The 72,089-nt window shown below is 38.6% G+C and overlaps 1 protein-coding gene across 2 annotated transcripts; it reads left to right on the top strand.

Annotated features, from left to right (window-relative positions):
* Window positions 1-45,576: 45,576 nt before the first annotated feature.
* SLC5A7 (solute carrier family 5 member 7) lies at window positions 45,577-71,801 on the top strand. Of its 2 annotated transcripts, none has more exons than XM_032680948.1 (9): window positions 45,577-45,671; window positions 46,609-46,829; window positions 52,914-53,027; window positions 55,849-56,004; window positions 59,362-59,510; window positions 63,045-63,188; window positions 64,987-65,140; window positions 66,362-66,579; window positions 67,307-71,801. In XM_032680948.1, exons 2-9 carry the CDS (start codon window positions 46,652-46,654, stop codon window positions 67,928-67,930), a joined length of 1,737 nt encoding a protein of 578 aa, XP_032536839.1. In that variant the 5' UTR covers window positions 45,577-45,671; window positions 46,609-46,651; the 3' UTR covers window positions 67,931-71,801. The 2 variants fall into 2 exon arrangements, with proteins under 2 accessions (XP_032536839.1, XP_032536840.1); XM_032680949.1 differs by lacking the exon at window positions 45,577-45,671 and adding an exon at window positions 45,992-46,009 and having other exon boundaries at window positions 46,607-46,829.
* The last annotated feature ends 288 nt before the right edge of the window (window positions 71,802-72,089 follow it).

The raw sequence follows: 72,089 nt of genomic DNA, 5'->3' as shown, positions 1-72,089 counted from the left end.
CTGTGCTACTCTGCTCTACTAATGCATGAGAAAAAAATTAATTGCATAGCCTGAGAAATGGATTGCTTGGATCTAAAGTACTAGCTGAATGAAGTTAAAATTAGGGCTTTCACTCTTCATTGCCCTGAGTATTGCGTGTTCAGTTACTCTTAAACCAAGTGGGTGTAAAATGTCACTGCTGCTATTGTGTATTCTGATTAGGTACACTTATTATAAATTATTTTGAGGTAGTTGCAAACATCAAAGGGTGCTTTATGTTCAGGTCCTATTAACATATATATGTATATTTATTTGATGCATATTCCATAAAATATTACCATGCCCTCTTGCGTAAAGTATGTGCAGGAAATAGGCTGAGCTGAGGAGCTAACAAGAACTCAGGTATAGGTATTTTCAAAATCGAAAGACAAAACTGTTGTAAACATTATAATGTCCTGTAATGTCCTCCTTTGAAAAGAGATACTTTCCAGCCTCTTTGCCTGAAAAGCAAAGCTAAGAGAGAAATTAGCAGAAGTAAAGTAATCTTTCTCTTGCTGGGCCTAAAATCGCAGGTGACAACCTCACCCCTCAGACAGTGTCCATAGTAACGTAAATTCAAAACCTACCCCCAAAAAGAGAGCTGAAGCATGAAATTCAAACCCTACCCCCAAAAAGAGAGATGAAGCATGAATATGTGAATGCGCCTACTTATCTCTCATGTACAGCCACCATGGTCTTTTATTTCATGCTCAGCTAATACAAATCTGCATATCAAAGAAACCAATAAAACTTCATAAACCACAGAATTTTCTTTCTTTAAAATTAACACAGTTGCCTTTTTATAGTTTCCACTAAATCTATTAAAATCACATAGAATGACCTCTTACAAAGAGAGCAATTACTTGAAAAAGTAACTTACCATGACAATACGTGGCTGTACACACTTTTGAGAAGTGACACTTTTTCAGGCAGAAAGCATTTGTCATACCAAAACAGCTATTATCAGACAATCTGCTATGGACCCCTTAACATGGAAAGGGAGGGAGAAAACTTCCCACTTGCTTTTTGACAGCATCTGGTTTGCAGGGGATAAAGTGTAGCTTCCCAGCCATATTTTTTTTCTTTTGTAAAAGCCTGTCTAGGCCAACCACAGCCCTTGGCAATCTTGTCAACAAAAATGACATTTAGAAGAAAAAAGTGCTATATTTGCATGATGTGGATCCTTTTTTTTTCAAAATATAAACCTTTAAATTCTTCATATAATATCTCAGGAGGTAGACTGATAAAGAGAGAAATAAATGAGCAATTCCACTTGACACTGAAGTCCGAGCCTCACCCTCTTTGATTCCTAACTGTTTTTCATAGACCTCAGTGTAGTTATCTGCATACCTCCTAAATGGGAGTGAAATACTGCTAAATTAAACTTCCCCATTAATTTCCCCTACTTGCTGTTTCTATATCTACTTTACAAATGTAGAATGCACTGCACAAGAGATACTTCATACAGATACATCAGTGGTGATTTCTGAGCTGTCTGCGGCTTTCCTATGAGTTTCTGTATTTGCCTGCTGGACCTTGTCATGTTGCCTCCTCCAGAAAAGGAGGCTTTCAGTGAAGGTGGTTGACTGTCCCTGATCACTTCACATTGCTTCAGAGGTTTGGCAGTTTCCTCACTGAAGAAAATGCATAACTCTTTCAAAGGACATGGGAGATGGACTTGGTGGCTTCTCTGAGGACTACTTTGGAGAACTAAGTGTAAGCTACACGAGCATTACATGGTACTCAGTTAACTCTCAAGTGTACTGTGCTCTGTGGATGGTAGTTATGGGGGGACATCAGTGCTCCTCCCTGAATGAGGAAGAAGTACTGCTGCTCAGAGAGGTTCTAAGCACTTATCTGGAAGCTGGTGGTGGCCAGCTCCTTACTGAGATGCCATCTTCCAGGACAACAGTACATGGGGGAATATCAGTTACACGTTCAGAGCCATCTTAAGGACTTGGTCTTGGGCCATCCATACTGCAAAGTAGCACTCAGAAGATACCATTTCAGCTTCAACAGGATTGCTGTGTGGGGTCACAGCTGATAGGGGTCTGCCACAGAGGACTCAACAGTACGTATGCAGCAATGTCAGACACTGTCTCTGCTTGTGCATGTGCCAAGGGCATCCTTGCAACATCCCTGCTACTGCTTGAAGGGGATCTGCATATGCTGACAGACCATTTGGTATGTCAAATGTAGATATAAAAGCATTTTCTGCTAAAGAAAAATGAGACAGAATAGGAAACACACTCTTGAATTCCTACTTCAGTCCATGCAAATGTGTTTAGCAATAAATAGACACAATCAGAGATGCTCAGCCTGTAACATCCCATCCATTTTTGTAGGGTCCTTTAGAGCTAACAGCTGGAGTCCTGAATGTGTGTGGTTGGATTTTTGGTAAAGGTTGAACTTTGATGGGTTTTCAATTGGCCATGCAAATGTTCTTAAGTTTAACTTCAGTTTGCTACACTGTGGTAGAGGAGGTGTTAAATCTTCCAGATGACCAGTGACAGAATCCACATTATTGAGTTTGCTGTGATCTCTGCGAAGACTTAAATACCAAAGCCATAGCCTTGTACTGTCAATATACTGACTAGAAGAAAATCTATTTGCATTTATTGGTTGAAAAACTGAGACCAAAAATCAGCAAGTAACAGACAAGTTGTGATGCAGTTAGGATCAGGTTAGTTTACAATCTGTCTACCATTTGCTGCTTTGGTTTCACCTAATTAATGCTAAGCCATCCAAAGGAGGCTTAGCACATGTCCACTGATTGTTTTTTCCAATATCCCAGTTCATCCAGGACAGCAAGTTTATCTAAGATGTCACAGAAGAGCTGAGGTGATTGCTATACCATGAAATTGTTTTTGTCCAGTTTAACTATCATGACATAACTTCTATCTCATATCCTCCCCTCTCTGAGGTGCAGGGAAAGCTCACAGACTGTCCCACAGTGGCTGCCTTCTCTGCTTCACGCCAAACACCCTCTGTGGTGTTGTCCATCAAGAAACTACTTCAGCTCCCCTTTGCCTGAAAACCTACCTCTTTGCAGCACTTCAGTAAAGATTACTACAGTAACATTATGAAGTGCAGTAGATTTCTTTCAAAACTGTCGCAAGGTTGAAAATTCAAGATTTCTGGTACAGAAACATCACAACTTCAGCTTCTTTAGCAACCAGATCAATTTTCCATTTAATGTGGATCATTTATGTCACTTGATGATCTCCAGGGACCTTTTCATATAAACCACTTGACAAGTGATGGCAAGTAAGGTTTTTGCAAGATTTATAATTGATCACTGGTGCTATTGTAGACATGATGGAAATACCATATATAACATAAATCTTTTTAGCTAAGAAAATTATTGATTCTAATCAGGTGTAGGTGTTAGTCTCTGATTTGGCATCTCTTTGGCATAATGAGCCTATGGTTCTGCATCTACAGAATATAAAAATAATGATGTTTTTATAAGGGTGCCAGACATCTTGCCTGTATATGAAATGTAAATACTGTATTCAAGCTGTAGGCCTTGAAATTGGGTGTGAAGGAGGGATTCTGTTTGGGCCTAAACACAGGCAAAGCTTTATTTGCGGGCTATATTCCTATGGAAGTGCAGCTGTTCAAATGCTCTTAATACCCAACAAAGACAGCATTGTTCTGTAAATGCATTTGCTGGAGTTGTTGGGGCTCTGGCCAGCTGTAGGTGGGACGACTGCAACAGCAAGAGCCTGTCACTCAGCAGCCCAGTAAACGATGCCTGGTGGCTTCTCATAGCGATGACGGACTGTGTCTGGCTGGGTCTGTGAACAACAGGGCAAGAAATACCTTGCTCAGACACAGTGTGCGGTGTGGGCCTGCACTTGCACTCATGCAGTCAGCAGAGGAAAGCTTGCTGTGATTCTAGCTAGAATATGTGACTAGTGTGGCCTTTGAGGACAAAAGGACAATTACAAGGTATAGTCCATCTTGCTCTGTTTGTATTCATACATCAATTCCACAAAACAAACCAAGGAAAGGAAAACTTGTTGTAGGAGTCTCAACCTAGCTGTCAAACCCTGGTCCCTGAGAAGCTGTACTGTCTGGAGAATTGCCTATAAGCACAAATACAGACAACAGGACAGACAGAAAACATCATCTGTTGCATGTCATTTCACCATAAAATTTGCAATCATGCAGCATTTTCTGAATTATTCAATTGTCACTAAAATACTAAGAAGCTGTGCAACAATATTATGTGATGGCACAGCTATAATTGTTGGAAATTTCACTAGAGAACTATAAATCCTCCTGTTTGAAGGTATAGGGCTAATACTAATAAAGGCGAATGAATAGATTATTGCAAAATCCTAACAAGGATTTCTTGACCATTTATCATAAATATTCAGCATTTTCTGAGAAATAATATCAGGCTAGATGGATCATTAATAGAATCTGTGGTGATAACAATCATATACTGGCAAAAAAAAAAGCTCTCCTTGAGGACAACATTTGATTGCCAAGGAAGTCTTCCTTTGTGTTCACTTGTACAGTTATCATGTCGGCACCAGGAGAACATCAAGTCTAACAGCGTTTTCCATAGCTCGGCTAAGGCTATATTACAACAGTAGTCTGTAAGAATGCTAGTTGGGAGGTTTTGTTTCTCTGATTGATTATTTGTTTGTTTTCCAGAGACACTTGGAGTAATGCACTCTAACACAGTTCCTCTGTCTTTCTTCCAGGAATGGTTAGACTTCAACTGGAGTTTTGAATCTCCTACTATCTTTGAAGTAATTAATTTATTCTTTGAGTTCAGTCGGCTCATACTGTCACTTTGAGATCCTGAGTAAAACCCCTGTTTGCAGCCCAGACAAACCTGCTACCAGATTGGCAACATGAGAAAAAATTTGTAGTAGGAGAGAAGTAGAGGAGGCAGAAGCAAATCAATTTGATTCCACTCTTTAAAATGATAACACTTACAGAGAAGTATCTTATGCAAAAGATTGCTTGAACATGATGCCCTCTTCAGCACTTCATGTGCAAGTTCCCCTGGGGATTGACTTGCTACAGCCAAGGGTAGAGAGGGTATCTCCCCCTCTGGCTGCAGCTATCCCAGCATCATATCCAGAGGCTAAGCCACATGACTCAGCTCCCTCCCTCTCATTTTTATTCCTCTCTTTCTGATCATATTTTCATTATAGAAAATGACAAGAGAACACTGCAATGTCAGTCCTCTCTGCTGACGTTTGTTGCAACACCTATAGGATGGAATACAGAATAAAGTCTAGTTTTTCAATTTTCCATATCTCCTATTAATTTCAGTCAAGATTAACCATAACATCTTTAATAATATCAAGACACAAAGTTGAACTTACATGATGGTGTTTCAAACTATATTTAAGGCTTATTTTACTAGTTTGGGACTGCCTGTGGTTTTGAAAATTTCCTTAGTTCTTTTGATTGACAAATCTGTAGATAAAACAATTGGTCTTAAACTGTCCTCTGCTAGGATGTCTCATCTTTTTTTTTAGAAACAATGTGATCAACCCTGTAAAACTCACAACCTATATCTAATATTTTTTTTGAGCTAAAATTAGATTTAGTGGCTTCGAATTTGTGAGTTTGGAACAATACGACCTAGCTATTATTAAAAAAATGAAATATATGAGAAACAAGATTATTCACTATGCAAACATAAATTAATACAACTAAATTTCAATGGGCTTATGACTAAAGTGATTCCCCAATTTCTTGAAGTTTTGTCCCAGCAGTTACTTTCTTTAGCACTAAGACCACCTCTGTTCACCTCCTGCATACCCTGAAATTTTTTTCATATTGGGTTAACTCAATCTCTCTATAGCATTTTTATCCTCTTCCAAAAGTGACATCCTGCCCCTGTTGCAATCAATGTCCTTTCTAGGAGTCTTGATTTTCATCCCCTAAGTATACCAAAACTGTACTGGTGAGTTGGCATCAGCAGGGAAACAATTCACTGGAGAAAGGTATCTCTGTGGACTTCAGTAGTGGTCCTGGCTGAAAGCAGTGTCACTGAGCTGGGGCACGCTTAGCCACGACGGAGAAACAAGTCATTTCTGAATGCCTGCATCGTGTCTGTGTCTGCTGAGACCAACCAGAGCACCTGCTATATCCATGAGCTCCTTCAGCCATACCAGCCAGCTGAGCGACCAAAGGGTTGCCCTTTCCTCCCTCCCAACTCACTGCCCTCACTCTCTCTCACCCTTCAGCAAGAACAAAGGCAGGGCACCAGAATAAGAATCTGCTCTGGGTTCCGTGAATTTCAATACAGAGCTGGCTACCTGCTCTGATGTGCCTTGCAGCCAACACAACCACACTACCTGGGGACAGGACAAAGAAGTGGGCTTGGGAGACTGGAGTAAGAGGAGTGGGTGTGGAAGGGAGGATTTTCTCCTTTCCACAGACATCCCTCACGGCCACCTGAAAACACGCAAAGACAGAGGGAAGAACAAGCTACCACTTCACAGCACATCTAAAATATTACACCCAAGCAAGGCAAACTTATTCCCATCTTTATTATTTACATCAGAGAGTTTTACTTATGAAAGGAATGTATAATTTAAAACTAAAAAAAAACCTGTTACCACATCTTTATGCAAGCCAACAATTAGCTTGCTTTGACTTTGAGATTCTTTTCCTCAGACTACCTAGATAAATCAAGTATCAGATGAAGATTTAGGTCTGTGTTATGCAGGATTGTTCCATGAGGAACTTGGGACCACAGTGCAGCTGCATTGCCATGACCCTAGTTTTCATCAGACACCACTGTGCTTCTGTGTAAGAGCTTACCCAAGTGGAACTGATTGCAGATTTATAACTTAAATTTACCCCATTAGAGTTTGAGCAGTGGCCAAACCATATTTCTCTGAATTTTTCTGATTAAATAAGAACTTTTTGGAATTTAGGTCGATTATAAAATTTATTGCAAAAATATTTTCCTCTCATGAAAAGTCAAGGTTCTACTGATGATGTAACTTGTATACTAAATTTTTGGGGGTTTTGTTGGGGGGGGGTTGTGGTTTTTTGTCCCTTCCAGTTAGTTCTTTAGGCTTTCAAGGGCTTTTATTTTCACGACTAAAAGCCCTACGCTCTAAAGAAAGATTAGTTTGGTCACTTTCAGGTAAGCAGAGAAACGTGTGTTAAGCCTCATGGAGAGGCTGATGTTCTCTCACCAGATCTCATATGGGTGTCTTGTACGTGGTGGTATTTTGGTCTAACTGCTATTAGGTTTTAAGGTGTTAAATTAAAAATTATCTCTGAGAAAGACAGGACACACCCAAGACCTGCAGCAAATGTGCCTGTGATCAAAAGTCGCTGCAACTGTGTGGCTAAAGGGTAAAGCAGATAGCACAAAGTGAGACGGGCAGGAGGGAGGCAGCTCGTCTTCTGCTTGTCAAAAAACTCTCTGTAGATAATTCCTTTGGAAATAAGAAGTTGCAAAGAGATAGTTTTTTGCAAGAAAAGAGTCATTTTTTCCAAGCAGACAGAAGCTGAGTGGTTTCCTGATGGACAACACCACAGAGGGTGTTTTGCTGAAGCAGCAGAGAGCAGCATCGTGGGACGGTCTGTGAGTTCTTTCTGCACCTCAGAGAGAGGAGAATATGCGATAGCAGAGGTAAGCAAGCAGCCCAGCCTGCAGAGACTCTGGGAAGTGCAGTGTCTGGGCCAACATGGGCTCCATCCCCTCATTCAGGAGACGGTAACCATGACCACAATGACTGGTGGTATAGTCTCCTCTCTGGTGGATAAGGATGAAGTTTCAGACTACCCTGTTACATCCTATACGTGTTGGATATAATAAGGGGAATTTTATTTGATACATGGACAACATTGTTGATTATCATTGGCTTTCCATTCTTCACCTTCAATAATGTGTTCTTTGTTTTATAGACTTGGTGCTTTTACAGACTAAACTTGGTTTTTTGCTAGGAGGAAGCATTACATGACAAAAGTATTTAGTTTCCCAGGGACCTGGTTGAAAAATCAATCTAATACTCTTTGTTATTAATACAAGAAAGAATCCCTAGAAAATTAAATAGGCCTTTTTTTTCTTGCCACTAGTATCTGGGAAAAAAAGAGTTACAAAAAGGTTGTTCTCATTCATTCCCAGTGGAAATATACTTCATTATTGCTTTTGTTACCATAATTATCATCATACAACCTGAATAATTACAACAATAAACTTCAGCAAACTACAAAAATACTGAAAGGACTTAAGTGTAAAAAAAATCTAGAGAGTATATTTTCCTTCGCATAATGTGAAAGAAAGTTATATGAATGACATCTATTTACTTTTCCATCCAGCTTCTATAGTATACAAAAAATGCTGGAGAAGTTGCTTCACAGATATTTTTCCAGCCAAGCACCCCAACTGTCATAAAATGATCCAATCATAAAATGACAAGTCTGCATAGGTTTCATTATCCGATCCACTGATTTTCACAGAATCAGCTTATTTATAGCTGGTGCAGCTTATCAGCTGCATACAGTAGTATTAAACTCTTTTACAGAAAAAACCCCACCATTTGAATTCACTTAGTGAGATTCCATTTGAGTGTGTTCATGACAAAATGCTCCCCTGCAGTTGTCTCAGCATTTAGTTTCCAGACAAGACCCACTTATTGCTTCATTATTGATATGCAACACAAGTTATAGAATAAGTATCATATCAGTGAATCTAAAGCAGTAATTCACACTGTTCTTAGAGACATGATGTCTGGAGAGTCTAAAACTAAACTAACTCCAGGAGATGTTTATGAGTATTGTGAATGAAGAATAAAAAAACAACACCCAACAGTGATAACTTGATGATGGGATTTTAATTTAATTGAAGTAATGCAACCAAACTGCATGAGGAAGGAATGGAGGGAACAATCAAGTCTCTTAACCAACACTATTTTATCCTGCCATTAAATTGCTATAATTATCCAGTATTGACCAGATGGTAAGTCATTTCTAAAGTCAGACCAGGTGTTCAAGATGCAGAGATAATCACAAAGCTGATGACTGTGGTGAAACTAATTAAAAAGTGTGTTGCAGCGGCACAGTGGTGCTGTGGAGAGAGAGTGACCAAAAATAACACAGTAGAAAATTCTGAAATACTATAACAAAGTGAGTTGGAAACAATAAGCAAAAACAAACGAATTTAATTCATTTAAATTATCAAGTTCAGAGGAGCACTTTAATAAACTATTAGATAATATAACCCATTGGGACTTTCTGGGATTTGTTGCTGTTTTGTAACACAAATAGGAAGACAGAAGTCAAAGACAGAACTAATAAAGATGAAAACTGTCAACATGATCAGAAGGGCAAAATACGGGCACAGATGCACATCAAAATGAAATATGGGCACAGAAAGTCCTTTTCATGCGGGATGAACGCTGATTACATGGCCACAGCTGGAAATTATAGAAAGCTTTATTCATTAAAGACTGACTATCTTCAATTAGGCTTTGCTTTCATGACAAAACAACGAGTAGCAAAGAAATGAATTGCCATGCTGTGCCTGCAGCTCCCACGAACACGCTGCCCTGCAGCCAGCACGCTTCTGCTTAATAGACCGCCTTCACCTTTCTGGGACCAAAAATCAATTCAGACATGAGGGAAAATGCAATTTAATGGAGGGGGATGTTGGGAGGTGAGGGGGAAAGCAAACTTTCAAAAAAACCCCAATACCTAAACACCCCACAATGAGAGAAATCAAAATGTCTTATTGCCAACTTGGTGCATGCTGGTTTACCCTGCCAGCTCTGCACTCTGTGATCATCTCTGGCAGTCTGCTCTAAAAATGTAAGTGTGAATGCTCAGCTGTGCCAATGGCCCTGAGGAGATCACTAATAATCTTCGTGCTATGTCCACACACGAAGCCTGATGTTAATGGTTCCTGGGCACAAGTAAAGCTGAGACCTATTAAAGACATCTCTCCATGTGGTTTTCCAGCAGCTGGACATCTCTGGTAGAAGGATTGCTCCTCTCTGTGCCTTGCAACCTGCACCAAAGCCTGGGACAACCCAGAGGGACAAGAGTTGAAACATCCACAGGCTGATCAGAGCTTATAAGTCTTCATCTTCAGTGAGCAATTTTCTATTAAAGAATGATGAAAATTATGTGCACACCTTCACCCTGTGCTGCCACATTGTGCTGATGATGTTATTTTGGCACAGTTGCTTTTGCTAGCAATAGCAATTAGGGATTCAGAGTCACTCTGTTCCTTGCCTTTTATCTCTGGGGGAGTTTCAGCTGTATGAGCCTGACCACACTTTGTGCAAGGATGTTAGTAACGTTTGCAGTCTCACCCAGCCCTCCATCATTAGGGAGAGTTTCTCCTTGTTGCAGTTGTCTTTGTCTGCAGAAAGCTGGAGATTTCTTGGTGCAGAGGCATTACAATTTGAAATAGGAATAGGTAGCAGATGAAGTTGATAAGTCCTGTTGGTAATCTGATTAATTCTGCCAGTAAGAATTTTGACTCACATTAGTTCTAGCAGTAACATATTGTTGGCCTCTCCTCTTGATTAAGGCCACAGATTGCAAGAACCTTGCAGCTGCAATCTAATGTTTCTTCATACTTTCTCCAGGAACCAAAATGGGTCACAAGGTATATTAATGGCTGTGAACAACTGATATCTGTTGTACCTTACTAGCCATTGATGTCCAGACTGTTAAAAACATTATCTCCCTATTGTTTTTATCATTCTCTAGCTGGCTCAAACCCAGAAGATTTATTTTTTATCTGTTCCTCTTTTTTTTTTTTTCTTTTTGACCTCATATTTTGGAACTTTCAGTCAACTTTGGTTGTGACATGGACATTGGGAATACACTTCCCTCACTGGAATGAGAAAAATAAGGACCCATAATTGGAAACAGGATGGGGACTCCAGAAATGGTGTAAGTCTACGGAAAAGGAGTTTACCCAGTTGAAAATACAGCTGCATTCATTCCAGCAGTGCTTCCTCACCACAGAACATACACTGCAGGTATGAGGCTTTCCAAGTATTTTTAACCTCTTAGGCAACTGGGATTGTAGTATAAATGTGTCAAGGTATTTCATATCAGCGCTTGCAGTTTCTAATGGATATTTTCTAGGGATGAATGTGAGCAACAGGCCCATGGACGGCAGCTTCTGTGGAAGCTGGTTCAGGCACAGTGTCTTTTACTATTACAGTTATTTTTAACCAGTGCATGATCTCCTGCACCAAGCGTTGTTTCTGGCTGTCTTCTTGCTGCCATACTTGCCCTATGTTTTAAACAAGCAGGGAGTTTCCTGTTTTTTGGAATCAGTCAAATAAGATAGGTTAAGGAACTTGGAAATAAAAGCTCGTATATAATTCAATAAGAACAGCACAGGATTGATGTAAACACACTGCTAAGAGAGGGAAGAAGAAGAAAGTTTCCTGATAAACTACAGATTTTTTTAATGAGAGCCTGCATACTTGGTCGTGTGTCTGAGTTTACAGTGACCTGCAGAGGTCTTTAAGGACCATGTGATCAAATTTTTGGCGTTCAGTAGGCCTTGCCACCTGCTCACCTTTGCACGAAGAATTGAGGGAAAGGCCCTTTTTCCCCTGGCCCTGCCATACAACGATCTCTGCTGGTTAATGGCAGGTGACATTCTACAAAAGGAAGGAAGAGTGTAGGAACCCTTCTGTTACCTTTCACAGTCAGATTCAGCCTCAGATGGGCTTTGGCTTTCCAAACCCCATCCCTGCATAAGGACCCTAGAAGCATTCCCCATCCTGGGTGTTTGGCTGGAGGGGCTCATGGCCAGCTCAGAGCTGGTATAACCAAGGAAAATCTCCATCCTATTGTGACAGTGTATGTTATCTCTCCTGGGGTTTTTTGTCCCTGCTTCCCATTCTGTACACTTTGTTTTTGTGTCCATGTTTCCATCAGGATCTCTTTGTTCATCTGCCAGGCCTACTGCCACCATTACTTGATTTTCTTCTATATCAGAATGGACCATGCTTGGAAACTGAGGACTGAAATCAACAAGCTCTCCTGGATCTCTCTTCTGTCCCGGGCCATATCCCATGGGACTCTTCCAAAAAAACTTTTGAACAAGCCAAAGACTATCCCAAACAGGGAATATAGAGGTTCTAAGAAATCTCTACGGTCTTCAGGGTTACTGCATGACAGACATAAGGTCCCTCAGACATTCATTCAACCTAAAGTAGCCTTGAGAGTCATCTGTCCCTGAGCTCACAGGCATGGTTTAAGATAACACTTACTTCAGTGATGACTTTACATCATTTGCCTCAGTATCTGCTTTGTATTTGCCCTTTCAAAATAAACAACTAAACAAATTCATCTTTTGAACAATACAATAAACATTTTTCCCATCAGGAAGACGAGAGGCTCTTTGTGCTGCTCCCATGCAGGTTTCACAAAACATTCGCCCACTAGCTTTGTGAATGGCTTCAGTTCTGCAGACGTGTTTAGATGTGACAATCTGTGCCATTTAAAATTTAATGCATGATCAAGGGACCTCAAAAATCAGGCTCCACATGAGATTAAGCTCAGTCCAAGTAGATATAACCTACTGTAATATTTACCTATGTTAATTCTGTCATAGAATGACTACAACCATTCAGTAATAAGTACAGTCATGCTAATAAAACCAAGGTGTCTAGAGAGGATAATTACTCTATGACCTTACTGCATTACAGTGAATGACCTTGTAAGGCTGGGGAGTAGAGGTGGCTGAAATGTTCTGATAGAATGTTTTTCCTTTGGAGAATGACTCCAGAACTGGGACATTGCACAAGAACATATATATTGGTCCTGAAGATTTTGACACAAAATCATCGACGTTGTTTGAATAATTCTGCAGTTCATAGCTTGATGTGAGCACAATCTCTGTTTGAACTAGTGTATCAGATTTGAGAATGCATAAGGTACAATATAAAGTTCAAAGCAAGAAACTAAGTATGAAGTCTTTCAATAAATTCATGACAATGTTTTTCACCCTTATAATTTGCTCCATGAAGTTTTTTTACTTTTCATTCACAACATGAAGAAGGAATGAAGGTACAACATTTCTGATTTTTTAACTTAAGGTATAAAAGGAGTGTATTACCAAGGCAAAAGGCAGTCCACTGTCTCCTATACAGGGGGGAAAAAAAAGGCATTGAGTTAATATTTGGACTTCTTTTCAATTTGTATAGTTACGGCGCTCAGATTATAGCAGTGTTCTCATGGTTTGGGAAGAAATACCTGCATTCTGAAGAGAAAACAGATGTTTTTTCAAACTCTGAAGATAATCAGCATATTTACATACACACTTTTATGTTTAACTGCCAATTTCTGTTTCCCATTAAGTGGTTTATTGACTGTTATGTTTAGCTAATTAGTACTTATTTTAGGAAGTGAATACAGAGTAGGTTCATGGGAAAGTAAACTCCTTTGCTTCAAGTAGAGGGAATAGCTTGATGGCCTGAAAGGGAATTGCCCCAGATAATGAATTCCTCTGTGTTTTGTAATGTACCCTAATGCCTCATGCAGCTACTTAAACTCCCAGATGGCCCAGCAGAGACACATACTCATCAGGTGACATATTAGCCACTTCAAAAGATAATTAGTAAGCACGCCTCTTCTGTACTCTTTAAGCATCAGAAGATTCACATTCCACTCTTTCATGTACTGGACTCCTAATTCAAAACATATGGAGCAATTCCTCTTTTTTTTCCTAGAGGTGCTGCTCTCCTGCTGCTCCCACTGACTTTCAGCACATACTTATTTGCTAAAGATGCTGTTGTGCATTTTTCTCATGCATCTTTGATTTTCCAACCTCTTCACTGTCAGGGTATCTGCTATTGCAGATGCCTCTTCCAGGTTTCAGAGTAGGGGCAACTTATTTTTATCTTTCCTATATCAACAGCCCCTGATGCTTTACTTCACCAAGAAGTATATGATTCAGTTACCAGAGGATGTCAGTGCTGTGTAGTGTTGGCAATAGGACAGACAAAAATTTGTAAAATTATTCACCAAAAACAGAAGGCAGATGAGGGATGTGCAGGAAATTGGGTCTGGAGTCTGGTGTGGTTCTGAACTATAGTATGGACCTGGCTCCTCTTGGTTTCCATCTCTTTAGACAAGTATCTTAAAACTATCAGCCCCAAACCAACTGAGTGTGTAAATGTGTATATAGCTGAGTCTAGCTCTCCCTTAGGATTTAGGTTGGACAGGTTCTGAGCCAAAGGGCACAGCTGTTCTATTCTGGTATTCAGTAGATCACTAGATTCCTCTCCCTATAACATTCCAGCCTGATTTTCTTTTCAGCAGCAAACGGTGCATCAGAAGCAAACAGTGAAAAGTGTGAAGTCTTGGGCCAAGTCTATGGGAGGCATGTGCGGGACCTGACCCTTCACAGTCTGGATTTCAGACAATTTGGCCTGGATCTGTTTTGCATGCCTCAGGTGCCCACCCTGCAGTTAATTTCTCCACAGAATATCCTCATCCATTCTATCAGGTGTTTATAACTTGAAGGGATTTTAAGTATACTAGGTATACTTGAACATATAAGTCAGCATACATAGAATAGTGCATATACTGGACTCAGTTGTCTGTAAATAATCTGTTTAAATCTTTTGATCACAGTTGTCTTTTCTCCATTTTTTTATCCAATTGCTTTTTAGTCATAAATTTCAGGGTTTTTTGTGTTGCTCATACCTCAGACTCAATTTTCTACCATTAAAACTTGACCATGACAATTATGTAGGTATTATAAACAGGGAATTCCATTGAATAAATTGTCATGCAACTACCAATAGTTTCATATAAGTGCTTAAGCAGCAGTGGCAAGTAGCAAAATCCTGAGCCTACTTTTAGATCTGTAACTGTTTTATGTTATTCCTTTATATATTATTGGGCAAACCCTCAGACCTCTCTGCCCATGTGCTCTGTAGCATGTGGTTCCTGCCAAGTTCAGTGATGTATAGAAAGAGCAGATAGTGATCCCACTTTTCTCCCCACATTCAGGACCTGGGGCTCTTGTTGCACTTCTGATCGTTTGGTCTCCACCCCAGGCAAGGATGACACTGGAGGGGGTTATTTTTCCAGGTTGCAGCAGGGATGGCATCCAGCTGATCATCCTGGGTGTTTCAATGTCTTAAATTTTGGAAAGCAAAGGTTTAACTGTGTTGGAGACCACATAGTAATATTGGACTTACATGGTTGTTTCTTAGGTATCTGTAACATTCAGTGTGAGAGTCTCATAGAAGTTTCTGCTGTCTTTAATATCTTCAGGTATCTGCCAGCGAAATTTACTTCAAAGAGCAAAATTATCTCTCCCTGAAATCAACAGAGACACCCATACTGACTTCAACAGGAGCTGCATCAGGCACTGGTGACCAGCTCTAAAGTTCAAAAACATTTCAACAATTTTCAGCTAGGGAAAAGGTGTTCATCAGGACACAGCTCAGGCCTGTAAATGCATTTACATCTGATTGATGAATAATGAATAATGACTAATTCTATAATATATAATTTGCGCTTACAATATTTATGAATTTGTGTGGAAGGAACTTATAAAGCATGTAGTAATGAAGTTCCCAGAAGTAATTTCAGTACATTTCAAAAAGTAAGTTGAGAGATGTTTAGGGAGGTTTAGGGGTAATACTCTGAATATCTGTACAAAGTACTCTTTTAAGATGGCAACTATTAGCATAACTTCTAGGGAATCATAGAATCATAGAATGGTTTGGGTTGGAAAGGACCTTGAAGATCACCTAGTTCCAACTCCCTGTCATGGACAGGGATACCTTCAACTAGACCAGGTGCTCAGAGCTCCATCCAACGTGGCCTTTAACATCTCCAGGGATGGGGCATCCATAGCTGCTCTGAGCAACTTGTTCCAGTGCCTCACCACCCTCACACTAAAGAATTTCTCCCTAATATCTAATCTAAATCTCTCTTCTTTCAGTTTAAAGCCATTCCCCCTCATCCTATCATTACATACCCTTGTAAAAAGTCCCTCTCCAGCTCTCATTTGCTCCCTTTAGGGACTGGAAGGTGCCATAAGGCTGAACAGCCACAACTCTCTCAGCTGTCTTCATAGGAGAGGTGCTCCAACCCTCTGGATCATCTTCATGGCCCTCCTCTAGACTCCCTCCAACAAGTCCATCTTACGCCAGAGTCCACAGAGCTGGATGCAGTAGTCCAGGTGGGGTCTTACCAGAGTGGAGTACAGGGGAAGAATCACCTCCCTAGACCTGCTGGCCACTCTGCTTTTGATGCAGCCCCAGGACACAGTTGACTTTCAAGGCTGCAAGCCCACATTGCTGGGTCATATTGAGCTTCTTGTCAACACTGCAAGTGTCTCTCCTCAGGGCTGCTCTTGATCCATTCTCTGACCAGCCTGCCTTTGTGCTTTGCATTGCCCTGACCCAGGTACAGGATCTTACACTTAGCCTTGCTGAACTTCATGAGGTTCTCATGGGGCCCACCTGCCAAAATTCCTCTGGATACCACCCCTTCCATCCAGTATGTGACAACATCACTCAGCTAATGTCATCGGCAAACTGAGGGTGCACTCAATCCCATTGTCCATGTTGCCAATGTTACACAGGACTGGTTCCAGTTATGACCTCTGAGGAATGCCACTTGGCACCAGTCTGCACTCAGACATCACGTTGTTAAACACAACTCTTTGAGTGTGACCGTCCAGCCTATTCCTTATCTACTGAGTGGTCTATCCATCAAATCCATGTCTCTCCAGCTTAGAGACAGGGATGTTGTGCAGTGTTGAAGCCATGTTGGCTGTTTCAAATCATCTCCTTATTTTTCATGTGCATATAATTATATTCATTAAGTTAATGGATGAAATATATTGCAGGAGTCTCCTCCTACTCATCATGCCTACGAATTTAAATCACATTCAGTATAGTGTGACTCCATAGAGAAGACAGTATCCTTAATCTTCAGGTGAACTTCAAGCCTATGACTTCATTAGTCAGAGATGAGTTCTTTTAAACATGTTTTAAATCTTTGAAAAAGAAAAGAAAACCTACATATTTTAATTAGAGTAAATGTGAGATTTATTCCCTAGAACTCCTACAATGAAGAAACAGAAACATTTTGCACAGTCCTATATAACAAAACTATTTAGAAAGAAAAAGGAATGTAAATTTGCATCCTGGCTCTAATTTAAGATTCAGACATTAGAGATGTTTTTGACTCAAGACAGTCCAAGAGCTTTAATAGTTTTGATTTTGAGCAAAAGTAAGGGAAAATCATTTTAATTCCAAATCTTAGATAAAGGCAAGTTTGGGCTTGATTCTGTTGTTTAGTGACAAAACATACCATTTCTTCATGTTCTTCTGTTGTTCCTTCATGGTTGCAACTAATGATGTAAGATTAGCTGAGTTTCTATATAAGACTGTGTCAAACTGAGACTAGATTTTAAAAGGTGATACTTAGGCAAAATTTTCTGCATTGTGCAAGGCAACAAGGCCCTTCATGTTCCAGAACTGAGTTGTAATTATAACCATAGGCTCATATTTAAATCAAATGATTCAGTATGAAGTATTTAAATTTTGAAGAGACTGTACATTGAGGTTCCATTACTCAGTCCTGCTCCCCTCTCCCCATTCCCCTACACAGAAGTGCTTTACAACCATTTTATTATTATTTTCCATTATGAGTGGTGCTTTTCTGGTCTCCTTTCCCTTTTCCTCTCATAACCCCTGAATGTATTGCTTTGTTCAGACATAAAAAACTGCAAGTATTATAATAAAATTGCTTAAAAGCATTGGAAAGAAGCACTGGAGCACAAAACTTTGCATTTCAGATCATTAACCCAATACAAATAATTTAGTTCAAATTGCGAGGACTGTAACTCACTGTTCACCAGAGGGACCTGCTGCTGATCCATATTTTACAGAATGTACATTTTTAATGAATAAGGAAAAGCTTTCCATTTTGAAATGGAATGAAATACTGATTGTTCTGTAATTTAAAAAGAAAAAAAAAGGAAATATCTCACTGCTCCTGGGTGCAATGGCAGACTTGATTGTTCGTCTTCCTCATAGGTCAGGTCTATTGCCTCATTTTTCCCCCTCCCCCAAAAAACATGATGCAACCCCTCATTTTTCCCTTCTCTTCCCTCTTAATCCCCCCTCTCCCCACCCCTTTTCCACTGGTACCAGGAGATTATTGCTCCTTTCCCCTGAACTGCCCACAGTTGCTCACAGTGCTCCCCAATGGGGTGTTGCCACCACATCCACAGTGGTGGAATGGATTTTCCATCTCAACACCCAAAAGGGCCAACCACATCCTGGGATGCATCAGGCACAACGTCATCAGCCAGCTGAGTGAGGGGGTTGTCCCGCTCATCTCTGCACTGGTGCAGCCTCACCTCGAGCACTGTGTACTGTTTTGGGCACCACAACATAAGACAGATATTAAGCCATTAGAGAGTGTCTAAAGGCGGGCAATAAAGACGGTGAAGGGCCTTGAGGGCAAGCTGAATGAAGAGTGGCTGAGGGCACTTGGTCTGTTCAGCTTGGAGAAGAGGAGACTGAGGGGAGACCTCATTGCAGTTACAGCTTCCTCACAAGGGGAAGACAAGGGGCAGGCACTGATCTCTTCTCTCTGGTGACTCGTGACAGGACCCAAGGGAATGGCATGAAACTGAGTGGTTTTCATGGAAAAGGAAAAGGTTTTTCACCCAGAGGATGGCTGGGTACTGGGACAGGTTCCCCAAGGAATCGGTCACAGCACCAAGCCTTCCAGAGTTCAAGAAGTGTTTGAATGATACTCTTAGGCACATGTGTGACTCTGTGCTGTCTGTGCAGGGCCAGAAGTTGGTCTCAATGATCCTTGTGGGTCACTTTCAACTCAGGATATTCTATGATTCTATGATTTGGCCATCTGTGCTGGACACCTCTACAATTTCACTCCCTGAATAGGGGCATTATTCAGAACCAGGATGCCCTTCCATAAATCCACGTGCTCTTCTTTGCCCAGACCCCTTTAGACAGGGCAGTCTAAAGGGATGATTTTTACCCTGGGGCTGCAACAAGTGTGGTTTGTGCTGCGAGCTTTATCTGTCGTTGTGGGTTTATTTTGGGTTAAGGTAGCTACTCCACTGTTCTCAGACTGCCTTTCACTCTTATAAAGGGGAGTGTAGATTGATGGCATTGGCAAAACAACACAAAGAAAGGCAAACTGCAGATGCCAGCTCCCTGCCTGGCCTGAAGAGAAACTTTCTCCTTTCACAAGCACTGTACAAATGCCCAGTCATCCATTCCGTAGCAAGAATAAGGGAGAAATTATCCTAGCATTTGGCACACTGCCAGCATGCTACAAAGATCCATATACTATACATAGTGGCTCTGCACTTTGTATATTTTGATTCTAAAACGTTTCTGCGAGAGCCTCAGCTGGGTCTCTTTTATCAGTCATGGGCCCTTGCAAAAGGGCAGGGGAGGATTTAGAAGGCCGGTTAACAAGGAGGCTTCTCGCAGAAGAAAACCTTTCCAGGGGCTAAAACTAGATGAAACAAAACTCTAAGCTGCTACTCTGCCTCCCTCTAGTGAAGCGGCAGCACCCGGGAAGGGCGGCCACTGCCTCCTCCTGCCCCACTTCTCTGCATCTTCAAGCATTCATCCACTGACCACAGCTGGTTTTCTTTTCTTTTTTAGTCTCATTGCACACATTGCCATACTCTTCCTCAAAAACCAATGAACAAACAAACAAACCAAAGACCTGCACAGCACACAAAACTTTTGTATTTGGGTTTTGCTCTGTTGTTCTTCCTACACTTTTCTTTCAGCTCACAGAAGGAGGGATGACTAAGCCTTTCCTGGTGATTGCAAAACTCCAGGTGTTTGAAAAAGAAAAATCACTCCAGTTACTTCTCCTAACAAAATGTAAGCAAGATGAATGAATTAAGAAATTCTGATGACAACATCTAGGTAGCTGTTATCATTCCTGTATTAAGTCTGACTAATAAATGGAATATGGTTATTCCACTTTAAAGACTATCTTGGGGGATGTTTAGATCAGATCTCTCTGTCAGCTGCATCTCAATTATTTTTGTGTTTCAGAAAGTAGCAGTATGGAGTCCAACAGCCAATGTAATTATTTACATCCTCCTGACATGATCTTCTAGTGAAACAGCACGTCAAAAATAGTTATTCGCATTACATGTTATAAGCCTTCTCTTTGAAATGCAGACAGTGTATGTATATGGTCATGCAGCACCCTAAAACAGACTATTGTAGTCCTAGTGGTTTAAAGCCAGTTACTTTAAAATTAATTTAAAGCTTCATATCTGACTAGCAAGTCCAGCATATGACGTTTTCCATCCTGCATCAATAACGCACTTATTATAAACTCCAGGTCCATATTCTTTTCTGACTGCAAAGTCAAAAGCAGAATCTAACTCCTCGCATTTGGTGAATGTTCTTGCTGAAGCAGGAAAGTAAGAAGCCAACTTGCAAACTCCACAGCTGCTGCAAGGCCCAGACACCTATTTTGGACTGATCCTTCCTTCATGCAGTGAGTTGCCAATTGTTCACTCTAAGGGTCAGTCACATTTCAACCTGGGGAAATTTGGTTCTATCTTTACATCCTACAAAAGAGCAGTATTTTTCTAAGACAATAATTTGAAATCAAGAGGGAGCACTTAGCCATTTCCACAAGGTGGTATCTCTCTCTCCCATCCAATGTGTGATTAACATACAGCAGGTGAGTAAGTGAGTCCCAAGAGGGTGATTGAGAAGACTAATGCTATCTTTACATTATGGTAACCTGTAGCAAGAATCCATTCAATCCCGGGAATGCATTGAGCCTTTTCAATTGTACATTTATTCAGCTACAGATTGATTTAAAAATATGTTATCTGGATCTTTTGAGGACAAGTGGTGCTTCTAATCAGTTCCCCCCAAAATTAGATACTGTTTACACACTACAACCACAAACATCCTAGACTTCTGGAGATTTGTATTCTGCATATCTCTGTTGTGTTTTTTCTTCTGGTACTGTTACGGCATTGTAGAAGCAGAAGATTCAACTGCCCCCATTAGTGATCTTTTTCTTTTTTTTACTGTTTATTTCTGCTTTGTGTATGTCTGATAAGGACAAGATTTGTTAGAAATATGCTCACTTATTGGTGTTATCACTTTTCTCTGCTGCAGAGTGTTCTGCAAGAATGTATATTTTAGAGAGAAAAAGGAAACCAATTACTTCCTTGCAGTCTGTGCAGCTCTCAGATATCTTCTACCTGACATCCTATTCAATATCCCACAGGAGACAAGAAACTGGGTAAAGAATCTGTGAAAATAATGTTACTAATTGCAATACTACACATTACATATATTGTGTTTGCATAATATGTATACAGAGAGAGTTTTCAATACATATAACTCCTTGGCTCCTCTTTCTTCCAGAACCCCAGCATGGTGGCAGATTCCTGCAGATGGTTTTGCCAATGTCATAGTAGGGCTTGGAGTAAGCTCAAAACCCCAGTATGAGGCAGCGCCTGCCCCAGGATATCTAAAGCAAAGGACTCAAATTTAAATAAAATCCCAAAGATGCAAAATGGTGCTACTTGGATTTCCAAATTGTGTCAATAGACAAGTCAGGTGAGACCTGCAGAAAGTTCAACCAGCTGTAGTGGTATTTTGGACAGTGCTTGAAAGGAGACAGAAAATCAGTAATTTATTACCTGAGTTTCAAATTTCAGCTTCGAAAAGTGTCAACTTTCTGAGGGTTGTGACACTTGCCTAATAAACACCGTGTCTCACTTTTCCATTGTGGGGCATCGGGTTAGCTCTGACTCACAAGAAAAAAATCCTTCTATTAGGTAATGAATGTCGTTCCTGCAACTCTCAGCGCCTCTTAGTCCCAAGAAAAATGTCTCCTTAAAAGCTATATTATTTATTTCAGCAACCATCAGTAGAATAGACAGGACAGCGGGTTTTGCATGTAATATATCTGAGGTGATTGCTTTTATGTCTGTGGCTAATTAGGAAACCTGGAAACCTCTGATACTAATCTATTAACCTCGAGAGAAAATCACTGCAGGAGAAGACATTACAGTAATGAAACCCCCTTTGCATACAACAGTGATTGCTTATGGGTATGGGCAGCATTCAGACCAATGCTGCTGGTCTCCCTCTGCCTCGCGCAGGTAAACACACAGAATCGCAGACGGAAACGCTACCCATCTCCTTTTCAGGAGCAATTGGCTTAATTGTTTGGCCGGCAGATGGAACCCTCCTACTTCTTATTCTCCTACAGCTTCACTCGAAATCAAGAGAAAGGTAGCCCCGGCCCTTTTGTCGGCTCGGCTTTCCCGGTGGGGCAGCCCAGGCTTCCCACCCTGCTCGCTCTCTTTATCTCTGCTTTCACTGTCACTGCCACCAGGAGGAGTATATGACCTTTCCAAAATAAGGGGAGATAAACTTGCTTCCTTTGGGCTGCGTTTCACTGCCTGACCACAAACGAAACTCTGAAATACTATGGAAACAGAACATGCCTTTAAGCTTTTCTGACAAATGTATGTTAGTTTTCCCCCCCTAAGGGGGCCTACAAGAAAGCTGGTATGGGAATTTTAGGGCGAAGGGGTAATGGCTTTAAACTGAAAGAGGGTAGGTTTAGATTAGCTATAACAAAGAGATTCAAAGGAGTATTTGGTCAAAGAGCTCTAGGACACCAGTTAAAGCTTTAGCCTTTAAAGCCTGAGAAATCAACACCTTTCACACAGAGATCCTTATTTAAACACAGCTTTAGACTACTGGGTTTTCAATATTGTTTCATTACTAATACTTTGTTTTCTTACTCTCTTTTTCCATGTTTCACACAGGAATTGACTTACTTTTCTCCCTTCGAACATATCACATTATCAGAATATTCATTCTCTTTGCCACTATAAAAATATCTGATTGGTTAATATAAAGTAATAATCAGTTCTTTCCCCTCCTGATTTCACCTGTCAATTAATTGCTAATTTTTACCTCTGTTGAGCCCTGTCTTTAGTCAAAGTGAATTATTTTTCTTATTTTAAAAGTTTAATACAAATCAGTCTCACCTCTGGAGTTATTCTAACCATGTGTAACCAGCAAGGCCTAGAGCAGTAGAGTCATGTGTGAAGAATGCTAATGCTTCTCAGCAGTTGATATATGTCCTCACATCCCCCCTGTTCCCTCCATCCAGCTGCAAGTTCTACCAGCCTTTTCTTCTTAAGTGATATTGCATTGCAAATGTTTATCTCTACATCCTCTTTGCTTTCAGCACTACTGCTTCAGAGATTTTTCCTTGCCATTGACATATGTGTCAGCTTATTTTTTCTCCAGATGGATTAGCTTCATGTTTCCAAGTTCAGCATCACTCCTTCCCCAAGAGTACTTGCAATCACTCCCTAGTCTCCTTTCTGTGAACCTTTATCACTCCTAAGGGCTTCACTGTTTAACACTCCTACTCCTCTTTTTAGGTTTAACTTTCTTCTCTGAGACAGATCTGTCTTTTCTGGGCTTGCCTCAAAAGAACAGGCAATGCAAAGAATGAGAGACACAAGTTTTAAGATCTCCTGGAATTTTTGCTTCATTAGCCATTGTTCTTCATGAGCTAATAGTTTATTTTCAGATATTAAAGTTCCGGTTGCCTTCACAACTGCACTAAACACATACAGAATAGAAATGTGTTTTTACATGGTCTTATATCAAAATTCTCATTTTCTCCTTAAATATTTAGCTTACTATGTTTTTTTTCTACTTTATCACTGCAAATTACTTTATGTTTTATTATAATAGGCTATTGTTTATACCTTGATAAAACATATTTATATTTTCTCCTAAACCAAACAGAATAGACAGCACACCTAACTTCATACTACTCTGACAATCTTCCCTTTTTTTATGTCCCCAACTTTTTAAAAAACTTTGAAATCTGAAGGAATAATGCTATATGTTCATTATTTGGTGAGGAAAGGGTTACAGATGAGATTTTTATCTTCCAATCTCTGTTGTCTTCTGACTGACCAATGGCTGGACCTAAATTCCCACTGTATTTCAAGAGAGACTCTTAAGAAACTCATGTTAACAATATTACTCAAGTGAAAAAGTATTTTTTGTGGAAAAATGTACATTCATGTTATATATTCAATGAAATGTGATGTGTATTCCATGAAAAAATATATTCAACACATGCAAGAGTTGTATCATCATTCATTTGAAATTATTAAATCCTGGTGAGCTAGAAATTCTCCACTATCCTCTACTCTAAATGACCTCAAGTCTCTGAGCATGATCATAGCCAGGTCTCCTGCCTTCTTGGCTTCCAGATGTTCGTTGATGAAGCCAGCTCTGACCCTCTATCTATTTTATTTCTTTTGGTATTTCTGTGAGTTTTACAACTTCTAGAATGTCTCTAACTGGCAGCATCAGAAATGGGACACCTGTATTTGTTCATATAACAAGCCTAGCACAAGTGGCAGCATCAGTGCTGCTCTGATGCTGCCTCTGTTACAGAAAGAACAGATCTGGTGCCCCTCTCTTCTATGACAACACATAAATCATCTCACCCTGACAGGGAGATGCACCATGTAAACAAACAAAAAACAGAGCCCACTATAACAACAGAAAATATATATCCTTAGAATATGTCAATAAATAATGATGTCTCTGCTTGAAGGTGAAATCCCTTACCAGAGAAAGGGAAAGCCTCACATGACAGATGGCAGGCACATAATTTTGGTTATGAGCACAGGAATAGGATACACTGCATGAAGTAATATATTGATTTGTAATATGTAATTTCTGTTGTGGTAACTGCTTGTGTTTACCACAAGATAATTGAGACGCAGCTTATCCTTAATGAAACTAAGATAAAGCTGCCCAATGTTTACAAATGAAGCTGGATATGTCAACAGGCAATAGCAATAGAATAGCCAATGGCAAATCCACTCCCTCCTGAATGTGGTGGCCATGGCTATAAAGATCTTCTGAGGTATGTACAAAGTCCTTGAGGATTACGATGCATGAGAGTCTAACTGGAAGTAAGTGCCCATCTTCAATAGCCAGTTCTGGATATAGTTTTGCTCTGAGGTCAGTGAAGATTTAGGCTGAGAGCATCAGCTTATACATAGCAGCCACACAATGTTCGCAAGAAGTCAATACCTTCTCCCTATGATAGGTCTGAATTGTGAATCGGAAGCAAAACAATTTTTCCCAGATTGCCCCTTGTTTTTCACTAGTTTATTTTGGAATAAATAGTTGTTTTCTGTGATTAGGTTTTGAGGCAGGGACAATGTAAACAGTGTTGTTCTGTCTTTTTTCCTTTTCTACCTGTGAATATAGAATATATTTGGTGAGATCCAAAACCATTACTCATGGAGGCGATGAAAGACTGGGTGTGTAGTTAGTAAAGCTAGATATCTCACTGAGGCACTTTTGCACAGCAACCAAGAGTTCTGGGCACCTTCAGAACAACTGCAGAAACACTAGCAGTGTTGATGGTTCCTGCTCAGTCCTAGAAGAAAGCTGATCTACTTTCTATGACATGTTTTCACATATATTTATGACCTCCCAATGAAGATTTTGTCCCGCAGAGAAATAAGCCTCAGAAATAGAAATCATTCCTATTACGGCCATTTCCAAGAACACCCACTCCCAGAAGTGGACATCTGAGCAGCTTGACACCTGCTGGCTGCTGGGCCCAGCTGCAGCGACTCTCGAGAAGAGCTGGGTTGCAGCTGCATAAGACATCAATGTTTTCCAGCTTGGAAGCACATTTAACACAATGAGGACTAGAGAAGGAAATATAGGTCTGAGGGAGATGGTAACCTCTTCAGATTGTAAACTTTCAGGTGTGGACAGTCTGGTTGTGCTTTTACAGTGCTGTTGCTGCCATGAACCTTGCCCAGTGCCTGACACTGAATAAACAAAAGGATTGTGCTGATGACCTTGTGAGGTTGACCTGTTGAAGTCACCAGACTCACCAGACATTCTTATTACCTCCAATGCAGATTAATAAAAGGATACTTGTAATTTAGTGTAGATTAACTTCACTAACTAGGTTGCGTGAACTATCCATAATGGTAATCATGTGCTAAGCTTCATAACAAGAGGCCACAAATTTGTTGCATGTTTCTATTTAAAAATTAGCATGATAGAAGTGCAACAAGACCTGCCTATCTGAAAAACCCTACAATTTTTATATATGTCACAATCTTGGTCTTTCCAATAGTCTCCTTTATTTTTCCCATAAGAAAGACACAATACAGCATGTCTGTATGATCTTCTTATCCCGATACTAGATGGGATAAAGGGCTTAAAAACCTGGTTCTATTTTTTTACAGTCTTTTTCTAAATAAAAGGCCTGAGGAAGAAGTAAACACTATATTTCTCTGCTCTGTACTCTTTGCTCTCCCGGAATGAGCCAAGGAATAGAAGCCATGTCAGTGTATCTCTGATCTCCAGTAAGAGAACTAAAGACTGAACTTGCCATCCATGCCTCCTTTCACCCAGCTGGGGAAAGGAAGCCTTGTTTCTACCAAATGCTGAGGAGAGTGGCAAGTGTTTTGTTTCCCCACCAGCTCTGTTGGAGGTTGTCACTGTGTGACACTGCAAGAACAGCTTCCCTTCCCTGAGCTGTGGGTGCTGCTTGGTGAGTAATTATCTTCTCTAATTCCAGGATTTTCACACTTCAGCAGATATTGTACACTTGACTGTAACCTTTACTAGTCTCAAATGGCTCTTCTCACATGAAACATCTGGAATCACAGTATCTTTAAATTGCTTCTTTCTTCCTCTACTCCTAGAGGAGTTTGAGATGCAGATGGATGTAGCTTTGCTTTGTGTTCCTCAGTAAGGGACCCACTGTGACCCCTGGCTCAATTCTATAGATGCATAGATAACCTCTGCAGACATCATCCTGCAACACCACTTCCAAATAATAGAGTACACAAAACCCCTTCCAACCTCTTGGACTCACGGAAATCTTTGGGTCCAGAATGCAAGCCAGAAGCAGGATGAAAGGATCTGTGATAGCATATCTTGTTGTACCTGCTTGCCTCCAGTGCCTCCAGTATCTCACTGCTTCACCATGCAGGGCCTTACCTGCTAGTATTTGTGGCAAATCCAGTAGAATTATCTCAGGTAATGTGTGGAAATATAGTAATTTGCAACCACAGTATAAGTCCCCAAAAGTATGCCTGAAACACAGAAATATTTTTAAATAAAATGGACAGACATAAAAGTAATTATAGCAGTACAACCCTTTCACCCTTCCTCTGCTTTAACTAAATTTCACTACCTCAAAGTCAACATCAAATGACTTATTACTCAGTTCTGTTACTTCAGGAGACTGGTATTTCTAAAATACTGAAAAATCAATGCTCTATTTTAAAAACACCACAACATCAGGATTCTTGAGCCAAAACTTGGCTCTTTGTCATGAATAAAATACCTAATAGATTGGACAACAGGATATTTTTTCAGGAAAACTTTTTGTAAGAAACATGAACAAATTACTCATTCTGCAAGGCAAAATGTCATTGACTGATTAGATAGACAAAGCCAGGCTGGATGGGGCTTTGAGCAACCTGTTCTATTGGTGTTGCAACCCATGGTAGGGGGATTGGAACTAGATAATCTTTACAGTCCCTTCCAATGCAAGCCATTCCATGCTTCTAGGCTTCTATCTGTAGGGAAAAAAAAAATAAAATAACTTTGCCTTCCTGTGCGAAATAAAAGCTGAAGAAATCACCAGGTATCTACAAGAAAACCTTTTTCCAGAAATTTTGGGATTTGTCAAAGCAGCTGAATTATCCCAGTGGAGTCTGGAAGGTACCTACATTCACTGAGCTGGGAACTAATCACAACTCCCTTAGCAGCTTCCCACCTCCATTAATATAAAACAGATATACAATCAGATCCAGTGTCACACACTAACTACTTGTGCTTCTCACAATCTCCAAGGTCTGAAACTCCATTAGGAATTCATTTTATGATACTGAGACATTAATTCTCACCTATGATGAGCATTGCATGTCCCTGACAGAAAAGCAGCAAGGATTTTTGGGGAGATGAGATCACACCTATTAACAGGCAGGCAGGTCCCTAATGGGGTGCCGGTAAATAAAGTATCTCAGCAGCCTACTCAGGGAAGCAGGTGGTAGAAAGTGATGAGGAACTCTTCTGTTTGAGGCAATGGCAGGTTAAATGAGGCAGAGGCATTTAAGGCAGACAAAATGAGGGCAGAGGGAAGCTGTCCTGCCTGGGACAGGAAATTAAAATTGGGAGCATATGGCTGTAGGGGCACAGGGAAGGAGTGACAGGTGGGTAGGGAAGTCGGCCTCCCAACAAACTCTGCTCTGTGCCTCCATTCCTGTGCTGCCGGGTAGAGCTTTCCCTGACAATTCCTATTACCACCAGGTGATTTATAGTCATCTCACTCTCAAATGAACCAAAACAAGTCTCTTCTGATAGACTGTGTTCTGCAAAGCATGAGGGTTTGCAATACAGCTGCTATGTGTTATCCCACACAGCAAATGTGAGAATATTTATATGTTTTTATAATACAACAAATATATTTCCCCAGATGCTCTTGACTGAACATATTGCTAATAGGAGTGTGTTCAGCTTTTCAGAATAAAATGCCTTTAGAAAAAAGAGAAAATATTAAAAAGCTGAAGAATCAAAAGTGATTTTTTAAAACTAAAACAGGACTTCCTCTGCATTTATGATTTTTTCTTCTCAGAACTACTCTAAAATATACGTTACCATATTTCTTATTAGCTCTTTCTTCTTAAAAATGGCATTACCCAGAGGGGATGGGTCACATTAGCTGGGGAGGTTTAGCACAGCAATGGAAAGCAAGCAATGCCATACTGTATGAGCAGGAATTCTGTATGCTAATGGTTGAATTTAAGCCCTTCTAATGAACAGAAAACTAAGTCGAATATTTAACAAAACAAGTTCTAACACTCAGGTGTTGGATGAAAACTTTGCTCTATTTATTTCAAAGGTTATATGAGTATGCTACTTAAATTTCCAGAAGACCATTTCCAGTTGTACAGCTTGTTTACTTAGAAGTGTTAACAGATGCCAGAAAGTCAGACCATTTATTGTGAAATGCATCTCCTTATATTTCTTATATTGGAATTATAATTATTCCTGGATATATAACTTGATACATGTTCCTATTGATTCTCAGTCTCCCTGAAATGAAGGAAGCATATTTCATCATGAAGAATAAGATATCTCAAAGAATTTGAGAATCACCAAGTATGTCTTAAAACACTTTAGAGCAAATGCTTTCTTGACAGTCCATTTAAGAAATGAGTCTCTTTCACATTTCTGTGTGATTGAACAATTATAACTTGTACATTTTTTTCATGATCCACAGTTACTTGAGCCTTCCTGACATAATCTCCAGGTAAGGGGTTTTTTGTTGCTGCTTTACCACAGAATTAAATCTAAAGGACACACATTTTTTTCTCTTGTGCTTAGCCCACTAAACCACTCTTCCATGATTTTTTATTTTAGTGAAAACTTCTTGTGAGATCTGTAATACTTTCAAGGCCTAGAGAGTATATCTAGAATAAAAACATCTAGCTACTAAATATAAAATAGCAGCTTTTTTGAAATGTATGTATGTGCTACTAAAAAACATCCTTCTCAAGCATTTAATAGAAAGTGCAGCAAATACCCATGTATGGCATTTTATGGCTCTTAACAAATATTTTTAAATAGAAAAAAATTAAAATTTCTCAGGTTTCAAGGTAATGTTCTTTTAATTAATTTCTCTACTGAGGTATCTTGCAATAACTTCTATGCTTCACTAAAAACAGTGGGAAAATTGACACTGATTTTAGTAGAGAAACTACATCTATCCTTACTTTTTAGCTGTATATACTGAGAAATACAAAATATACTTTAAAAAGGAGAAAAAAAGAAAGACAATTATAAACCAATATCTATAAACCAAGTTATATAGATATTCAATATAGCTGCAAAAGGAAAACCACCATTCAAACAAATAATAAAACAAGACTACAGACTGAATACTGAAGTAATTCACCTGATATACTCAGCTCTGAAGATAGTAACCTTACTAGAGGACTTCATCTTGGTTTAGGCACAAAACTGTGAGAAATATAAAGGTCAGGTTGGATGGGGCCTTGAGCAGCCTGGTCTAGTGGAAGGTGTCCCTGTCCATGGCAGGGGCATTGGAAATAGAGGATCTATAAGGTCCCTTTCAACCCACACCATTCTATGGTTCTATGAATTTTTAAACTTATGGATGCCAGGAACTCAATATCAAAGAGCATTTTTTTAAGATTTCCTAATCAATACGGTGATCAGCTGCTATTAAATTTTACCAGATCTATGTATTAAATATCCTCTGAAAAAAACCAGATCTGAGGTACTTAAACATATTTGAAGAGATTTTTTTAAATATTTTTGTTGTTGTTAAGAGAAATTCCTGCTAATTTAGAAGCTAAAGGCCAAATCAGAATAGAAAACAGTTTAAATGGCAGAATACACTGTACACTTTGTATGCTTTCTTTCACTGTGTGGTGCTTGCTCCTGATACCTTCACATGCTGCAGAAAAGTTTGTATTTCCAAGGCTATGTTCATATCTTGAACAGAAAAAGGTTTTCAACTCCATACTTTATTTTCATATCTTCACAATCACTAAACTGAGTACAAAGAATCCAAACTTCAGGTAATGTACATCAACAAAGTACTGTGATTGTCATGGAATCATGGTAATTCAGAGCAGTGGAAGATCTAGTCTGAAACTAATTGAATGGGGAAAAAGGGGTCTGCTGAGATTTAAAAATCTTGCACAGAGGAATAGGGTTACTGATTTTGTTTAGTATTTTAGTATTTTATAGCTGTGAATGAAAGTCCTTCTATAAACAAATCTATTTGATATGAATTATGTCATGATTAATATCTCCACTACAAATTTATTTGCATCTCATATTTTGAGAGTGATGATCATTTGTGTTACTGCCACAGTCTCTGTTTGCTCAACTGATTGCTTTGTTGTTGTTTTTCTGTCTGCTCATCTATACAAGTGAAATGATCTTGTTCTTTTCTCTTTCCTGCCTGTTTTCTCAGATCATTTAACAATGAGCTACACTTTCCATTGTAGCCCTTCATGATGAAAAGGGGGAAAAAGTATGGGGGGGAGGGACAGAGAACTGCAGTCAGTGTCAGATTCATACGAAGTCATTTCCTTGCTGACAGTGACTTTGCTTTCCAAAAATCTTTTTCTTTTCCAAAAATTGTTGTGTTTGAGGTTACACGCATTTCATTTTTTTCCATGGGGTCATACTTCAATGGTTCAGTACCAAAATCTAGTTTTATTTGAATCTGGAAATGCTGAGATTGTGTTTCTCTTTGGAATAAAAAAATAAATAAAGATACAGCAAACCGAATTTTTATTGTAGTTACCATTAAAAGACACTGAAAGTTACAAAAATTTTTAAAAAAAATCATTTAATTCCCTCTTTTTTGACCCTTTTAAAAAATATTATTTACAATTGTATTGCCATCTTATTCCTGAATAACCAAAATTGTTTGCAATAGACTTTAGCAAGGGCCCTCTTGAACTCTGCTACTGGGTATGTGCTGGATTGTAGTCCAGAGCACATCCCTGCTGAGGCAGTACTCATCATTTGGTATCACCTCCAGATACCACAGGTTGGGATGCTGGGCTCAGTGGTTGCATTTGACCCCTCCTACTAATGGAAAAAGTGGGTAAGGGACTGGCATGTACATGACACCAACTATCAAGGCATGTTATGTCTGCTTTTTATCTAGCCTAATAGCATACGGGAGTGAAGCCAGAACTAAAGCAGAAGTACGCCTGTCTGAGGAGAGATTCCTTCCCTTCACCATGCCCCACGATGGCATTCATGCATCGGCCCTGACCCAAGGGAGCTTTCACGCTCACTGTCTGATACGTAAGGCATGAGCCCCACAGGCTTAAACAAATAATAAGTATCCAGTGATAACATATTAGTCTGTAAATTATTTACAGAGGGGAGAGGAGGAGAGAGGAGGGGAGGGGAAGGGAGGACCTGCTCCATGATCCTTGATGTCCTCAGGTGGGTCTAAATTCTCTTGCGAGAACTGCAGAAGTGCTCTGGGAGACTGGAAATGCCACAACAACTTCCTTATGATGAGGAATACTTTTCAGTATTAAATGTGAAATTTATTAATAGATCAAGTGGAACAGTGGTTTTTCTCCATTTGCAAAAAAAAGGAAATAAATTTTAAAAAAATCCATGTTTCTTGCACTTTGTACCATTATCAAATTTCTAGTTTCAAGATTACCATAGATATGAGTAAATTGTCTACCACTCTGGCACTATAAATGAGTATTCCTTACTACAGCAACATGGGAAAATCTACTCATTGCAACACAAGATATAATCCTTTCTACACCTACAAATTTTTTTCTTTACCTAGAAAGATTTTGGTAGGGGGTGGACAATCAAAATCTGATGACATCAGAAAACCTGATGATTACATCAGAGAAATTGCCCTCTGAAAATTATAGCAATTACATGGCCTCCTTTCTGGCATACCAAGACTTCAGAAAACAGCTTTGACCTCTTGAATCTCATCGTAATTTACTGAGATAATTTTTCATTCACTCCATAATTTGGATGGAGAGGCACTGAGAGGGGATGAAAAGAAGTCCATACCACATAACTCTGGTAGTAAGTGAAGATGCCTATAGAAAGAGTTTAAAAATGTACTATTTCCCAGCAGAGTAAGGAAGACAGACAGATCTCAGCAGATGCTCCAGTACCAGTCCAGTCTCTCTTCCTTGGCTGCATATATTGTCTAGGGAAAACTCAACTTTTGGCTCAAGTAGCTCTATCAGATGCCTAAAATTGGATAGCCTATTTTCAGCTTTTACCTCCAGTCTTTATCAGCCATCCACCACATTAGATGAGTTTAGAGTATCGTTTCTATTTCCTGAAGCAGAACCGTTTCTTCAGCTATCTGCAGACCCAAGAGAACAATACTGCATGAATTTTTTTCTGCATTTGAACAATACTGCATGAATTTTTGCATTTGATTTCCATTGGACTGATAGGAAGAAGAAATTTCACTCAAGGCAGACCCTAAATACAGAAGAGGAAGTTTTGGATACTTTTCCTTTAATCACCTGATCCTGTAATGTAAACTTTATCTCCATCTTTTCACTCTGTTTTTCTGTGTCAATACCTAAATAAAAAACAATTTTAAAAAGGCAGTTGAATTGAAACATATTTTTCAGCTTTCAATGTCTCTTGAGTAATTTCACTTGTTTTGGTTGAAATTTTTAGTGGGAGTGACGTTGAAATAAGTATAACCAGCATCCAAGATAGCGAGGAGAATGTGAAGCTAAATTAGTTATGGTCTCATATAAAATACTCTTGGCAAAGCCTTATATTTGAGGTATAAAATGCATACAGAGGGAGTTTAATCTGTAGACTTTTGTCATTAGGTTGTATTTCAGTATGAGTTGAAGTATTTGAACAAGTTAGATACTATCTATCATCTGACAGCACATTCTACAGGCAAATGAGATGTTGTGTGGAGCTTCCCAGCAGCCTCCCCACCCCCAGATATTTAATCTTCCCAAAGACATTGGCATTTCTTGATTCTTGCCCAGTTGTTTGCACACTACTTAGTGCCAGTGTTCAAGGGGTCTGTCTGGATAAAAACATGCATCTGGAGTGGATATGTCTTCTAAAGCAGTTACATTTTTAAACAGTGTTCCTTTTTAACCACTGGAAAAAAAAAATAAGACCAAAGTTTGCCTTGTCCTTAGCAGATGTCTCCAAAGTTTCAGGTGACCTGCACCTTTCACTTCAAGTGAACACACACTTCACTGACCATGAAGGGAATCTAGAATGACTAGTTCACATGAAGATGCCTACAACGTTGTGGTCTGAAGTTAGGTAAGAAGGTTTCTTTTTTTTTTTTTTTTTTTGGTTAATATTGCGACAGTTGAACCACAGATGCTATCTACTGCCACCACAGTACCTGGTTTTGATATAGGCTTTCAACTCACCTAATGGAAAATGTAATTATTTCCCAAGTCATTCTTGACTCAGATCAGAATAGTAATGAGAAAATAATGCCATTGACAGAACGTTGATGTTTTATTTGGGGCTTTTTTAATGCATGCAGTGTCACATACCACATATGTTTTCACAACTCTGTTGTGTGGGAATCTATCCAACCTCCCAGGGAGACTTTCCAGTATTGATCTTCTCCACAAGAAGGGAGGAAGAGAACAAAATAGTTTCTTAATTTGATTAGTAGCTATCTAGTCCATAATAACTTAAAGGTAAGAGGGCCATTATTAATATTGCTTAGACCATTATTTTCAGATATGGGTACTTCATTGTGTTTTAAGAGTATCTGAAATATGCTTAACACTATCTTAAAAAACCAAAACCAAACCAAGCAAAATAAACAAACAAACAAAAACCACCACAAAACCCCCAAACAAACAAACAAAAGCTCCAAGGGAAAATAAACTCCTTGCATCAAAGAGTTAACGGTGTCAAAGTAGTTTATATAGCTGACAAAGCATGATTTACTTCATTTTTCATTGCAATGTGTTTACTAAGGTCTTGGAACTTACGAGACCTTCACACACTGTAATCTTTCTCTCCTTGCTCCCGATGCACTGGTTATTTGGGTGACTGAAGCTGATCTATGACTCCAGTGACAGGCTCTGCTGCAGGTTAAGATGTGTTTCAGGCAATCAGTCTTTCGGGAGGCTTTAGACTCGCGCATGGGTGGATGGGTGGGTGTCCCGTGTGCCGCTGAACACCACCCGCCACCGTGGCTTCTGTCCATGGTGCTGATCACCCCCGGCTCCTGCCTGGTTCCTGTTCCGTAAACAGGTGAGGGAAGTAAAAATAATGGGTTTATTAGAAAGTCAGGGAAACATTGGGGTTCAAAATATTCATTCTTATATTATAAATATAAGAATTTACAATTACTACACCACTTAATAATTATTGTGATAATATAAGTACCCACATAATTCCTTGTGCCAGTTTATGTGTCTTGGAATTACAGCACAAAACCAGCCTATAAATTACAAAAATATGTTAAAAAAATCATAAAAATTCATAATCGAAGAAGAGTATGTGCCTCTGGCTATTTTTTTTCCCCATGCGTTGATATTTTTAATTAAATAAAAGCAGAAAAGGAGAGCCTGGTTAAACCAGTACATAACCATAAATACTGGTTAAGCCTATACATAAGCATAAACCCCATATACTGAAGCACTAAGTCAGAGTCAGAAGGCAAATAGGAAGGGCTACTGAGTTTCTGGAAAGCCTCTCATTTGTTAAGTTTCATCGGTTTTGTATATAAATCCCTTTCTTTTATACTGTTTGAAAGTTACTCCAGATTTGCTATCTTTTACTAAAGCACACAAGGTCTTTTTCTTGTTCTCATTACATCTAACAGCTGCAGGATGGATAGCCTGTATACCACAGAGCGTGTAATAAATAATGAATCACTTTGAAGCATTGCTTTCATGAAAAGTCACATACAAATATGATGTTTACTTGTAATTTGTTTAAGTTATAAAAACACTAGCTGAAAGGGTGACTTCCCAATAAATCTGCTAGAGTAGTGGGTAATGGAGCCTCACTTCTTTTCTTTTCTTATCTTTTAATTTTTCACCTCAGCTAATTTATGAACCCTTTCCAAAATTATTCTCTAAAGTGCATTTTTAGAAAATTCCCCAAGTGAAATGCATCTATGGAATACCAAATTTTCCTCAATTTCAATGAACAGTTTTAAGTTAAATGAACAATAAATCATAGAAAAATACCAGCTTTCATGCTGTTTACATTTGCTTCCCAAATGTGTCAAAGCACTAATACCATAAGGATTAGTTCACAAATGTGAACTCAGTTATTTACATTTTTTTCATAAATAAAGCAATAGAAGTAATTATTCTAATAAAAAATTGAATTAACCAAAACTGCTACAGAAAGTTATTGTGACAGTGTCAGTTTCACCAGTGCTTTAGTAACAGTGATATATTTTAAACTAGATACTTATGCTTCTTACATATCCACAAACTAGTTTAGCAACAACATGCAAGCTTCCTTCTTCCTTGACCCGCTAGACCCAGGCCTGCAGGAACCACAGATCTTGAAAGGTCACCTGCTCCATTCCTTGAGTACATCAAGATCAGCAACAGACAGCAAGTATGACTATGAATTGTGGGGGGGTTTGACTCACAGAGAACCTAGAATGCCTTGCAAACAGCACCAAGAGCCCAAGAATTAGCTGTAGATACAAGGTGTTCTGGTTAACATTGGCCATTCCAATCTCAAACTCTCCTTTCAAAATCCTTCTTATTGTGATCTGATGCTCTTTTATCAAGTATCTCTGTCTCACAACCTAGAATATTTTACACTCTGATTTGCAGGCTAAGATTCCTGTTATAAATCTATGGCATTTGGGGACTCAATTTTATTTCTATAATTCGCCATTTTTTTACATACTGATACAAGTTTCACTGAAGTCAGTTACAGTCATTCAGTCAAGCAGTGAAGCAGCCTTCTTGAATTGGGATCATACACTTACTGATATACAGAAGATACAAAAGATATTGTTTGTAATATTATCAAAATAGATTTGTGTACTAAGTGTTCTCTTATTGCATGTAAAGTATAAACACTAAGATCAGGAAGCGCAGAAATAAAATGGTGGGTTTTGGATGAAAGCATTCAAATGAAATAAGACATCTCAAATGAGATAAGACATTTTTGTCCACAGTCAAAAACTTTTCAGTGTAAGTATTTTTCAGCTTTGATGGATCACTTTCAAGATACCTGTAGGTACTGAGATTCGGATTTAAAGCAGTTTGTTATCCTGTTAGTGGAACCACTGCAATCCACAGGATTAGCCTGATGAGCAATTAGTTATCCATCGGGGGAACCTGAATTACTGAAAGCAGAGCCCAATCACTAAATAGTGATGCAATCACTAAATACTGATAACAACAAACATCAAAACACAGAAATATTCTCTGTTTTAAACAGATGACATTACAGATACAGTAAACAAGGTATTTCTATCTAAGCAGCACTGACTGAAGCAAATAACAAAGTTATAAACACAAAAGAAAAACGATGCTTTTTGCATTTGTGTACAAGGGCCTACAGAATGCCCAGATCTTTGAATAAATACTTTTATACTGTATCTTTACAAGGGTCAAGATTATCCTGTTAATCCAGTTGTCTTTCCTTTCTGTTCCAAATCCTGTTAAACGCTGTATGATTTCAAAAGGAAGATTTTTAAAAGGAAGATTTTTCAAAAGGAAGAAGTTAGAGGTGCTTTTTTAATTTCATCAATTTCAACAAACTTGTTCTAAAACAAGAAGAAATATTCCAGTCAGCTTCAACTAAGTATTACAGTACTGTGTTCAATAACATTCTGAATGTGCATTAGTAAATTTAAAAAAAAAAAAAACAACAAACTAATCTACTACTCCTGTGAAGTTTGAAACCATTTGCAGTCATAAAGTAATAACTTGTGACTAGAAAGGACTGTTCTGGTGAAACTAGACAGTATTTCAGACCAGAAGTATCGGCTTTGTAAACCTCATGTGCATGTTTTCCAATTTGACAGTGTTACATAAATTCAGGACATATTTAATGAGCTTTAGCTAACATAGAGTTTGCAGTTAAACAGGATCTTTATTAACTCCTAAATACTCTGTCTAAGTCTATACTAAACAAAAACAAACAAACCAAAAAACCCAAAACAAACAAAAACCCACAAACATTTCTTTCACGTTCCTCCAAGGATATATTTACTGTGATACTATTTTCCCCGACTAATTATAAACATTGTTTACAAATTCCTGGTAGCAGTAGATGTGCTTATAAAATCTCCTCTTATCAGTTGACACTGAGAAGAATTACTTCAAAGGGGATAAAATCAGAATAATTTTACCATTTGCTTCCAATTTGGCTGCAAATGCTATTTCAAGTTGTCTGACTTAACAGTAGTGAAATAATACATTTTCCATTTTTATTTAGACAGGTTATTTAATTTGAAAATGCCAAATTGCATTTCTCATAGATCACTTATAAATTAAATCACGGAATTCAGAAACAGCTCTGAAATACATCCTGATGGCTGTATGCAGCTTGTTGGCTGCTGAGAACCTGACATATTTTTTTTCAGTATTACTGGCTTTCATAGTAAGTATTTCTATTTTGGTTCTCTTCTATTCGCTTTGTCTTGTGTGTGCTCTTTAACACAACAATAAGTAGGTACAGACTTTTCCTGAATAGATGGAATGGTGGAGCAAGAGAATTGAAATAGACATTTGAAGAGATACCAGGCAACTTCAAAGACAGAATTTAAAATCTCTGCAGAATACAGATCTCATGATTACTCTGAAAGCTTTAGAAGTGTGAACAAGGATGGAAATATCTTTGTTTAATGGGTTACTACCTGTCAGTGACTGACCGTCTCCATATGCCTCATTTTCATTGTCTAACTTTCTTTGTGAAAAGAATCACGCTAGCTTAAATCACATTCTATGTGACTTTCACAACAAGCTAGGTGGATGTAGACTTTAATTACACTTCTGTAACTAGTATATAGGAGATCTATAAATTGTTCTGTCTAGGGGTCTGTTGGAAAGTAGTTTAAAACTGATACATGTTTCTTCTTTCTCAAGATTTTGAAATTCACTGACACTAGTTTCAACTTTTTCATTATTACAGACCATTCACATAGTAACAGATGAATTCATTGCCCAAACAGGGTCATCTGACTTACGCTGTATGGACATTTCAGCTATAGATAAATAAATAAATAAATAAATTTACCCAGTGCCACAGAGAAAATGAATTTATATTGTTTAGGATTAGTTATTGATAGTGATACCCAGAAGGCCAGTTTTTCACATTGCTCTCACTAGATATTTCTAAGGAAATTGCCATGTTTAAATCATAATGGGATTTTCTTCAAAGTTTTTTTTTTAGTTCTTACTTGGTCAAAATTATGCACTGAAAATTACCAGGTTTATTTAACCATGTTCATGATAAGACCACGAGCACCATACCTATTAATAATAGTAAGATAAAGTTCATGTAGTATCTTTGAATCATAGTTAACAAAATACAATTTCTGTGTGATTTTGTTTAATGCATAAGATTTTTATTGTGTTTTTTGTTTTTAATTCAGTTTGTTTTCTGATTTCTTACTAGAAGGTGGTATCCATGGATCTATAAAAGTTACATTATTCATCTGAAGTTCATCACGAGAAAGAACCAGTCATCAGAGTCTTTACCAAAATTCTTCATCAGTTTTCTCTTAAGACTGAAGTCTGAGCAAAGATTGAAAGGGCATGGTGCTGGGTGGGTGGGTTTTTGGTGAAGGTACAGAAGCATGTTTTTCTAAACAGTCCTGAGACTGTTGCTGTAAATAATCTCTTCCATGATATCACCAGAAAAAAATCCTTCATAAACTAAATTTGAAAACTGAAAGTTCTCGAAATGCTTTCTCAATTTCTACATATTTTTTTTCCCAATACAGCAACAGAAAATTGTCTAGTAAATAATGGACTATTTGAATCCAGACAGATTAACATCAAGCCATCATGACTGGCACTGCAGGGCCAAGTGGAAGAATGTAAACAGCAGAGCGAGAATTTGACTCATCTGCTAGTTGTTGTATTTTCTTGCATCCCTTTCAGTTCAGTCCCAAACTGACTACAGCTGTCTTCACCGTGGTTTAAGAATGTTCATATAGCCAGTAATGGCTCCAAGATTTGTTCAGAAACTGCTCTCTCTCCTTTGCTTTCTCCCTTTGTTCTGTGCTCTCTCTTACGATATGGCACTTGATTGTTTCCAAAGTCTGCAAACAGATCTGTGGTCCACCGCTGCATCAGTTCCCTCATGACGTCATGACTTGATTTGCTGGGGTGAGGCTCTGGCATCCTCCATTCACCACACTTCTCTTTCAGCTTTGGCTTATATTTGGTTTTCTGTTTTCTGTGTGGATGAGAAGTACTACTGTGGTTTCAAGCCCATAATGCCCATGTAGTCATGCTCATTCCTTTCTTGGGTATGTGACTGGTCACTGACACACAGTAAACTGTCATACAACATGAATGATAGAAATGCCAGCCTAGCTGAGGGTGTTTCTATGCCAACTGTCCACCAGTTCAAAGGCCCTTTGCTGTAAGCTTGATAAATGGTGAGTCTCCATTCAGACAGATATATTGCTCAGGGAGAGATTTCCCCAGAAATCCAGTAAGCATTTCAATCAACTTGATCTCATTTAGTTCAAGGTGTTCAAAGAAAGGTGGATCCCTGGTTTACCTATTCCCCTTTACTGATCCTAATTCACTGTCTTTTTAAAAAAATCAAAATAATAACAAGCATTACTTCCAAATAGATTGTCAAATAGCTATTTTGCATTATTTCCTATATTAAGAATCTCTAATTTGTATTATTGTCTTATTTTGTTACAGTTATTTTGCTTACTTCTCATGTTATTCAGTGATGCTGATCAACAATGCAGAAAAACCTGCAGGAAAAGTCAGGGGTTTCACTTTATAATATGTTTGCATAGCCCTTATGGTAATGGAGCTTTAATGTCACTGGCTTCTGGCAACAACTGTCAATATCAATATTCAATAATTATAATAATGCACAACATCCTTACTTGTTTCATTTTAATCAGTACAGTTTACCATAAGGCAGTTCTTTGATTTACACTAATTATTTACACTAAAGTAAAACAGGAATAATGCAATACAGACAGTGTCAGAGAATGAAAAAAATGAACATGCTCTATTTTCTCTTTCAATCCCTTAATTTCAATTTTTTATGACAGCTTTCTTGCAACAAGTGTTCAAAATCTGATTCAGTTCAGGTTGCCTGAAATTTCACATAATAAAATGTTTACTTTTAATTGCATACAACTTTGCCAGGCACCAGGCTACAGGCTGAAATTTTTCATGCTAGATGTCTGACTTAGATTGAATATTGATTTTCTTTTCTTTAGAATTTCAGGGGGGGAAAAAAAAGGAAAGAAAAAAATCCCAACTAGTTGCTTCTTAGGTTTGCACAAAGCAGCAACAGAAATTGACTGGAGCTATATTTTAAATATATAAAAATATATAAAGCTGTACAAAAATGTCACCTATTCCCTTATGTGCTCTGTAGATAAAATTATCTGTATTTGTGAAGCACTAATACTTTACACCACAGAAATACCCAGAGAAAATCACCAGTTTTGTTTTCATTGTGAAATTTGAATAAAGTGTAGTTGTAAGGTCATATAATTAATGAGGAATATAAATAGGAAAAGTGAAGATTAACTCTTATTGAAGAGACAGGTATCTCAAGGAAAAATTAGCACATGATCATGCAGGTAAAGACTCAAAAAGTACATGGATAAGAAGAGTGTATTAAGATTTCACACACAGTCTCAACTCTGCTTTTTTATGGTTTTAAGTACTAAACTTTAGATTCTTCATTGTTTTACTTTGGATTTCTGTTTGGTTTATACCACAAACTTACAGGAAGCATGTAAAGCACAGTATTAAAAATTATGTCACATGTAACATTTGCCACAATAGGAAAAAAAGAGCTGTTTCTTTCACGCTTTTTCCAGTTTACTATGAAACAAGCCACATCAGTGATCTACACCATCTGGAACCCTAAAAGCTCAGAACTGCAGCCTTATGTTTCTGCAAGATAACCAGAGACTGTTAATACCTATCAAATATATCTTCCAAAAGAGTTCTCATCTGGATGGGGGTTTTTTGAGCTGTTGAGCATCAATCATTTCTTTGGGGACTCCATGGTTAACAGAGAAATTGCAGAAGGAATCTAAGATGGATACTACCCCAAAAACTACAAATTGATGGAGAGGCCCTTTTTTTAGAATAATTCTACCACAAACTTTTCTGTAGCATCAGTCTCAAGAAAGTTTTTAGTATAGGCCTTAAACGAACCTGTAGTAAAAGCTTTTTTGTTAAGGGAGTAACATCAAAACACTCGGTTTGTTTTTGTTGTTGTTAGTTGGTTGGTTTTCTTCTTAAGAAAGCTAGTGTGATTTTAAGCAACTCTGTAATCCAATCTCATAAAATGCATAATTACACATTGAAAATTTTAAACATAGAAATCTATGAGAAATTAGAATTTTACCTCAAAGGTAAAATATATAAGTAAATATATACATAAAATATCTATATAGCCATAAACATATTTATTGCTTAGATGTTCTACATCATGACTTAAACCTGTGTTTAATACTGTGAATTACAGTCCTTCACATAAATGTTCATTGGGATTAGGCTTCATTGTGCCCCTTATATTTTCTATTGTTCAAACTCCTCTGAGAGACCAACTAGCAGGAGGCATTAGAAAAAAAGAAACTGGATGACAGTTTAGGCTACCTGTCCCTAAACAAATATCTTTATCAGCTCCATGAGCTGCATCCAGGGTGACCTTTTTCTAAGTAAAATCTGAGTGATAAACATAGGTTTAAAAATGCAAAAATATTTACTGTTACTCAGAGGGAGTCCAAATAATCATATGTAGGCTCAATAAATTTTTGGACATACTGTAATATCTTTGCTTAAAAGACAAGTACTGTACATGAAAGCTAATTTCCACTCTTTCCACAAAACACTCCTTGAGAGCTGTATAAAGAAATGTGATTAATGCAGGCATCCATGTCAGTTTTCATAGAATCATAGAATGGTTTGGTTAGAAGGGACCTAAAGATCATTCAGTTTAATTCCCCTGCCATGGGCAGGAACACCTTCCACTGGAAAGTATGTCCTTTCTTAAATATAAACAAAATTAAGTTTCAGGATTTCTTTTTGAAGAGCATATTTTCAATCTATGCTCTTTAAAAAAAGAAAATTATATTCAAATAAAGAACAATTATTTTAGAAGCCACAAATTGCCAATTGACTACTTCTTTCCTGGAAAAGATGACCTCAGTTCTAAGCGTTTCAACAGCAGTTCTCTTTGGAAATGGAGTCAGGTCTAGTATGGACGCTGTCTTGCAGTTACACATAGTATCTCTGGCACCAAAGCAGATCTTTTCCCAAGAACCATAAAATTAACTGGTACTCATTTGTGCACACCTTCAGATATCACGAGAAATGAGCTTTGTGTATGGCTGTGGGTGATGGATGCTGTTGCGATGCAGCTGGTAAAATGCACACAGGCATCCAGTTTAGCAGGGTCCTTTCCCAAAAGAAAGCATTAGAAAACTACCTGATACAGTAGTAGTCGATGAGCAAAGAAGGGATAGTAAATTAATAAATCAACAAATATCCACTAAAATAATTGTATCAGACCTTCTCAGCTACATCCAGGTGAAGATGATTTCATAATCGAAGGCCTTATCAACTCAAGGAACCTATAGTTTAAGTGGATATCTCATGAGAGGATGTATGATTTAACTCATTTGTAGTTAAGTAACTACAGGAGCAGAGTACATATGTAAGGTAAAACTTGGTCAGTACAATTGACTTGTTGGGTGGAAGGTTGCAAACCACTCCGGAGTATCAAAGAGACAAAACTTGTCCAAAGAGGCTACACAAATTAAAATTAATAGACATTCAGGATTAGTTTTGATTAATTAATTCAAAATATAATTAATTTAAAATTAATTATTTTCTAGAAATAATTATTTTTAAAAAGTAGTTTCCCCACTCCAGTGCCATAAACAAGGGTTAATATGACCTACTAAGGACAAAAAAAATTAATTATAGTCTTCAGTGAAGATCAAAGTTGGAATTTAATCTAAGAAAGGATTCTTTTCCACAGGTCAACATTTTTTGAATTTGCCTCAGACAGACTTGAGCCATGCTTTGTGTTGTCATGACTTCTTTCTTAATTAAAACTTTATGTGAATTTAATTTAACATCCATTTTAGCATCCAAGCATTTTCTACCACATTTTAATTGCTGAAACTTGTTTGTTTATTTCTAATTGAGACACCCTCAACATCGTTTCCAAGGTGTGTGACTTCTACCTTTTATTTATAGTATGGTGTTTGCTTATGACAGGATTTCTGTTTAGGTGATGCCTTTATGCTCACCTGTGTCTAAAGTGTCTCAGTTGCCTTTTACTGGGAAGAGGTTTTTACTGTGCACTCCCAAAGCAAACATTGCATCACTGGCGTCACTTAACAGCCTACGAGTTTGGCTGACAAAAATAGTAACATTTCTAACCTTTAATGCTTTGGCCACCTTTATTTGGGCTCCTTCAACTGACCCCAGACTTGAAAGCAGTCTTATGCATACAATCAATTTATGAGTATGCAATCATAATTTATTGTGCATGATGCACGTAATAAATGGCTGGGGCCAATGTGGTGTGATGTGCTCAGCAGTTCGTGACCAGGCAGATGAAGCCGCTCTGCCAGCCAGGCTGGCCAGGCAGTTGGCAAATATGCAGGAAAGTGCCAGCCCTTCGGTTGTTTCTTGCCGTGGGCTGAGCTTTCCTGAATTGCCACCTTCCTCCTCTCTGATTTTACATCTTCCCATACTACAGTTTTCCTCTTGAGTCTAGTATGACTTCATATTTTCTGCTTTAAATTAGTTCTTTTGTCAATAGCAATTCTGTACTCCTGTGGGCTTCTTATTTCTACTTTTCAACTTGCATGAGCCAATGGCCCATGTTAACTGCCTCTTAAGAGCTGAGACTGCTACAGCATGATCTCCCCTTTGTAAAAACTGGGGTAAGGGCATATATGGGTCTTCTTTGCACACGTACCCTTAGTCATGGCACTTAAGAGGCTCATTGTCCAGCATCATTTGGAGACAGAGAGCAAGAGTCCTATAACAGGAAAGCTTGTATTACTGTAGCTCTGCAGGTGACATTTATGACAGGCATCCCAAAAAAATGGAGACTCCCCAAGAACTAGCTGTCCTGCCTGTGGGAAAAGACGATGCCTGTTTAACCAGGTTTGAAAGGGAGCTGTGACGAAAGATGGTCCTGACCAGCCTCTCATAGACATGCCTTGGCTTGGTGCTTGCTCAATGCTAGGCCCAGGGATGGAGCGACAAGGGCGCCAGGGAGGGCAAAGAGAGCACAGAGCTCACATTCCCTCTCCATACCTCCACTCTCTCCCCTTCCTTCACCTCTCTTTTCAGCATATCTCTTTAGATCAGCCCTTTCTCTTCTTCCTCTTTCCCGTTGGTTTGGCATGATCCTGTTCCTTCCTGTCTCCCCTCATTCTCTTTTGTTTTCTCACCCCAGTTCCACTTCCTAACCCTGCTTCCCTGCCATGACACGACAATCAGTCTCCCTTGAGTCATCCTTACTTCCCCCCAGCGTCCCCTAGCACTCTGACGTCTTTCCCCCTTCCTCCCCCTAGCTCTGACGGACACGGTCCTCTCACCCCACTGAACCCTCCTCCTTTATAAAAGGGATTTTCCTCTTTTTAATCCACGAGCCCCCCGTCGCAGCCTCAGCGCTCGGCGCGCCGCCCCACCAGAGGGGAAAGAGACGATCCTGCCTTTGATCCTTCCCTGCCCCCGCAAGCGGGAAAACCCCGGGGGGGGCAAAGCGCCCGGCGGCTCGGCCCCGACACCGCCCCGCGGGATGTGCGGCCGTGCCCCGCGGGGGCAGCGCGGCGGCGGAGCGCAGGTGGGCGGCGGGCGCGGACACCCTTCCCTGCCCGACGGCGGGGGCGGCGGGCGGGGCGGGCGGTCCTGCCGCGGGCGCGGAGCGGGATGCGCGGCCGCGCACGAGGGCGCGGCACCTCCGCGGAGCGCCCCGGTAGGTAGGGATGGTCCGCGGGATCCGTCGGGAGCGCGGACGGGTCTCGCCGGCGCGGCCCTGCGGGAGCGACCGCGGAGCGGCGAGCCGAGGTTGGGAAGGGGTTCTGGGAGAGGCTGGTTCGGGGCAGCCGCTGTCCGCGTCGCTCGGGAGTTCTCCCCCTGCTGTAGTTCGTATACCTCGACATTTCTGCCGTCCGACAGCTTGTAAGCTTTCCGTTTGCTTCTCAGATTGCGAGAGAGAACAGACTGATACTTTTCATGCTGGACAATTGAATGTTGCAAAAAAGAAAGTGCAGATTTTAAAATACGGGGGATGATAGAAGGGGGAAAAGACTCAGCATTCCAACACAAAGACGTAAAAGATGTATTTTGCTGTTGTAGCTACTTATCTGTAGTTCTTATATAACTTAAAGCAGTTTTGTGGCTTGTCTTCAAGCTAGAGACTTTTGTATTAGTCCATATGGCCAAGTTCTTCTATTCCCTGTACCAAAGTATTCCTTGACTGAAGAGTTTCCAGACACTGAGAACTTGGTGACACTAAAAAAAAAAATCAGTGCTCAATAACTGATTTCTAAGAATAGTGTAGCTTTCAGCCATATCATTCATTCCCCTTTGTAATCAGAGACTACAACCATTGGTTGTTACTCCACAGGCATTTTAATTCATACGTAACATTAATCTCAATTACACCTGAAATTGTCATTTCATAAATTCGCTGGAATAACCATCTGAGGGGGGTTTGTACACTGATTCTAAAAGTCAGGTTTGTTAAAAGCAGACCTATTATTGTATTCTCTCCAGAGGTCTTAATGAAATTGCAATAAAAGAAACAGTTGGGACTTCAATATGGCTTTCCATGTGGAGGGACTGGTGGCCATAGTTGTCTTCTACCTGGCTATCCTGGCAGTAGGGATATGGGCTGCTTGGAAAACCAAGAACACTGGCAGTGAAGGAGACCGCAGCGAAGCTATTATAGTCGGTGGAAGAGACATTGGCTTGCTAGTTGGTGGATTTACAATGACCGGTATGTAAAAAACACTCCTTTTTTTTTCTTAGCCAGTGTATAACTTGTCAGTTTTCCATCTGAATGAAGTGTAACCTGCATTTTGAATAATGCAAAATGGAGAAAATACATATACTTTTTATCCAGTTGTTTAGTGAACTGCCAAATGTAGCATCTGTATAAAACAACAAATATTTGTAAATCATACAGGAAGAATATATTAATGTTAGTGTTCATTGCTTCCGTATTTATCTGTGGATCAGATATGTTCAGGACAGAAGTATGGAATTTGTATAGATTAATAAGTATTAAATTATTGTTGTTAAAGCCATCCAAATTTGTGCGTTATTTTTGGTTTTGCTTAATCTGAGTAACACCAAGTTTATAGGGAAAAAGACTGGGGGGGTGGGGAGGAGGGTGTGCAACATCAATCAACTTTCTAAAAGAAAATTGTTGTGATTCCAAACTCATAATTCTACACATTTCAGCAAACTTACTTTGTGGATTCTTTCAGCTTCTTTTGCAGCAATTTGCAAAAATAATACATTACTATCAATAGTAGTATCAGTAAGAAAAGCCTAGGTGAATGAAGAGTTCTTCACTAATTTTGTGAACAGTGCTGTCTGGCTTCCCAGAGCCAGTCAAACCAGCTGCCTTCCCTGGGTAATTAAGATATTCACAATGCAGTCCAAAATCTCAAAACTTACATTATGGTATTGGAACAAAAAGGCGTTATAAGAACAGTAAATTAGCACACTATTTTTATTTAGGCTATTGAATTTTTAATCATGCCTTTTTTTTTTTAATTTATTCTAAATCCTATGCAGGCAAAGCCCTTTCAATTGTCAAATTGAATTTATCAAGTTGTATTTATGTTTTGCAGTTTTTCCCCTACTCTGCTTTCAGAGTTATTTAATAAGGAAGAGCCACGTAAAACTTGGGTCAAAATTCTGCGTTCTTTAATCTAGATAAATTCTCAGCCTTTTGCAGGGGCATTTTGCTCATTCAAAGACTGAATATTAGATATTGAGTAAAGAATGCTTGTAAAAGTCAATAAAGTTTGAATACAGTCAGTTCTACTTTTTGCACTTTCCTATAATTTACTGCATCACTATCACTGTATCACTATTTACTGTATCACATCAGCTACTGAAGCATAAGATATGATGAGATTACTCCTAACAAGAACAGATTGGACTGCTTTCTGCTGAATGAAATATTCTCAAGAGCACTGAAACAAAAATATTTTGCAGAAATATTGGTTTTCACAAAACAGTAAACATTAGATAGAGGGAGTGGAGATAAAACAAGGCACACCCCACAGAAGTGGTCTAATGGTTTTGCATGAAGAAGACACAAATTCTGGTCTCCTCAATCCTATTTTACAGGAGCACTTTGCGTAACAGCTGAAGCACAGATGAGACTTGAACAGGGGCTTCCTATTTGCAGGCAATTACTACAGCCACCACAATTCACATCCACACATGCTTATTCTGTTTTGTGGAAGCTCTAGGGATGGCACAGTATCTCATCTCTGCAGTAGAACGTCCAACTTATCCCAAAGCCTCCGTGTAGCTAAAACTGTCATGGATTTTATACTGTCAGGGTTTACACACTGTCTCTCCTGCGCCTTCATTAGATATGGCAATTAAAGCTTGAAATGGCAACTAAACTGCACTTTCAGTTGCAGGGAGCCACGCCTGGCACATGAAGCTAGACGTGGGCACAAATCTCCTGAACCAGGGGTTAGTCCGAGTTTTGTTTCAGTGAGGGTGTTTGGGACACTCAATTTGTAAAGTCATAATAAAACAATTATGAAAGTAAGCTGATCAAAATATGCAATATTTTTTACAGATTTATAATTTTTACAAAATGGTCACATTATTCAGGGGTATACTTTGCTCCTTAAAAAATGATAGATGCAGAAATGGCACCTTGCAAACAAAGATACAGGAGTATCCCAACGTTGTCTTTATATTCTACTGGTTTAATTATCTAAATACGAACTAAAAAGCAAAACCTACCCTGAAAGAGGAAAACAAGACTTTTTTTTTAAAGATCCCCAGAAAGAATATTGTTTGTATGGACGTGAAGCACCTTGAGATAAGGCCTAATTCTGTCTTTCCTGAGACAAACACTACAATGTTCCATGGATATTGGCTACAGAAGTAGTAGCAGTTTCCAGGACTACTTGGTTGGGAGGATGACAGCACGTAGCCTATAAATTTGAAATACAGTTCGGAGCATAAGCATCAAGCTCAAGATTCCTGAGTAATTATAGTTGTATCTCTAAACAGCATTGAAAAAATCTTAAAGCACTACCTATGAGTAGCAGCTATGGATATATTTAAATATACTCTATGATCCTGAAGAAGTAGCTGTATCAACTAGCTACTGAAATACTGAACACAAAGCCTGTTGAAAGTTGAGTGTGTCTGCAACTATGAAAACAGAGTGAAAAGGTTGAATTGTGGATGGATCACAGCAGCTCATATTAAAATGAACTAACACCTTACCATAGAAGATATGCATTTAATGTGTATGATTTTTACATAATTATAGATAAAATGTTGCATTAAATATTAGGCTTCCTTATTTTGTGAATTAAATTCTTAAGAAGAATTAAGACTGCAACAAACTTGAGTCTACTTTGATTTTGGTGATTGAGTTTAAAACCCAAAGGAAATATTAGACATGACATGACCAAATGCTCGCAAACATGACCCAAAAGGTAATAATCTATTGATGTAATTTTTTCATTTTAGTTGGATAAACCTATGTATCTTTCCACAAGAAAAAAAAAATAAACGTTACAACATTATATTTTGTTGTAATCCTTGGGTCAGGATTTTCATTTTACAGAACTTGATGAGTTTATGAAATAATTTGAGCGGTCAGACGATCAGTGGATCATTCCCAAAGAAGTGCCAAAATATCTGGCTTTCTGATATATATCAATATATGTAAAGAAGTCTGAGATCAACTTCTGTGTGCCTCATAAGAACTAGGAGCAGAATTGCACTTCACATCCTCAGTATTTGTCTGATAGGGTGCATGTTTTAAATGCATGTTGGGATTTGCTGCGTTTTTTGGTTCTTCAGATGGCAGACAAAGAGAAGATTAAAATAGATTACCACATGAATGCTTCCATAGATTACTAAACATTATATTCCTTTTGTCCAATTTATGATTAAAAAAAAATAATTTCACCAAAAATAAAGGTATTAAACTAACTTTAAATTGTGGCTTAGCAAACTGAGTATCAGAAAATTAATATCCCAGGTTGAAATCCCATCCCATTATTCTGCTTCTAATGTATTTATTTATGTCAATGTATGTGCTGACTACCCATTCACCCCCTCAGAAGAAGACATATAGAACCTTTGTAGAGCTCTGTGGTCCTTGACAGATGTTTCAATACAGTCGTGTGCACAGGAAAATTGATCAGCAGCTATTTTTCAAACTCCAATCCAGAAATCAAGAAATTAAAAATAAAGGCTGAATTCTCCATGCCACCTTATGTAATATCTGCCTGCAGGACACTGTTCCTGTCCCCAGCCAGGGGAGAGCAATGACCTCTGCAACATCACACAGAAAGGAGTTGACTTTTTCTTCTCCGAAAGAAAATGAGGCAGCTAGGCATAGCATCCAAGTGCACTTGGCAAAACAACTGCCACCTCTGTAGCAAGCCCAGGTAAATCATTGCTGGAACTTGAAGCCCCCTTGCACCACAGCTGCAGCAATGCTGGACATCTGTCATTGACTATGGGATATTATTCCCCATCTATAACTGAGTACCATTTATGTAGAATTCGTGCTCATGCATTTTCAGGGAAGGAGACAAATATAATTCCTAAGTATTTACTTTTAATATTGTATAGAGGTGTTTACCACCTATGCCATAAGCCTCTGCTGCTTGAGACACAATAGGCATCCCAGGTAGTCACAGACTTAACATTCAACAACTCAGTGTCCACGTGGAGATCAGTAGCAAGTGGTGGCCCTCAGTGGTTCCTACTGGGACCAGTGCTATTCAGCATCTTTGTCGGGGACACAGACAGTGGGATTGAGTGCACCCTCAGCAAGATTTCAGATGACACTAAAATGAGTGCTGTGGTTGATAATCTAGAGGGAAGGGATGCCATGCAGAGGGATCTGGACAGGCTTTTCAAGATGGGCCTGTGGTAGACCAAGTTTAAGGTGCTCCACCTGGATTGGGGCAAACCCAAACATGCTTACAGGCTGGTTGATGAGTGGATTAAGAGCAATCCTGTTGAGAATAACTTGATACTGGCAAATGAAAGACTGAATATGAGCCAACAATGTGCACTCACAGCTCAAAAAGCTCATCACATCCTGGGCTGCACCAAAAGAAGTGTGGCCAGCAGGTCCTTCGGCTCTTCTCTGATGAGACTCCAACTGGGTTAACGTGTTCAGTTCTGGGGTCTCCAGCATAAGAAAGATTTGGGCCTGTGGAAATGAGTCCAGAGGAGGGCCACAAAGATGATCACAGGGCTGAAGCACCCTCTGTAAGAGGACAGCCTGAGAGAGTTGGGGTTGTTTAGCCCAGAGAAGAGAGAGATCTGTGCAGACCTCATAGCAGCCTTGCAGTACCTAAAGGGGTCTTACAAGAAAGGTGGAGAGGGACTTTTTATCAGGGCATGTAGTGATAGGATGAGGGGTAACGGTTTTAAATGGAAGGAGAATAGATTTAGATAGATATTAGGAAGAAATTCTTTAGTGTGAGGGTGATGAAGCACTGGAACAGGTTGCCCAGGAAAGTTGTGAATGCCCCATCCCTAGAGATCTTTGTTTCTAAAGCCATGGTGAAATTCAGCAAAATACCCTCTGGTATTACTTGGGAAATATCACAGTTAAGTGGAAAAGAGTGGTAATTTAGATTTTAATTAAATTTCTGAGGGAATTTTATTTAATTTTCTTCATTTGTGTTTCTGTCTAATTTTTTGTCTTAAACACAAAATCAAGTTTGCTTGTTTGATGGTGGATGATGAGAAAATTGTGAAGAATGTTTAAGGAAAATACATTTCTAACAATTGTGACTGTTTACAAAGAAAGCCTGAGCTACTTTTATATGAGAAAGTAAAGGTTTCTGACACAAATCAAAACAGAATTACAAAAAGCTAGGACTTGTAATGATCTGTCTGCCTTTGTTCAAACTACAAACCTAGATTCTTAAAACTTACCAGTATACATTAGACATAATCAAAAATTTTTGCATGGAATCTGCAAACAGGAAGAGATAAACCTTATTACGCGATTTGTTATGAAATATTTTTGCAGATGTAATCGCAAAACATTTCTATGTTGGAGTTTTTCTCTCATACATATTGTAGATCCCAAATTGTCAAGTATAGAAACTTCCCTTAAAGGCAAAGAATGAATTCATTAAGTGTCAGTGATTGGTATATTAAAAAGACTGCTTTTTAGAGAGAGAGAGAAAATCAGAAATATTGCAGATAGCATGAATATGTCTTCAGGAAGAACAAAAATAAATTACTCACTGTTTAGAATTCACAGAGCAACAAAAAAGCAACACAACCCTGTAGAGAAATATTTAGACATCTCAGAGTTTACTGAATGTACTTCATGTAACAACAATTTTAATATTCAGCAAGGTTTTAAGGGCAATTTTTTTTTTCATGAAGGCCCAAATAAATTACACATTCATTAAACTCTTACCTAATTTAAATTCTTTGAGTTTTCCCAGCTGGGATGACTTTTTCACTGTGTGTTTATTGTTCTTCTTCAGATTCCCCCTTACATCTCTCCTTCATTTGGACTAACACAAAGAGAATAGTAATGGAAAATAAGTAGTGGGGGACTCAGCCCTCACACCTTCACTGACTATACAGAGACTTAGACACTTTGATGATTGCCTCAGTTCCATCTGACTTCTTTTTTCATATGCTTAAGCTGTAAGTTCAAATTAGGGCTGCCTTTTATAGAATGATGCTGTGCCTGGCACTTGTACAGTATAAGTAATAAAAAATAACAGTATTATAAGTAATGACAATTTCATTATACAATGTGTGAGCTTTTCTTTCTTTGTGTACATTAAAGACTTTTCCATCTCTTCCTTTTCAGCCACATGGGTAGGAGGTGGTTACATCAATGGAACAGCAGAAGCTGTATATGTCCCAGGCTATGGTCTAGCTTGGGCTCAGGCACCTATTGGATATTCCCTTAGCCTGATTTTAGGTAAGCAAAGACTAAAACTAATAGTTTCTCAGTTTAAACAGTTCTGATGAAAAGTTCATTATGTCAGATGAAACAACTAGGGTCTGATAAAAGGATGCTGACGTAAACTGGATCCCTTCTGCCGGTACATTTAGCTATTGCAAAGAAAACAGAAGATAACTATAAATAGTTTGATATCTTAAGTCTCCTGGACTCCTTGTCAAGACCTATTTGATTATTACAATCATATTGTCCTTTGGGGGGGAGGGAGTATTTAAATTACATATACCAAGTTTTATATATTTGGGTTTTCTTTGAATGCCTGCATGATCTGTATCATGACCCAGGTGCCCAGGAATCAGGGCACCTATAATCTTGGAATTCGAGAAAGACAGAAATCCTTTCAGGTTAGGAAAGTGCTTATACAGATCTTCACCAAGAATCTATGTAACTTTTCTAATTTTGTGTAGGAAGTCTGTAGTATAACCAGATTATTTCCTTAAAATTGGACCATGCATCCTCTTAATTGCAGTACAAAACTCTAAATCATATGTCAAAATACAAATGCACAATCCTGCCACATGCAAGGTCAGAGTGTAAAACACAGACAGCATTATAATTTTTAATGCTGCAGTAATGATGCAAGTGTTTAAAAAGTGTGTTATTACAAAAAAGATCCTGTTTTTCATGTTCCTTTAATGTGCCTTTAACTAGCTTTTCCAATATTACTTGACCTCTCAGTCTATTCTGAGTCTTTTCTCATGGTTTTCCCACCTAATCTGTCCCTTTATTTCCTTTGGTTGCTTATCCAGACCTTCTTTCACAGTATTTTTTTTTCTTCCTATACACTTGTTTTCCCTCCTCATTCTTTTTTTCCCCTTGAAAATGCTTTCCAATGGCCTGTCCCGGTTATCCTTTCTTCCCAGGCAGAAGCTTTACCCATCATAGATGTTCCTCTCTGGTATGTGCACACCAGCTCCAGTTCTGATAGTGGTTCCCATCCCTGAGAACAGCTCTATTTCCTGTAAGGAAAATAATAACAGTGGTTGTCTGGCCAGAGACCGGTTTATGTCATTATGAGGTAACGATGGTCATGATCCATCGATGCCTTTAACTGGTTGTTAGGATTGTAGTCACAAGCATCTTGCTGACTCTCAGCCTTTGTAGAATTGACACAAATTAATAGTAGTCCAGAAGGGGTTGAGTTAGCCTCTCTGCTCATTTCCAGCTGTTTTTAGATATCCAGACTTGTTTTCCTGGAAATTACAATAGCTACTGCAGAGTGAAGAAGTCTGTATCACGGGACCATAGATCTCTCTGCTGAGCACAGAGAGGAAAGCATTTCTGTAGGCATGAGCTGTACATGAAGTTTTGAGTGAAGGAGTGCTTATTCTTCTTTAGAAAAATAAATAATCAAAATTATAAATCAAATTCTAGGAGAAATATTATTGCTTCAGACTGGAAGGATTTAAAATTTATATAATCTCCCTGTTTGTTCAGTGTTGTTCTCCATACCACTTTTCCTAATTTTTCAATCAATTTAGCTTAAAAAGTTGCAATATCTCCTATTTCTTTTGACAGATGTTTGAACACCGTAATAGATTATAATACCAGTGACTCTTTTGTTTTTCTTCTTTAATTGTCTATTGTAATTATGGCATAACAAGTAGAATAGCAAAGGGATCCATTACTAATCCAAGTATAGTAAAAGATGCTGGAGAGTTTCTGCATCTATCCACCTAAAGACAGTGTTCACATAAGCAGTATAAATTATGATTGTTAAGCCAGTACCTTCTGTTCAGGGAACCTAATGTAATGAAGAAATATGAGTGATAAAAGGCAATACATAGAAATGTAGAAAATCTTCTGCACAATAGGATGAATACATTACATATCTTGTGATAAAGAACCTAATTAAGGGTTGCCAAATAATGTACAGTAGATTTTATTGGGAACTGACTGGTTTACCATTTTTTTATTGGATCTTATATAGCAGTTTTACTGCGGTAGAAGTCTACTTAGTTATAGTCATGCAGATCTCAACTAAACAGGTTTCCATACAAGTGATCTTTCAGCTTTACTGAGGTATGTCCTTTTTTTTTTTTCCCAAGCCAGAAAGAATTTTAGGATGGGAGGCCTTTGCACATTTATGTACATATCCAGCCCACATACAAGCCAGGTGGAGCAGAATTGTGATACAGCAAAATTCCTGAACATACATAAGTGAAATAAGTGTATGACAAATATTCAGGAAAACTGACATCTGCAGAGCCCAGCTCTGACCTACCCTGAAGGTGTAATAAGGTTGTTTTAAGCATACATAATAAATTTGAATTGTCCTGAAAGAATCAGTTTTGCTATGTATACACTAAACCACATGTGAACTTGTGCTTCTGATCCAGGAATCTCAGACAGTTTTATTTTTAGAGTAGGGCTGTATGAAAATTCATGCTGGATTCTGCTCTAAGAATCAACAGGATTAGGTAGAAAGGCATTACCTTAGGCTGATGCAAAATGAGACAAAACTCCAACAGCATCCATAATGGCAGATAACATAAACTGAACCAGACAAAATAAGAAAAAAATTTATTTTTTGTTATCAGACTATAGGTATTAATGGGCAGGAAGGGTGTGTTTAAGTAACTCTGTAGACAGATGTAAGATAAGAGTTCCCAGAGGATATTTTAACTGTACTTTTTACTTTAAAAAAAACAAAGAAAGAAACAAAAAAAACCACTATTGCTGATATTTTTGTACCCTTAACTGACAATGAATGTTTTATGCCTTAATAGCAATGCATTTCTAAACTGCAGCTGGTGTGTTATACTGTTTTTCTTTGCAGGTGGCCTTTTTTTTGCAAAACCCATGCGATCCAAAGGCTATGTGACAATGCTAGACCCTTTTCAGCAGCTTTATGGAAAAAGGATGGGAGGACTACTGTTTATTCCAGCTTTAATGGGAGAAATGTTTTGGGCTGCTGCCATCTTCTCTGCCTTAGGTAAGGAATAAGCAGTATAAATATTAATTTATCACAGGTAGAAAATATTAGGAATATCAGAAATGCATTAAAATTCTGGCTTCAAATGCTAACTATTCAAGCCAAATGATTTAGAGTGTGACAGTTCTAAGACCCATGCTAACTAGTAATTAAATCCAGTAATGGCACCCCATTAATTATTTTGATAATGGAAAGATGTGCAAGATATCTAATTGTTTTCACATACCTTTCACATTCCCTCTTCAAAGAGCATGAAAAGATTTAGCAAAAAATTACCTTTGATTGTGAGAGTGATGTGAGTGAATCCAAGTGCCCCTTTTGTATTATCTGACCCATCTTTTCTTTTACACCACTGGCATCACAGAAGCCAGTCAAAATTTCCCTTAACAACGTGTAACATCATTGCCAATGCATCTAAACAAAATAATCCTTTGCATATAGGAGATCTACATATACAGAACTTTCCATAATACAAATAATAGAAATAAACCAGATGCTGATCAATAAATTGAAGAATTCTTCAGTTCTAAATGCCTTTCTTCTTAACAAAATGAAGAAAATACTTGGGATTCAAGAAAGGATTCAGAGAATTAGTGAAATTATGACTCAATAGAAAATCACCCAACTACTCATCCAGTCCTGAAAAAAAATCAACTTCCAGGGGTTTTAATTATATTTCAGGCCTGAATTAGCAATCCCTTCAAGAACTGGGAAAGCCCTTGAGTTGAAGCACCAGTAATTGACTTTCACCAGCTAATCATACTAATAATGCACATGCATGTGGTAATGCTTTCTAGCATAAGCTATTTTAAACAAAAAATAAACTTTGAAGGTACTCTCCAGCTGCGCTGTGATGAACTGCAAAGCAATGGGGGAGCTTGTTTACCACAATTTCATCACAAAACCCTTAAAAGACTAAGAACAAACTGCATACTGAGGTGATAGGACTTGAAGAACACTCAGAATGTTTGGATTATTTTTGACTGAGGACAAGCCATTCTGTTTTATTTCATTGCAAGTGGTGTGAGTGCCTTTCTAGATTTATATTAGCAGCTGACAGTTAAGGATTATGAAGGTCATTGAAGATTTTGATTTAACTATTCTGTGACTAATTTTTATCTCTCCTGATTTGCACACCTGTCCTCATTGATGAATGTTTAATCCCAGTGCTCTTCACTACTTGATCTTCATCATGACTCCTTGCTTGGCAGGGCTGGAGAAGGGAAGCAGGTCTTACAACTTGTGAAAGAGGTCTGAGCTTGTTACCCTTAAGCACATGAACTTTGAAGTCTCACTGTACAGCAAAAAACACACCTGTCAGCTCCCAGAAACTCTAATATATATCACACATCATGTTGTCTTCTGTAGCCAGAACTCTTCCAAATATGTGCTCCAGAATATTCATCTACAATAACTGCAAGGCCTAAAAGTTGTTGCGAGATGTTTCATTTAAATCATCCTAATTAGAAGGAGAGGAATTTTTTAGCATGGTTTTAAAACATTACAATCACTTGAAATAGTTAATACATCTAAGAGAGATGTATAACCATTCTGACAGCTGCTGCAAGGGCAATGCAGGAGGACACAAGCTATTCAGGAGGTTTGTTGAGTGCACTAACAGCTTCCTCACACAAATGATCAGGGAGCTGATGAAGGAAGGTGCTCTGTTGAACCAGTTGCCTACAGACAAGGAAGAACTAGTTAAGGGCGTGAAGGTCAGAGGCAGAGTTGGCTGCAGTGTTCATGAGATGGTGAAGTTCATGGTCCTGGCTGCCACCAGGTGGCCAGTCACCAATTGTCCATCCCAGAGGTCCTATATTATGCAATGACTCCTATATTATGCAATGTTTTTATTAATGACCTTGCTGATGGGACCAATTGCATCCTTGGCTAGTTTGAAGAAAATAAAAAATGGTAAGGAGTTGCTAATAGGCCAGGTAGTTGTAATGCATTTCAGAAGGATCTCAAGAAGCTGCAGAACTGGGCCAACAGGATCCTCATGAAGCTCAACAAAAAGAAATGGTAAACCATGTACCTGGGAAGGTAAAACCTGATGTTCTGGTACGGGCTGGACGTTAACCAGCTGGAAACCATGTTTGCAGCTAGGACCTGGGAGTCTATGAAGCTGACCATTATCCAGCAATGTGAACTTGTGTCAAAGAAAGCCAATGCCATACTGGACTGCACTGGAAGGACCGTTGCCAGCAGGTTGAGAGCACATTTGGAGTACTGGATCCAGTGCTCCCTGATACAAGAGATGTGGCCATACCAGAGAGACACTACTGAAGAGCAACAAAGACTATTAAGGGACTGGGGTATCTGGTATACAAAGAAAGACTGGAGAGGTGGGGCTTTTCAGCCTGTAAAAGGCAAGGCTCAGGGGGAACTTATCCATCTGCATAAATACCTGATTTTATATTTATTTATTTATTTGGGATAAAGAAGCTGGAGACAGGCTCATATCTGTGTTGCCCAAAGATAGGACAAGAGGAAATAGGTACAAAAAGAACTACATGACATTCTGTTTAAATTTAAAGAAACTTTCTTTTTTTTAACAATGTGAGAGATCAACCACTGTCACAGACTGCACAGAGAAGCTGTGGAGTCTCCACCCTTATGGATAGTCAAGACCTGACTGAACGTGATCCTGAGCAACCCGCTTCGTCTGACACTGCTTGCGTGGGGACTTGGAAGAGACAATCCTTGCAGGTGTTCTTCAGTGTCAGCAACTCTTTGATTCTATGAGCTGTTTTGTGGTCAGCTCAACATTGCGATTTGCTTTCTACAAATGAAATCTGCTTGCTAATGCTTGGAAAAGTTCAGGATGGATTTTGCAGTTTGCAAAGAAACCCACTTTTGTCCCACATAAAAAATTCAAGAGCACTTTAAAAATGTCAGTGGACATTTTAGCAGATGCCTCCTCTACCGTTCCTTCCGTGGCCAAAAGGAGCTAACTCACAGCATAAATGGGATGCAGCAAACATCCCCAAGAAAAGCCTTTACTGCAAAGATACACTTGCTCCCATGTGGCCTTCAGCTGTCTGTGCATAGCTGCTTTTCCCCAGGCAGAACAAGAGAGTGTAGTCCTTACAGAGCTTGAGCACTGTAAGGAAGGGCTGTTGGGACCCTTCCGTCCTCATTTTCTTAAGAACCTGCAAAATGACAGATGTTAAAGTTGGACCAACAGGAGCATCCCTTTTACCACTCCCTTCAAAGGTGCAGAAAGGGGTGTGCAGAGGGGGGAATATGTTAGTACTGTTATTAAGTGTCAGACCAGCACCTATATATGCAACTTAACAAAGGTGTACCTTCTCATCAGACTTACACTAACACACAGTACTTTGTTTTTCCCCTTAGGTGCAACTATAAGTGTGATCATTGACATTAACGTCAATATTTCAGTTATTATTTCTGCCCTGATTGCAACTATGTACACACTTGTGGGTGGGCTTTATTCTGTGGCCTACACCGATGTAGTTCAGCTTTTCTGCATCTTCCTGGGACTGGTAAGTTTGGTGCTCTTTTTCCTTTTTTGTTGAGAATTTTGCCCTGAGCATTAAGATGATTGCTGAGACCTATTGCTCAGTTTTAGTTTTGGAACTTTCTTCACTGAAAGCATGGAAAAGGAATATCTCCACTCGCAGTGGAGCCTGACTTTAAGAGTCTGCATTTGCCTTAAGGTACAGTCTGTGCTTCGAAAATAATGTTGCCCAAGAGGTCTGTTTCTTTGGCTTTTTTTCCTACGAATAGGACTGGAGCTGACTCCTTCCCTGTCTGTCCATGGGACTGTGACACAGGCACTGGAAGAAAGCATTAGACATAGGAAGCAGTCCTATGCCTGAAACACTGGCATTGGACCTGCAGAGCTGATACTCTCCTGCCTCTCTTTTCTCTGGTTGTTACCTACTCATGCAGCTTAGTTAACCTCCTGTTAACTTAGCTAACTTTCTTGGGTTTTTCCTCATTTCCCTCCACCATCCTTGGTGACCATAACACAAGAGGTTTTACTGGCTGTCTTGGCTGTTTTAATATGGTAGTATGAATCAGCTGCTAATGATAGTGGGCAGCCTTTTATTTAGTGCTGTTCTTTAAGACCCACACTGAAAACCACCAATGTAACAGGACCCAGATCACTAGGGTGCAATCAAAGCAGCTGCTGTCTTTGTTTGCCAGTGGCAGTAATAGATAGTCACAGGTGTGCAGAGAACTGAGATAGCCTAAAATAAATGAGGTGGCTCAGTGTGAAGGAGCCAAACAGCACTTTGGGGACCTGGAGTTCTTTCTGTACTTTCAGCAGAGTTCTTGTGCAGCTCTAGGGAAATTGGTTTACCCAGTACTTGCACAGGTGGTCACTAACCAGCTCTGTGTGTGTCCTCACTCTGTGGTATCTTACTGTGAGGGCTATGGCCTTACTTGCAGAAATGCTGAGCGTTCCCTCTTGTAACTGACTTAATGGAAATGGTGCTAAATAACCTGAAAAAGCAAATCAAAGTTCCAGCTGGCCAAGTCAAATGAGAAGTTATTCCAGATCTTCTTTCCTCATACCTCTGTTCTTCACCTATACAGTAAGGAAAATACTGTCTTCTTCCCTAACATGAAGGTTAATATTTGTGAAACATTCATTTTCTACAGATGGAATGCATTACAAAAATTCCCAACATTTTAGATAAATCAAAATGCTTCTTCAGTGAGATCAACGTCTGAAGTGCTAAAGACACTGATCCCATGGGAATAACAACATTAAAATCAGCATGAAACTGACAGACAGGAAAAAGCAAATGAAGGTTGTATAGCAGTCTTCTAAATGGGTGGATCTGTAGCTTTATAGTGTTCTTTCAGTTCAGGTTGGGCTCTTTATGTAATTTCCCATTTGAAATAATCAATAATAATACAACTGTAGAATAAACCACATTCATGAACTTGAGAGTGTCATCAATGAGGCTGGAAGACTCGGTATCTAAATGGTCATGCTCTAGGTCAGGCAGTTTTAGATGAGATGGAATACTTTCACAGTAGATGTCACAGCAGAAGATGGCACAGTTACACTTATCCCAGCTTCTCCTGCAGGCCCTGGAGCAGTTTTTATTCCCATTGGTGCAGAGCTTTACTGCTGATTCCTCTAATGTCTGGTTTCTCTCCTGCTCCTTACCCAGGAGGAAACACTTGTTGTAATCACTTCTGTTCCCTACCCTGACTCCTCATTTCAGACACAGCTTCTTCCATATGTTTCAATAACCTCTACCCCAGCCATATGTACATCCTTGGTTTTCTCTTTACAATCTCATGTAGTGTCTCTTCTACCTTCCTCACTCTCTTGTATCCACATCTAGAGTTCTCATCTCTTTGTCTTTATCTTGCCTGGTGAGACTTTCCTTGACTGTATCCCCACTATTTACTGACTCTTCATCTCATCTGTATTATTAATTCCCCATTCTGTACTCTCTATTTTCTCAAATAATTCCCCGAAACAGTTGAGGTTTGTCATTTTTTCCAGGAAAAGGAGTCTAAATGTATGGATATAAACCATGACATGCCAGTGAACTGCAGGGCCAGAGAAAGTGTCTTGATTTGTTTTATTTACTACTGTAAAGGTAGTCCTCGAGACCACGAAAAGCTAGGTTACTGTCAAGAACTGGAATGGCTTACGAAAGCTCATAATGCATTTGCAATACAATACCTACTAAATCCTGGGTTGTGGCATGCAGAGTCCAGATAGACTTTCAGAGATTTACCCCACTGAAAATCCCAGTGGAGTATGGTCAAACTACAGCTGTTCAGAAGCTCATCAGTCGGACATGTTTGAGATTCAGAAATGAGAATAAAAAAATCCTTTGACATCCTTGTTCCCCATTAATTTCTCAGTAAGAACAGTATTAATATCCATTAATTTTGAAAATATATTTATTTTTCCCTCAAAATATCTTGGAGGCAGTTGAAACATTTTGGTGAACTTTCACAGAAAAGCTCAAGCATGGAGTGAGAAGGGAATCTTTCTGCCCAACTGCTTAAATTGAAGTTTAACATGTAGCAGAACAGAATCCTACTGTGTGTGTTAAACTGCCAGAATAACAGGCAGTGCTGCAAAATATTCTTCATACATTATTGCAGTAATTGTGCAACAAATTAGAGAAAGATGTTTGATTTTTCCCTTCCTTGCTCCTGTTGACCCCATATACTTAACTGTGATCAGTTGAATTGGAGCAATCTGTGTGGTTTTGGATATCATTGGATTCTTAAGGATGCTACGCTCGTGATGGTCTAGCCCATATAGCACAAAGCCTGATTTTCATCTCAGTAGGAGCTGCTGATTTTCTCCTCCATAGAAAGGGAGTTATACCATTGCAAAACGAGTTGGCAAGTAAATGCACAAAAAGTCAGTTGGAGAAGGAAATGGACCTTCTGGCAGAAACTGTCTTTGGGAAAGGTTTTTTTGGCCTAGATAAAAAAGAGAGAGACTGAAAATGGTCAGGAGATCCCAAGAAAACACCCTCAAGGCAGAAAAGTGATGTAACACTGGGCTAATGAGAGTTTGATCTTGTCATGATATAGTTTTGTATCTCTTTTGATATCTCTTGTCATGATATAGTTTTGTACTGAATTACTAACAAATTCCCAAGCCTTCAGGTGTGATGTCTCATGCTTGTAAACTGGCAAATCCTGATGCTATTACATGCAAGTTTATATGTAAATATTTCTCTACTGTCTGGTCCAGGAAAGAGTGTAAAGAATATATGAGGAGTTCAGGGAAAATAAAACGAAGATGTATAAATATATCTTCCCTGCTGATTTTGTGATTTACATTGATTAATTCTCTTCTCACAGTCTCCAGGAGAGGCGTAAGCTATCCACTACCAAGCTCTCTGGATTTCAGAGATGTTCCTCCAGCACATAACTTGACTTTACTGCAAGTCAGTGTGGCAGTTTGGCATTCAATCTGTAGCGTGCAAGAAGAAGAAAACTAGATCAGGGTTAATATCAACATTTCACAAATTTAGAATGTCTTCTTTAGACACGAACAGAGTGTTTCTCTTTGGTTACAGTGGATCAGTGTCCCCTTTGCGATGTCCCATCCTGCAGTAACAGACATTGGGCTCACAGCTGTGCACCAGGTGTACCAAGCACCTTGGCTTGGATCTATCAACTCACTTGACATTTACACGTGGTTGGACAATTTCTTTTTACTGGTAAGTGGTGACTTGTATGAAGGAATGAAGCATTTATACATTCACACTGTGTTACTGTGACAACTGAAAGTAATAGAGCTTAGTTAAGAGTTTCCAGCAAACTGAAACCCTCTTGACTCCTGCTCAATCTTTCTGCACATTTGAATGATTTCAGTGACATATCAGTCATCATTGCCAGGAATGCAATTTAGATATCATCAGGCTGAAAGAGTTGACATGTTAAAATTAAATAAAAGTGTGCAGCTAATACTTAACTGATGTCATTGTTGGCAGAGGAATTTATATATTGCAGAAGGCAATAAATATGTTATACAAATGATCAAATATGCCTTAGGTACAGGTGAAGTAGAAAAAGCTGTGCAGAGATGGATGGCAGGATGGATGAATTCATACATGCACACATCCCAGAATGAACCAAGGGCTTTTGTTATTTAATAACTATGTATTACACGTGGGATCAATGGTTATTAAGTACTTTCCATTAGAAGATCTAGAAACACATGCCAACATTTTCCATTCTCAGTGTCCCAATGCAAATCTGAGCTGGTTTTATTATCATATTGTACTTCGGGATTACCTTCTCTGTCTTTTTTTTAAATCATCTCAATAAAAAATCTTTAGGGTTTTCTGATAATTGGGCTATTAAAATAAGTTATTTTATCCAGCTTTCTCTCAGAGATCCAAAGTATGGCATTAGCTCAAGTAGCTGTATTCTCTCTGGTAAACCTGAAGGTTTCATTTCTGTTGATGACCAAAGAAAAGCTCTGATGTTGCCAAATTGTGACACATTTTCTTTTCACCTTGTTTGTTTCATTATAGCTCAAGAAATTTACACATCCTTGGAAAGCTTTGTTAAAGGATTATTAAGGCAGCAAAGGAAAACAATCATAAATAGCACGTCAAAACCAGATTTATCTGTGAAACATTACATTAGTCCCTATATGTGCATAAAACATACATGAAACACCTGTATACACAATATTTGCTCCAAATGCCTCCTACCTCGTTTAGTGTGTAGAACTGGACAGTGTCCAGTTAGTGAGCACTTTGCTTGGTTTTGTTTCCATGCTGTTTAGTAACAGACACTTTTTTATTTAGTGGAGACAATTCAAATCCTGCTCTCAAGACAGAATTGTAAGAACTTGGTTTTTTAACATTTGCTAATACTCTCCTGTGTCGTATTTTGCAGAAATAATTTTGTCTCATCAAGATCTTCACTGTTATATAACAGTGAAGAAATAAAAGATAAGGGTTTCTACCATAAAAGAAAACTTGCTTTTACTACTCTGTCTTCAATTTCTATTTTTATTGTATTTGCTTAAGGCAGTGGGTGAGTTCACTGTATACAGAACATCTTGCCTTGTTCAAATGACCACATGCATTCGCAAAGGAAGATAAACTCTTGCTTTCAAATCCTATCGGAGAGTCCAATCTAATTTTGATGGGAGAAGGGTATTGGAGACAAATTCTTCAAATATGAAATACGACAATAGTATTTTATAACTTTTCATAAGACTTTATTAAGTATTTGGGGGTTACAGAGACTATGTGAGCACAAAGTGTTGCTTCTAATCATACAAAAAAATAATTTGTCTAAAAGAATGGGATTTAAGTGGATTTACACAGGTTTGACATTTCTTGTGAGAATGAAAGTTGCAGTTATTGCTGGCTAAATAAATTAAAAAGTAGCAACATGGCTTTCAGCATTCAAGTGATGCTTCTACATGCTTTCTATATGGTGATAGCAAAAAAATCCAGTTAGCTCCCAATGACAGCATTCTGCCTGTTGTGTTTGCAGACATTAGGAGGAATACCATGGCAAGCATATTTCCAGCGAGTTCTTTCCTCATCTTCTGCCACATATGCTCAAGTTCTGTCATTCCTGGCTGCTTTTGGCTGTCTCGTGATGGCTATTCCTGCAGTACTCATTGGTGCAATTGGAGCATCTACAGGTAAATGATTAAAAATCAGTAGTAAAATAAATGTAAAATGAATAGTGCAGTAAGTTTGAGAAAACAAAGCTTATGTTAGATATAGGTGACGTATAGGTTAGGTAATCAGGTGGCACTGTTAATCAGCTCATGACTTCTTTATGGGTAGGAAACTGCACATAAAAATAACAGTATAGAATATTTCTCCAAAAGGAAATTGCTCCTACCCCAGTGGGTGAAATGAAATCATTTTGCACATTATAGGTATCTACAGACATAATATCTCTATTCAGTGTTTGAGTTAGATTGTGATACTTTTATTTGGTCCTAACAGTAATAATGGTGAGTGACTGAGGGAGCTGGGATTGTTTAGCCTGCAGAAAAGGAGTCTGAGGGGAGACAATATTGCTCTCTAGAACTACCTGAAAGGAGGTTATAACGAAGTGCAGAGGTTATAATGAAGTCTCTTCTCCCAAGTAACAAGTGACAGGATGAGAAGAAATGGCCTTGAGTTGCACCAGGGGAGGTGTAGATTGGATATTAGGAAAAATTTCTTCACCAAATGGTTTGTCAAGCAGGCTTGTTTGGAGCAGGCTGCGCAGCGTGTATTCATCATCCCTGGAGGTCTTTAAAAGACGTGTAGATACGGGATTTGGGGTCATGATTTAGCGATGGTCTTTGCAGTGCTAGGCTGACAGTTGGACTCAATGATCTCAAAGGTCTTTTCCAACATAAATGATTCTGTGATTTATCAGGAATTTCTTATCTTGACCAAAATATCCTTGTCAAGACCTTTGTCATAGTGAGAGTTGTCCCCATCACAGTGACCTTGTAGCTAAACTGATAGAAATGTTTAACACATGGCTTTGAGCCATGTCTGTAATCCAAGAGGGTAGTTAAACACATCACTAAGGGACATGGACACCAGATTTGTTTTGAAGAAAATTACATTTACAAGCATTGCAAAGTTTTAATATTAAACTTTCTACTGGATAACCCCAGGCTGTTGGTGAGACTTATTTTAGAGATAAGAAAAAATGCTGAGCAGAATTAAATCTGCCTAACAGAAATCAGTGGGATGCTGTCTCTCTGAAAAGTATTGGTCTGACCCTGGTAACAGTTTGGGTATTGAATGTGAATGAACGTGTGGCAATATGAATAGCTCACTACAAATGAATTCAAGCGATGCTGTAGCCGATGACCACTAATGTTACTAATAACATACCTGTGTCCATATTGTAGCTTGGAACCAGACTGATTATGGTGTCCCTGACCCCAAGAGTAAAAAAGAAGCAGATATGATTTTACCGATCGTGCTCCAGTACCTTTGCCCAGTCTATATCTCATTCTTTGGCCTCGGCGCTGTGTCTGCTGCAGTGATGTCCTCAGCTGATTCTTCAATTTTATCAGCAAGTTCTATGTTTGCTCGGAACATTTACCAGCTTTCCTTTCGGCAAAATGTGAGATAACATTTTTGTTTCTATTTTTAGAGAAAATTTTAGATGATTGACTATGGTGTAATTTCCTAATGAAACACCTCTTTCATGTTCCTGCCTGTGACTAGGAAAAGGATGTCATTTAGTTCCTAACAGTTTATTGAACAAACTGAAAGTCATAAAAATATTTATGGTTGTGACTGATGATGGAGGTAAAAAGCCAGCTTGGGAAGAGCAGCTTTCAAGAGTTTTCATGGCACTGCAGTTTATCCAAAGAGCTAATTATTATCACTGCATCATAAGTCTTACTTAAATCCTTAACAAAATGAGACATTTTTTCTAATTATTCATTTATCAGGAAGTCATTTGACAACAAAATGGTCTAGTGAGTTGGAGCTTTTCTTAGGAAATGGAGAAGAAGAAATTCTGATGCTGACAGTTATTTTTCTAGTTGAGCCATTTGTGTTTCTTTCTAATGGTTATTTCTAACACTTTTATTTTTTCTCTTTGACACATTCTCAAATTTTCCCTTGTGTTCAAAAATTAATGACTTTTGGAATGGCAACCATAACCCTTGGGATTTTTTTTCCTGAGTTTGAGGTGGAGATAGAGATATGACTTTGTAAATATTACTGAATGAATCATGCAAAATTTCCTCTTACAGTGCAGCATCTTATATTAACTGTGCATAAATGTAGGCATACATGTCTCATCATGAAAAAAAACACCTAACACTGCCCTTCTTTTGCAGGCTTCAGACAGGGAAATTGTGTGGGTCATGAGAATCACTGTTCTTCTGTTTGGAGCATCAGCAACAGCAATGGCACTGCTGGCTTCATCAGTGTACGGCCTGTGGTACCTCAGCTCTGACCTCGTATATATCATCATATTCCCCCAGCTCCTGTGTGTGTTATTTATTAAAGGAACCAACACCTATGGTGCCATTGCAGGATACTTATTTGGCCTTGTTCTCAGAATAACTGGAGGAGAACCGTACCTCTACCTTCAGCCCTTGATCTACTATCCTGGCTGGTATCAAGATGATAATAATATCTATGTCCAGCGATTCCCATTTAAAACACTTGCTATGCTCACCTCCTTCGTTACTAATGTTATGGTCTCTTACTTAGCCAAATACTTATTTGAAAGTGGGACTTTGCCACCAAAGCTGGACTTCCTTGATGCTGTTGTTGCCAGGTACAGTAGAGAACACATGGACAAAGCGACTCTTGTAAAAAGTGACAATATTGTACTAAATGAACTTGCACCTGTGAATCCACGACACAGTCTAACTTTGAGCTCAACTTTCACAAACAAGGAAGCCTTCAACTACGTTGATTCGAGTCCAGAGCTGTCCAACACTGAAGATAATTAAAAAAATCTGGTAGCCACAGGCAAAATAACGAGAAACAGGATATTCTACAAAGAATAGTAAGAGGCATTTTATCAGAAGAAAAAGAAGAATTGGGAATAAAATACCGCTGCACATTCAAGTTGTTTCTAGGAGCAGGAGCATGAGAGAAACTCTTTTCTGTTATTATCTAACATGTTGGATTAGTTCATAGAGCTTTTACCAAAATATACACTCAGATCCCATTCTTTGCACCCAGAACTATATACTGTGCAATTAAAAAAATATTTACAATTGAAAATACATGTAGCAGAAAATGTGCAACAGCTATTTAGCTAGGATATCATATGAAGAGATTATAATACAGTCACTCTGAAATATTATCAGTCAACATTTTATTGGTATTAAGTGAAAATATATTGTCACAGCTGGAAGTGATTTATCACTAAAGAGCTAGTTGCTTGAGCAAAGACAGATAGATAACTTCCCTGGAGTTTTGGTCTGGTCATTTTTTTTCTCATAAAGAAATTTAAATAACACAATCTAGTATTTTATTATTTGTATGAGACAGCAAAATGCACAAATAGTAATAAATACCTTACGGGAGTGCTAAAAATCATATATTAATTTTAAAAAAGTTAAAATTAATTCACCAGTTTAAAATTCTGTTGTACCTAATGCAAGACAACCCTAAGCAAAGTGTGTTAATATAGGTATTCTTTGTTTTCTTGTGGTTAGTGGCTGTCTCAAAAATTCTTAAAGCAATAGTTGGAGTTGAAATTCAGCTTGTTAAAAATAATTCTTATTAAAAAAAACTGATAAACTAGATAGAAATTTTCAATGTTGAGAAAAGAAGTCTTATCTTGAGTTATCATCAAAATGAAAACTGAGTAAAGCACTCTGAAACCAAGCAACTGCACCAATGGAATAAATATTGAAAAGTAAGGAGAGTCAAGAAGGCTTGAAAAGACATTTTCACATATTGAAAAAAGTCTTCTCTAAGTTATCGAAAAGTCTTTTGGTGTGGTCTTGCTGGGATTACTCTGGAAAGTGTAGATTTTCCATAGAAAATCACTCTTTCTCAAAAATTTTTCAAAACACAGGCTTGTTGGACAGCTTTCCACACCTGTTAAGTGTCTGCCTCTGAAAGCAGCTTGGAGAGGAAGTCAGAGGAAAGCTGAAACCACAAGCATAGTGAAAGTCACAGTGGTGTCTTCCACTAAATGCTGGACTCCTTCATTACTGTCTGTCCTCCTGGCCATCACAGTAATGCTGCGGAGCATCAGCAGTGGCCGGATGCTGACAAGACTTCGCTCATGAATGGCCAAAGGCAGCAAAGCAGGGAGATGAGGCCTCTCCTGTCTTTGCCCTGGCTGGCAGGGAACACGCAACATCGTTTCCATTTGCCCACGGCCAAGATGATTGTGTCTTTCCCCATTGGTACGTGCCTTTCACAGTGGGAGCTCTAGTAGCTAGATTTCTGTACAGTTAAGAGTTATGCTCCAATAATTCTTTTTAAACTCTGCGCATGACACAAAATGTTCCATTGAAATCCAGACATCCTCGTCTTGCTGGTCACTGCTGAAATTTCTTTTTTTAACACTCACAGCACGAGGAGCTATACTAGAGGGTAGTAGATGTAAGAATAGGTTTTGCTGCTAAAGGAAGAAGCCATCAACTTGTGCATTCAGTGTTGACATAAGCTTTCACAAGGCTGAATTCTTAGGTATGTTTTTGCTCCTTTTGTGGAGTCTTAACGGCATATATATATTTTATATGTAGAAAAAATTAATTTTAGATATGTTGATTATTTTTCCTTGCACTGCATTTAAAAATAACACTGCATCTCAGTTCTGAATATACATTGTGACCTGCGGTACTACTGTGCTAACAAATATTGAGTGTGCTCTGGGTGGAGGGAATCAAAATCAGGATCTGCACTAAAAACCCACAAGAGCCAATATAGCAAAGAAATGAATAATTCCTGCAAGGTGAGTGAACAAGCCGACTACAAAATTCAGGGTGCTGGGTATCACAAACCAAACATAAACCCAGCAGTATTCGTTCCCCCATGAACTACAGCGGAGAGATGAGAAAAGAGATTGTATAGGAAAAAGAGGGGGAGAACAGAGCCACTGCTGAATTATTGTCCATTTCCTACCCAAATCCTCTAGCCTAAATCCCTTCTTACAAGAACATATCAAGCCACAGCTTTGCCTGCTTACACAGCCAATGCCTTATGCTGCAGTTCCAAGTTAGAGAATTCCATTTTACACTCACCTCTAGGTCTTCCTAAAAAAATATTCTCTTACCTAAGTTTTGTCCAGGAATTGCTAGAATTTAATATGAGAAACTACATAGTGGCCAGATGCTTCGAATATTGCAGCATTTTTATATTGAGACATTTTGATGGAAAAATAAAAATCTTTTTCTTTTGTATTCTCTTGTTGCGATAAAAATGTAAATGTTTCTATAATGCTCAAAAAAAGGTAAGTGAAAAAAATAAAGGTGTTAGTCCAAAAATTTCAACCCAGGTGCTTTCGACATTATTAGAATATTTTACATTTTTATCCTATAGAAAATTTTTTAAATTGATGTGGTTTTGCACAATATTCCTGCCCAGATGGAACTACGCATTCCCCGTGTGAAAAATGGTTCCAATAAAGTTTTTCAGTACTCTCTGCAGAGACTGAAAAGTTATTGCACTTTTTCATATAGCATACCATGGAAGCTTTATCATGCAAAGGAGAGAAGTGATCTGTTTATCCTGTGACCCTAACTCTGCTTTCGACGTACCAATTCTGTTTGTGTGTCTTTGTGCAAGTCCAGCAATGCCTGCCATGGTTGCAGTGGTGGGCTGCACAGTGGATGGGATAACTACAAAAGCTAAACTAAATAGCCCCGTGCAAAGTCTGTTTATAGGTTTTAGTTACCTTAGTTCAGCTTTCCTGCCATTAAATTTGTATGGAGCTGTTCATATAACCAAAGGCTACATCTGTGATTGACAGATGTGGGTTTAAAAAAAAAAAAGGAACAAAATACAACTAAGTTACTTCCACAAGCAAAATGCCAACAAGATGTGATTTTTCAAGTAGATTTTATTTTCAGAGGAATTATCAGACACTCCTTCTCCACTTCTACAATTTGTAGACAGTAGTACTGTGCAGAAAATTGGATCTATAATCAGTGAAGCAAACAGCTCATTTTCAGACACTGAAGTTGTTGTTTGTGAGCCTTCAATGTCTAGGTAAAATATTCATATCACAATCACGCATTTTATTTTCATGTTCTTAGCATTTGTGAATAACATTTATTTGACAGGGATTTTTACCTCTTTTGCATGAGATGTTTTCATAAAATCAAGGTTAAAAACATAGCTGACATGTCAAAAAAGTTATGATTTCATCTATATTTGTCCAAATGGGATGGTATATGTATTATAAATAAAAAATACTTTTGTGAACCTGAACTGAATGTAAACATTAAGTGGATCAAATAAAGTAAAAGTCAGATTTAGTCTTTTATTTTCATATAGTACAAGAATTTAGGATTTCAAATAAAAGTATCATAGGAAAAAAACTGTTATTCATTTTTCCTTCTGCCCTTCAACTGTATTGATCAAGTTCCATGTGCAGTTAGTAAGTTATTGTAAGTCTGCTATTAATCAGGGCAGTATTTGTGGCTGTTGTTAAAAAAAAAGTATATTTTTGTCTGTGTCAGAAATGTTATATTAAGACTATACTTAATGAAGCAGATAGGAAGCATAATATAGATATATATGTTTTGACTTCATTTGTGTTGTATTCAATAGTGCCCATGCATTTCAGGAAAATACTGTCTGGTTTTGGGTCTGTTTTGTCCATCTATTAAAAATAAAGATTTTATTTTATTATCACTCAGTATCATCTGAAGTTCTGTCTCACAGGCCCCACAGAAATTAGGTAGTCCTGGCAGAGTGGGATCTAGCTCTCACCCAAGGGATCAGCACGGTCACCATGGTTACAGCCCTACCACAAAAGCTGGCTCCCATATTGGAAATAGAGCTCTCATTTTAGTGCATAAAAACAGCATTACAAAGTATTTGGTAGTAGAAAATCACTTTGTATAGGAAGCTAAGAGTGATTAGATTATCTACATATACAAAGAGCGATGAGAGGAGATACTTCAGATAGTATACAGTACA

This window comes from Chiroxiphia lanceolata, chromosome 2 (genome assembly GCF_009829145.1).
Source record: "Chiroxiphia lanceolata isolate bChiLan1 chromosome 2, bChiLan1.pri, whole genome shotgun sequence".
NCBI lineage: Eukaryota > Metazoa > Chordata > Aves > Passeriformes > Pipridae > Chiroxiphia > Chiroxiphia lanceolata.
The sequence above is the reverse complement of the archived record's forward strand: the minus strand, read 5'-3'. Positions and strand labels throughout refer to the sequence as shown.

Bases quoted from the DNA above. Each gene is read 5' to 3' on its own strand.
- SLC5A7 (XM_032680948.1), top strand. From the start codon at position 46,652: ATGGCTTTCCATGTGGAGGGACTGGTGGCCATAGTTGTCTTCTACCTG. The intron at 53,028-55,848 runs GTAAGCAAAGAC...TTTTCTTTGCAG, and splicing joins TTCCCTTAGCCTGATTTTAG to GTGGCCTTTTTTTTGCAAAA. The intron at 56,005-59,361 runs GTAAGGAATAAG...TTTTCCCCTTAG, and splicing joins TGCCATCTTCTCTGCCTTAG to GTGCAACTATAAGTGTGATC.